This window comes from Amborella trichopoda, chromosome 13 (genome assembly GCF_054954075.1).
Source record: "Amborella trichopoda isolate Santa Cruz 75 chromosome 13, AtrichopodaSantaCruz75HAP2 v2.0, whole genome shotgun sequence".
NCBI lineage: Eukaryota > Viridiplantae > Streptophyta > Magnoliopsida > Amborellales > Amborellaceae > Amborella > Amborella trichopoda.
This window is the reverse complement of record NC_142348.1, coordinates 3,604,722-3,661,301: the sequence shown is the minus strand read 5'-3', so window position 1 is coordinate 3,661,301 and position 56,580 is coordinate 3,604,722. Positions and strand designations below refer to the sequence as shown.

At 33.8% G+C, this 56,580-nt stretch overlaps 1 protein-coding gene and 1 long non-coding RNA gene across 4 annotated transcripts; both read right to left on the bottom strand.

Moving 5' to 3' along the window:
- Positions 1-7,483: 7,483 nt before the first annotated feature.
- Positions 7,484-18,557, bottom strand: LOC18428856 (PLAC8 family protein). Of its 3 annotated transcripts, none has more exons than XM_088856285.1 (5): positions 18,405-18,557; positions 17,953-18,170; positions 16,167-16,281; positions 8,500-8,765; positions 7,484-8,011 (listed from the first exon to the last, which is right to left on the bottom strand). In XM_088856285.1, the coding sequence occupies exons 2-5, from the start codon at positions 18,061-18,063 to the stop codon at positions 7,787-7,789; spliced, it is 717 nt and encodes a 238-aa protein (XP_088712411.1). In that variant the 5' UTR covers positions 18,064-18,170; positions 18,405-18,557; the 3' UTR covers positions 7,484-7,786. The 3 variants fall into 3 exon arrangements, with proteins under 3 accessions (XP_088712411.1, XP_011621388.1, XP_006838215.1); XM_011623086.3 differs by having other exon boundaries at positions 17,953-18,152; XM_006838152.4 differs by having other exon boundaries at positions 17,953-18,087.
- A 1,700-nt stretch (positions 18,558-20,257) lies between these two features.
- LOC148778945 (uncharacterized) lies at positions 20,258-25,836 on the bottom strand. Its single transcript, XR_016048024.1, has 2 exons — positions 25,189-25,836; positions 20,258-20,770 (listed from the first exon to the last, which is right to left on the bottom strand). It is a non-coding gene; the product is annotated as an uncharacterized LOC148778945 (long non-coding RNA).
- Positions 25,837-56,580: the final 30,744 nt, after the last annotated feature.

Sequence of the window (56,580 nt, the reverse complement as noted above, 5' to 3'; positions counted from 1 at the left end):
CCTATTTTCAAATAATGTTTGAGAAATGTGGTTTTAATATTGAAAATCTTTGTAAGAGCTTTAAAATATATTTTCATCTTTATTTATAAAATTTAAAGCTTCAAAACTAGTGTAGATTGAGCAAATCTATGAAAACTTGAAAATTTTGAAATTTGTCGGTCCAAAAATACATTACATAATACACTATTTCCAAAAGTTGAAATCCATTTTTTCTCATGTTCATGCATCTTGTTGTTGAGATTATCAATTTGAGGATATTTAAGCCTCAAAACAACCTTTTCTAGTGAAATTTTTTATGTAGGCTCTAATTTGATTATTTAGAACCTCATTTCTATATAAACTTTTCTCATAATTATTTGGGTGCAGTTTTTAGAGGATCGAGGCTCTAAACAATCAAAGTCAATGTCACCTTCAAATAGTGTCCAAATATGTTTTTCCAATACTTAAGCAAATAGAGAAATAGATGCGAATTTTTCTTTAAAGATGAGATAAAGATACCAAAAAATTTCATCTAGTGAGTTGGATAAAATATGCACTTCTCAAAGTGAAGGGGGATTGGGTATCCGAAGATTAAAGTGGGTTAAGCAAGCTTTAATTGTTAAATGGTGGTGGCATGCTTTGCAAAAGAATGAGTGCTTATAGAAAGAAGTACTTCGATTTAAATATGGTATGGATCCACATTTCAATGTTACTACTCGTGGACAAGGTGATGGGCAGTTTTGTATGCGCAAGGCTATTAACTCAATGAGATCTTGTGTTCTTAATAACTCCATATAATCAATTGGTAAGGAGGGTGATTTTATTTTGGCATTCAATGTGCTGTGGATATGCATCTTAAGTTTCCATACCCAAATCTTTTTCTTAGAAGTGCTCAACTTATGGCCAACGTTAATGAAGTGAGACTCTTTATTGGGAGATCAGTGGTATGGAAGGTTACTTGCAAGTTACCTCCCAACGATATGGATCGATATAAAGAACTTCTAAAAACTTTGGATGGTATTTATATCTCAAACAATGGTAATAACAAAATTATTTGGGAGTTTGAATCAGATGGTCTTGACTCAGTTAAATCAACCTATTACTTACTTTTTTATGACAGGATTAGATGGGACCAGTGTTTTAAAAAATGCCGAGTTGAACCGGACTCGCCCGGTTCGACTCGAAAATCGTGAAAAGGGGACTGGATCGCCTAAAAAATCGGAAATCGTCCGGTTCTAGAGAGAACCGGATAATTCTGTACAGTGAATCGCCGATTCACTGTACGGAATCGGCGAGTCTGAACAGTGAATCGGAGAGTCCAATACGGAATTTTTTTTTTTTTTGTAATCCATGATAGATTTTTTTGTAATACTTGATCGATTTTTTTGTAATCCATGATCGAATTGTTTTTGTTTTTTTGTAATCCATGATCGAAATGTTTGTTTTCTTTTCTTGTAATCCATGATCGATTTTTTTGTTTTTTTTTTTTTTTTTGCAACCCATGATAAAATTTTTTGTAATCCATGATCGAATGTTTTGTAATACATGATCGAAATGTTTGTTTTTTTTTTGTAATCCATGATCGAAATGTTTGTTTTTTTTTTTGTAATCCATGATTGAATTTTTTGTTTTTTGCTTTTTTTGTAACCCATGATAGAGTTTTTTGTAATCCATGATTGAATTTTTTGTAATCCATGATCGAACTGTTTTTTTCTTTTTTTGTAATCCACGATTGAATTTTTTGTTTTTTTTTGTTTGTTTTTTTTTGTAATCCATGATCGAATTTTATGTAATCCATGATTGAATTTTTTGAAAATTTGTGATTTTTTTTTTTTAATCCATGATCGAATTTTTTTTTGTAATCCATGATAGAATTTTTTGAAAATTTGTGATTTTTTTTTTAATCCATGATCGATTTTTTTGAAAATTTGTTTTTTTTTTTTTTTTAATCCATATTATTCAAAGAGAAAATGAAAGAGATGATGATTCTGAAGCCACCCTATCCCAGCCATATTATTCACATATCGAGTCCCAACAGCAACAGTATAGGGATGAGCACGAAATACTGTAAATTAAATGCTGAATGGCTGTTCATGCAGGGAAAGAACATATCAATATTCGCATATTCATTCAAAAACATGAAAATTCTTAACGGAGTACCCTCATTTTTTATTGAATTCCTAAAAAACAATATTTATAATGAATTTTAATAATTTTTTCGAATTTTTTTTAAGCTTTATTCTGACCGATTCACCCGATTCCCGATCCGGATCGCCAATTCGCCGATCCGGATCGGTTTTTGGAAGCCCGATCCGAGTCACCGATCCGTTTTTTAAACCATTGGATGGGACCAACCTTATTTACAGGAAATCTGGAAATGGCCAAAACCATTTAAGAGACAAATCTTCATTTGGATACTTGCACAAAATAAAACTTTAACAACTGATAACTTGAGAAAGAGAGCTATAACCATTAACATGTGTTTATTTGGGAAAGAGGAAGAGGAGGTTGTTGATCACCTCTTTTTACACTGTCCATACACTTATCATCTATGGTGTTAGGCAATGCAACACTTATCATCTATGGTGTTAGGCAATGCAACAAGTAGACGTGCTTATGCCTCTCCCTTCATTAGTTTTTCATCTGATGAGTCATACGAAATTGTGTGGAATGCCATAACTTAGAGTTTTTATATGGGATATTCTAAGAGGAGCTCTTTTATGGGGACTATAGTTAGAAAGGAATTACAAGGTTTTTGATGGGGTGGCTGTGGATCTGATGGTGATTAAAAATAATATATTGTTCACTACTTGGAATTGGTTAAAGGTGACAAAGGAAGGTTGGGGTATTTCTAATATTGATGTTGAGAATAATTTGATGGATCTGGTTTTTCAGTATTATGCTATGGTAAAGCTTCAATGTATATGGGTTTCTCCTCCTTTGGGTTGCGATAAACTTAATTTTGATAGGTCTTCTTTTGATAATCATGGACGTGCAGGTGTGGGAGGCATATGTTGAGATTCTTAGGTACCCTTGTCTCTTGTTATGCTGACCCATGTGGTTTTTCCATTGCTAATCACGCAAAGTTGGCAGCTTTGCTATAAGGTTTGCTAATTTGGAAAGATAAAGGTTTGGGGATTGTTTATTGATAGAAGGAGATTCAAATAATGTCACCAACTGGTGTAATTGCTTATCTAGACCGCCTTGGCATATTCGCTTTTTATGGCTGCAAATTCAGGACTTATCTTCGAGCTACAATTTCAGTTTCAAATATATCTATAGAGAAGCAAATACCATCGCGAATGATTTAGTAAAAAATGGTGCTTCATTAGATTATATGGTTATTTCTTCTTCTTTGTTGAATTTTTTATTGTAATTATTCCGCTGTATCTAATAATATTTAGTACTGTTGTTAAAAAAAATAAAAAATTTTGTTGCAATGCTCAAATCTTTGTGATAGCTTGAAAATTTATTTTCATCTCTAATTATAAAAATTCTAACTTCAAAAGTAGTGTAGATCAAGCGGATCTATGAACACTTGAACATCTTGAAAAGTGATGGTCGTAAAATGCATTACAAAATGTACTACTTCTAATACTTGAAATCCATTTTTTCTCATGTTCATACATTTTGAGGTTGAGATCAATTTGAGGATTTTTTGGCTTCAAAACAAGCTCTTTTAATGGATTTTTGTGGTGCTCCTCAAATTGATTGTTTAGAGCATCACTCTTATATAATTTTTTCCCTAAGTATTTTTACTTTTTTTCATAATTGTCATTAGTTGGGAGCTTCAAGGTTTGAAGTTGTTTTGTCCACATACATTAACTTTTGACTTTGTATGTGGAGAGTTTGTTTTGGGTAAGTGACCCAGAGGTGATATAGATGAAATACATAGATTTTGTATTTTATGGCCATTGTAAGCACTCCACATTTTTTTTATAGTCTTAAACTAACTTTAGACGTTGAAGGCTCGAAATTGATTTTCAGTGAGTAAATTTTGAATATCCATTATTAATATTTGAAATAAGTGTTGACTTTCAAAATTCGAAGGAGGGGCACTTTGAAAAAAAAAATTTAAAAATCCAAAAAATGGTATTTTGTAAAATCAAACTTTAAAAAGAAAAAAAAAAATGAATAAAGGAAATTTAAACGGACATTGGCATAAATTTATCATGGCTGGTAATAGTGTAGTCCTGCAGCACCAAAATGCAAGTGTGTTACGCGGGAGCATACCACTCTCAATGTTTATTTTATAACTGGCTACATTTGAGATACAAAGAATCATAATTCTTCATCTTTCAAGAACGGTCATTTTGAGACCTTCCCAAAAAGAATAAAAAAACATTCTCTTTATATTTATAGGACTTGACCTTTTCTTTTTATATATCGTTTGGCATCCACTTATTAATACCTATTTTCTCAAATGAACTTCTCTCTCTATAGAACGAAGGGGCCATTTAACGTCGTGGAATATTTTCCTAGCTTATAATCATTGGGGCAATGTGGTATTTTTGTAATGGTGTGTTTTGATGGAATTGGATAAGGTCTATGTCTCATTGAATGCAGGGGATGAAATGATTGGGGAGATTGAGAGTGATAAAGTATTCTCTGTTAAATCCTGTTATAATTTGTTCTTTCATGATCGATGGAGATGGTCTTACCCTTAGATTGCTCAAATATGGAAATGGCCCATTCCACATAAAATTCAGGTATTTATTTAGTTGGCGGCTTGAATAAGATCTTAATTATTAATAATCTGATCAAAAGGGAGAAAATATTGCCAAATATTTGTCTTCTTTGTAATGCTGACGGGGAGTCTGGTGACACATCTTCATCCATTGCTCATTCGGTAAGAATTTGGTATTGGCTCTTTGGGATTCTAAGGATCAATCTGGTACTTCCTTCATCGATTGTAGGGACAATATCAAAATTCTCTATTTCCCACTTGCCTAAGATTGGAAAATTTATATGGAAAATAGTGAAAGGTGCCATTCTATGGGAAGTATGGACGGAAAGAAATAGAAGGACTTTTGATGGGAATGCTCTACCTCTTGAGAGGATATTAAATAACATCAAAATTTTCGATTTGGTCTTGGTTGTCTATGACAAAAGAGGGGTGGGGCATTTTCAAGGTTGATGTTATGGCCAATTTAAGTAACCTGTTCATTATTGGGAATGTCAGACGTAGACCATGAAGTATTTGGACCGCGCCTCTTTTTGGAAGTTTTACGCTGAACTTTGATGGTAGTTCTCTAGGTAATTCGGGTCTATCTGGGATCGGTGGTGTTTTGCGTGAATATTCGGGTAATATCCTTTTTTCCTATGCCAGTCCGATTGGGGTCAAAACTGCCAGTTTTGCTGAAAATCTTGGCTAAGAGGAATCTTGGTAGAAATTGTTGGATTGAAGGGGATTCTTTGAATGTTATTAGATTGTATCAGAAAGAGCATAATGTCCCTTGGGAGCTTCGATCCTTTTGGTTGCAGGTTATAGATTTGGTGAAAACTATGTCAGTTTCTTTCACCCATGTTTATCGTGAAGCAAACTTTTTGACAGACTCTTTGGCTAGGGGTGGTGTTTCCATGCCTTCTCTTGTTATCTCTAATGCCTTCTCTTGTTATCGCTAATGATGTAATTTCCTTTTTTTAGTCAGTAATAAAAGTTACAAACACTTGTCTAAGAAAAAAAAAAAACTTATCTCTCAAGAATAGAAACAACCTAGGTGCTCTAAATCTTGTTGTACTTGTATAGACAAGATAATATTTGATGTTCGATGTCTTTATATCTCAATAGAAATTTGTCGGGAGAACTTCGATAGATATTGATTATTATCAATAAAAGACAAATATTGTCTTGTGATACCAAAAACTTTGTGCCTGAAAATAAGATTGTTGACGTAATTTTGTTGCTCATCAAAAGCATTTGCAAAATCATTATTTCCTGCCTAATTTCACTCACAATTTCCAACATTATGTAGGTCTAGTTGATCGGCAATTCCCAATCTGAATAAGTTTTACAAAGTATAGGGCCAATTCCGGATGTGGAAATCGGCCCAATGAAGCACTAAATCTAATCTTGATTAGAGATTCTCAATCTAAATAAGTAAATTTTAGTACATGTAAGCTAAGCATTAGTTTTTTTTTCCCGAAGAGAAAATATTTTTGGAGATCAATAAAACGCTTTGAGAAAAAAAAAAAAAAAACTTATTAACATGGTAATTTTGCCTGTTGAAAGGTGCTTTATCCTAATGGTTGCATATTGCGTGATCCGAAGTGGCAAAAGAGATACTATGATGTTTTTATAATTGAATTTTTGGGATAGAGATGAGAATTACGTGACAATCAGTTTCAAAATAAGGAAAATTGAATTTTGAGTTCTTCAACACTTACATCCTGTCCTCCAAAAATTAGATATTCCTTTTTCAATCTGAAGACGTTATTTCTTTTCAAGCAAATGAAATATGTAATTTGATTTTATTTTTTATTTTTTTTAAGGTGATTGCAACACTCAAGAGGTTATATCCCTAAAAATTTGAGGTCCTAAAAGAATTACTAAATATTCCTAGCTTGATATTTAACTGAGGGAGCAAATGGACCCACAAGAGCATATCTTTTCGCTAACTCAGTCTCTCATCTTACTCGAACTACTTTATTCAATATAATTTGATGGAAACTGCATCTTCTTTTTTTTTTTTGCCAAACATACCTAACAATAGTTGAAAATCTCAAAAAAGTTAAAACAATTAACGAATATTATACTTGATAAAAGATGCATACCAAACAACTAACAAAATAACATCATCCAAAGTATATTAATTTTAAATAAGATAATCGCTCCATATAAAATTAAATATCATCCACACAAGCCCTAAAGAAATAGAAGAAAACATCATACTTTAATCCCTGCTAAATAATGAAACCCGATTAAGGATTAGAACATTTTTAAAAATAAAATAAAAATGAAATGCACAAATGTTGGCATTTACATTCTTTGAGAGACTAAAAAGAGCAGCATCAAACAAACTTCTCTGATAACATCTCCTAGATGTACCTTATTCCACAGCGAGAGAGAGAGAGAGAGAGAGAGAGAGTTATATTAACTTGAAAATGAAAAAGTTTTGGTGCGTCTCCAATCAAATACGTCCCCTCAACGAAAATCGATCGTAGTAATTGTTTAGGATTTAAAATGCGCGCCAGATGCATTTCTGCCTTACACTTTGTTGCTTAAAAGATTTGATGATCTGCGAAGAATTATAATGAATTATCCATACACAAAGTTTAAAATGGTCTGTTTTTAAGATTCGAAATGCCTTTTTCTTTTCTTTTTTAAGATTCATGATCTTAGCCATCAAGATTATCGACCCACAAATCCATCTCTAAGACTGATTTTTTGGAGGGAGACCACATTTGAATAGGGATACACCTATACACCCATCAAGAAAAAACACATTGTTCTGATAGTCCAGTGACTTTACGAAAACAGGATAATTCCATCTAACACACGAGAAAAATAATCCTGTATATCTATAATATTTTCTATGTTTCAAAATTTCCTCATTCCAGTACCAGTTCATAAAAACAATAGTCTATGCAAATTCCAAACCACCAAGTACCAACTCCAATCCCATGCTGATGAAATGACCCACCAAAGAAACAAAACAAAAACAAATGAAGTGTTAAAAACAGAAGGCAGAGAGAGAGAGAGAGAGAGATGAGATGGAATGGATAAAAGATAAGAGAGGAACAAAAATATGAGTTAAAAGTATACAAATGGATCGGGGTATGAGTTTTATTTTTTGCAGGGATGGTATTATAATGGCTGCATCTCAAGAGTGGTGCGATCATTGCGCTTCTCAGAAGGGGAAGCAGGTTCCGGGTTGTCAGGCACTTGCATTTCTTGGACAGGAGGGGGATTGATGATGGTCATGGGCATCACAGTGTTATCAGACAGGCGCTCCTTCATCTCTCTATGCTCTTGGCATAGTGCACACCAGTGCATGCAGCAATGTACCAGGCATGGGTCACAAGGAGAATTCTGCAAATTTTTTAAAAAATAGGAAAACAAAATTAAATAAAAAAGAAAATATAAATTTGGTGAGTTAGAAATTATAATTGATTGGGAGAGTTAAAAATTGGGGTCGGTGTGCATGCGTGTGTGGATTACGCGAAAAAGGGAACTAGCAGCTGAAAGTCATTTTGCTTGTATATAGGAAGAGAATCAAAGAGTAAAAAGCCTCAAGTGACAGAAAAGAAAAGATAACCACAAATAACAAATGCCACAAACTGGAGTATTTTTTTGCTCTGTATACTTACAAGAACTGAACGTTTTATTTTGATAATAGAGATAATAATATCAAACAAGTCTTCTTCCATAAACTTATCAAAAGCAATATATCTATTGTGGGAAGTTTTATATGGAGACTATTTCCAATGTGTACGTGTGAAATAGACACGGAAGGGGGAAAAGGAGGAGGGGGGGTGTTTTGGGGAGGGGGGGAGAGAGAGAGAGATGGGATAGATCACCTTAAGATGGTACTTCTTCTGCAACTCTTGCCGAAACAGACCAGTGTAGATTCCACACATCCACCATGCAAAAAATAGGCCCTCACCAATGAGAAAAGAAGTCCTAGGGTCGACACCATGAAATATCGCAGTAGCAGCTGCAAGGGCAATGCCACCCTCGACAAAGATAGCATGGCAGGTACAGGGTCTGGTCCATGGGATCTCCTCTTTAATGCGCTCCACATTGCGCCCAAACAGCACGCATGGGCAGAATAACCCCAGCCAACCTTTAATCATACAAAACCATGCATCAAATTTTGTTCAAAATATATAATGTTGCTTGACCTGAAAGAAAGATGCTTAGAATATATTCTTTGTTAAAAAAAAGAACATCTATGATATGTATACGATATCAGATATTTTCTGTAAAGAAAGGGGATGACAATCATGCGAAGTGCCTTTCTGTTGGATAATCTTCTCCAAGCGAGAACATTGAATACTGAACCCAGTCAAAGATTAACACCTCTTTACCTTTACACCTGCTCTAGATCACTCAAGTATCATGGGAAAGTACAATCATAAATCAATGGATGTGCCAATTGTAAACCACATCACAAAATACAGTTGATCTCCACTGCTAGTCATCAAAAATAGACGATGGATGCCCCTGTGGTCTACTGCATACCATCCACTTGTGGTGCATGGTATACTTTCTCTTGATTACTTTGATTCAGCCAGTGTTCCCCCAAGCCGAGGTCTTTGAGGTGATGTTGTATGCCCACTTTTCAAATGTGCCAACACCCCACGATGCATGAAGGCATATATTAGAATAGAACAGGTTCTCTTAGGGACCGATCGTACAATTCTTTGAAGTTATATTATACATTCCACCACTAAGCCACATATGCCACTTATGACTTGTTTATAAAACTCTTATAAATAAAAAACGCATGCTTTCAGTAACTAGAAAGAAACGTACAGATGCAATAAGGCCATCCAAAAACTGCGCTAAAGTATCTAAGTCACTTATGGGACACTGGCGTACGCGTAGGTGCCCAAGCGAACACTAGATTCACCACATTCTCATAGGTGGGGCTCAACACCCATCTACAGCATTATTTGGCCAAGGGAAATTTGTTTGTTACATAAATGATTCTCTAAGTTGTGCATACATTTGCTTAAAAGAACAAAGCTCAAACCCACATCAGAGTAGGCAAACTCATCCTCGACCAGGCCCCGTTGTAGAAGGGGCTATAATTGATTTCTTTCAAACCCTGTTCTCTCAACCCAACCCACTCGCACACGGCCTTTCATGGCGAATCTCTCCTTCCGGTCCAACCCACCAGAACAAGCTGAGTGGCTTGAGCAACCCTTCACTGAGGATCAGATCCTCAGAGCTGTAAAAGACCTCGGCCAAGACCGAGCACCCGGCCCAGATGGAAATCCGGTTGCTCTCTTCAAAGGCTGATATCCTCTCCTTCTTCAACGAATTCCATTCTCGGGGTATTGTCCATAGGGCTATGAATGGTACGTTCATTGCCTTAATTCCAAAATTCGAAGAAGCAGACGAGCTTCGAGACTTTCGGCCCATCAGCCTCGTGAACTCTTCCTACAAATTGTTATCCAAAGTTCTGGCCACCAAGCTCACGGAAGTCCTCCACTGGGTTATCTCCCCTTCTCAAGGTGCTTTGTTAAGGACCACCAAATTCTTGACGGAGCCCTCGTTGCTCATGAGTGCATTCACTCACGGCACCAAGCTAGGCTTCCATGATTGGTCATCAAATTAGACAGGGAGAAGGTGTATGACCACATAGACTGGTCCATTCTCGACCAAATCCAGACTAGAATGGGCTTCGGCCACCGGTTGGTAACTGGATCCAGGGGTGTGTATCCTCGGCCACCCTTCTCCATTATCCTTAATGGCTCCCCCAGAGGCTTTTTCAGCTCTTCTCGGGGACTGAGGCAAGATCATCCCCTCTCCCCCTTCTTGTTTGCTATTGTGGCTGAGGTTTTTAGCCGGTCCATTTCTAGCCTCTACAGCACTGGCCTACTATCGGGCTTCAATTCTGGGACCCATGGGCCTGTGTTTTCTCATCTGCAATACACGGATGACACACACATTTTGTGTGAAAGCCTTGACCTAGCAGGAAAACACCCTGCGAGTTTTCTTGAAGTGTTTTGAAATGGCAACGGGCTTCCGAGTTAATATGGCCATATCCTCTATGATGGTTGCCGCCTTGAACAGCCAATCTGTGGAACCTCTGGCAGCCCGTTGGGGTTGCGTAGTTGATCAATTTCCCTCCACCTACCTAGGTCTCCCCCTTTGTCTAGGGAAGCCAAAACAAGGCCTCTGGAGCCATCTGATAGATAAATTCGATCAACGACTTCCAGCCTGGAAGGGCAGGTTTCTCTCTCTTGCACGTCGCATGACCGTAATCAAGGCAACTCTCTCAAATATTCTAGTTTTCCAAACGTCCGTTTTCCTCATGCTTGCCTAGGTCCTTAACTGTTTAGAACAATTTATGAAGCAGTTCCTCTAGTCTGGCGAGGGAGGTCAAAAGTTCCACCTGATCTCCTAGGACAAAGTTTGTGGGCCCATTTGGGCTGTGGTAGCTTCGGCATCCGAAGGCTCAAGCTCTGCAACTTGGCCATGTTAGGAAAATGATGGTGGTGCTTCTCCACCCACCATAACCACCTTTGGAGAGAGGTTCTTTCGTCAAAATATCGCATCCCAGCCTCCACTTGGCTCCCCCAAGAGGGGTGGGCTCAACCATTGCTCAGGAACTTGGAAAGCTATTAAACGGTCCCTTGCTCTCTTCAAGGCCCACTCTCAATTTCAAGCTAGAGCTAGCACCAAAATCCAGTTTTGGTCGGACCTATGGATAAGCCATTCCCCGCTTAGGGAAAGGTTCCAAAATCTTTACCTCCTGGCCTCCAACCTAGGCACCACAGTTGTGAAGTACTCCAACACGATGGGGGTTACCAGAGTATGGAGCCCCAGGTTTAGAAGACCATTGATGGAGCATGAGGAAGCCAACTTCCTTGCCGTTTGTTCATTGTTCCACTCTCTTTCCTCCCTAGCCAGGGCCAAGACGGTTTAGTCTGGGCCCCCACACCCTCAAAACCTTCACAGTCTCATCTTTCTAAAGGGTGATACAGACTCATGCCATCTCTCTATCCCCTTCCCTCTCAGTGCATGCCTAGTCAAACCTCTCTCCTAAAGTTAGATGGTTCACGTGGATAGCGTGCTCGAAAAGAGCCCTAGCGGTGGATCAATTACAATGGATCATGTGTCTCAACAAGGAGGAATCTAACCCTCATCTCTTCATCCATTGCCCGCTGTGGGTTACACCTCCATCCATCCCTCATACTTTTCAGAAGCTTTTATCCCCCCTTGGCCCAAGCCAGGGCTACTCCTTTAGAGAACTGCAGTGTCTGGCCTTTTATGCACCTTATCGACAGAGAGAAATCATAGAATCTTCCAAGGCAAGATAAAAACCCTTGACTCCCTCATCGACATCCTAAGATCCTCTATTATTTAATGGGCCAGGAATAGCATGTTCTTTAAGCATGCCTCTTACTCGGACTTCCACCAAAGCTGGCAGTCCCTCATCTCTTGGCGCCCCACAAAAGTTCCTAGCTCCTCCTTTTGGCGACATCCCATCCACGACCAAATCACTATGAACTTCGATGGCTGCTTGCTGGGCAACCCAGGAACAGCAGGGGTCGAAGGCCTATTTAGAGATTCTGAGGGGCACACAGTGCACTCCTACTCCAAACATATAGGTGTCACAGACTCAACTTCAGCTGAGGTCATCACACTCCTTGAAGGCCCTAGAGCCTTCAACCAAGCCTGGAAACCTTCTCTCATCATAGAAGGGGACAACAGGAACGTTATTGCGTGAGCTTCAGGAGCGGCACCTAGCCCCTGGAGGCTACAGCACCTTTACGATGAGATCTCCCATTTCTGCGCAGTCTCTCAAGTCTCGTGGAGACACATTCAGCAGAAGCCAACTCTATTGCAGACGCTCTTGCAAAAGCTGGGCCCTCCTCACCCTCTCTTTTGCCTACTGGAGCTTGATGTTCACTCCCGGCTCCTTTTCTTTTACTTTGCTCTTATTACCCTAAATTGTATATTAGAAGAATTTCTTGGTAGCCCCTTCAGAGGGACACATTTTTTAGACCCGTGAGGTTTTTATATAGAGCCCCACTTGTGATGGGGCCTCCCGCTCTTATTCTTTGTACTCTTTTCTCTTACTCAATACAATAGTTAACATTATCAAAAAAAGAACAAAGTATTTTTTAATGATAATTAAAAAAGAACCAAATTTTGGAAATCACTCATTCTCTAACAAGTTTTTTTGTAAGTTCTTTTTATCTCATACATAAAAGGCCTACATGATGAAATCAAATGGATTGCTCTATTCATTGACAAGGGGTTTTTGTTCATGACCTCCTGACGGGTCCACTAAAGCAGAAAAGCCTCATGGTGACTTTACCGTGGTTATCGAGGTTAGGGTAAATGAGGTCAAGGCAAGGCGGAAAATAAAAGGAGGTTTACCAAAGAAGCCTGGAATGACATGGAGAGGGCAATGAACGACAAATATGGCGAGGAGTTTGATAAAGAAAGGCCAGGGAATAGTCTGAAAACACTGAAGGAGAAATATAACAATGTGAAAGAACTCCTTTCTGGATCGGGCTTTGGTTGGAATGATGCTACAACGGTGGTGACTGCTGAAGAGACAGTTTGGGATGATTTCATAGCAGTGAGATTCCCATTCCTCCTGCTACAAAGGTGGTGACTGCTGAAGAGACAGTTTGGGATGATTTCATAGCAGTGAGATTCCCATTCCTCCTATATGCAATTGCTTTGTTTGCTTATGAATGGTTTAGGTTCATGTGACAAAAGACTTTACCTTTAAATATGCAGGAACACCCATAGACTGGCAAGTATAGGGACGGGGTTGTGCGTAATTACAAGGATGGTAGTTCTCTTGTTGCATGATTAGGGGACCTTCTTAATCTCCCATGATCAAATGGAGTGCCTTAGGCCAACAATCTCCATGTGAAAATTGTAGTAAAATCCATTCAAAATACTCAACCTACCAGCCCTTTCAAAAACTCCCATGAAACCTCAGGTGGTGTCTAGATTTCGGCAAATTTCGCCTGGCCTCGTCTAGCTTAACGACTGAACGAGTTCTATGGCGTCTGCTTTCGTTCAGACAGGTTTGTCATACCTCTTGCTTCTTGTAGCTACTTATATGCTAAGTTTGGTACCGACTGGCCAATGAGGGGGGACTAAGGCTCGTGTCAGTAGGAGGAAGGAGCTGGGCTAAAAGAAAGAAGGAATCAAGCCACGTACCACTGAATTGGCGAACCACCGCGACGGCCGAGAGGATTGACATCTTTAAATCCCATGTAATCCAGAGTTCCAGACTAAAGCAAAGAAATATAACTCCTTACACACTAATAACTCTGACGGACAAGTGTATCCATCAAGACTAGAAGCATGGACCTGTATCTGTGTGTGTGTGTGTGAGAGAGAAAGAGAGAGAGCAATCTGTACCTAAAGAAACTCCAGTCTGTTGGGAAACCAACAATGGAGGAAAAGCATTTATCATTAATCTCTCCTTATGAAAACAGCAACTTTTCAAGTGCCAGACAACGTCACGCTCAAAAGATCGCAATTAAAACCTAAATGGACAGAGGCACAGAGACACAAGTACATCTCTCTGAACCAAACTTCCAAGGTACAAACACAATCATGACGAGCACACAAAAAAAAAAAAACAGGTCTCATATAGGATACTCTAAATGACCCCAATTTTTCAAATTGTTCCATCTTTAGAAGAGCCATTTGAATCTAAGGTCCTTAAAGCATGTGAATCATTTGGAATGCGATATGAACAATACCAACTGCCACTCTCAGAAGAGGTTTTTATACCTATTTCCATTATCTCTCTATCAAGAGATTGCAAAAGAAAACCTTGCCGTACAAATCTTAACACCAGCCAAACTCCAGCAAATTGCCATCCATAGCACAAACCTCACCCAAATGCAAAAGGTCACATCAAAACCTCATCTCCCACTTCTCCATTGACAAAATACCAAATTAACATTCCCTCCCCTTGTAAACCCCAACAAAAAAGAAAAAGACCATATATATATATGCATAGCCACCAACTCATGCTCCTCTTCTTCCAGTTATCTAAGATTCTCCTGACATTTTTTGTCAATAATTTATTAAGAAACTCTGATGCAATGATGCAAAGGGAAGTACATATTTTCTTTTGACAGTTAAGAGGAAAAAGAAATATAAATCCACCTCAGGTAAAAAGAAAAGAAAATGTAATCCTCAACTGGGCCCTTCTAACATGGACCTGAAAACCTCCAAAGATTAATAGATAGTCTTCGCCTCAGACTTAACTATGTCACTTTTATCTGTCAATCATATTCATCCACCATAACCTATTGAATCTCAATTTTTATTTTTATTTTTTTGAGAGAGTGAATTTCAAATTTTGAACATCAGAAACAATATTTTGGAAAACAACACATGAAAATTTTCCACCACTCTTCACTATGATGAGAGTCCCATAAGTGCATTTATAGAGAGTAGGTATGCATAGTGGAAGCAATCTAGAAAAGATTACATTGCAAACCAAGAGCCAGTCCAAGTCCAAATTACCACCATTTACCTTGTCAAGACTAAGTGCTAGCCAAAAGCTGACAAAACAATCAAAATCAAAGGAAAAGTCAAACATAATATGAATGTCTTCACCAAATCACTTACATACAAACCCTATGTACCACAATTTTCCCAAATGGGAAAATGAAACCTCGCAAAGAATAAAGAAAAGCATAACGTAGGTGGATAGCTATGTCCCTTTTATGAAATCATATAATGTCCTAAAATCAACTTTAAACGCTTTAAAACACAAAAAACCTAACAAATAATATATTCAGGAAATATCCTTATACCTTAGTGAATAAGGATAGGATGACTATTGTTACAATATGCAGATAACTAATTTTTGTTTCACCAGCATTTCCAACCTTTAGTGTATAGCTGATTTTATATTTCTTTTATATCCTAAAAGTATATCATGAGTACTTCAAGGGTCAGGATCCTATCTCGATTACTATGTAAATGGTTTGACCATAAAAAAGGTAACAGAGCAGGTCCATGTTAGTTATTGAACTGTACATTACCATCCTCCCATAGAAAAAACACAATGGGCATTACACCCAGATCATAATACCAAAATTAAGAAGAGCATAAATTAGTTGAAGTGATATACTACCCAACACTCAAAATATTGAATAAAAAGAAACATCATTTTGATAATAAACAAATGCATGCAAGTCAAGGCAAAACATTATGACAAGACAAGACTCAGAATGCATTAAATATTATAAGTACAATTCTCACACTCATAATTCTCACACTCCTTAAGTTCTCATAAAACAAACTTATTTATAAAAAAATAAACCAAAAAATACATATGTATCTTGTGCACCAACCACATGAACATTTTATTTAAATTTGAGGACTGAACAAAAAGTAACGCCTCAAGAAACTATCTTCCTTTAGATAACCAAACCTCATAAAATTATATCAGCCGCTTGAACTTCAAGAGAAACAAATTTGTTTGCTCAACACGAAAGGTTAGGGAAGTAGATCTTACAACTATCAGTATCTTCTGCACAACCAAATATTCCAGTTGTCCATGGCTCATCAGCAGGATGCTCATAGCTGTCAGGAAGAGGCTGTCCACACTCTCGACATCTGTGCACAACTAGCTGCATCCATAAAGTGCAATAAGCCTCTACACAAAGTACGCAATTTCTACTTTATGAAAGAAAAGAATCGTCACTCAAACGAATAAGCATATAGCGATAGGAACTAGGAAGTAAATTGGACAATGAACTCTTAAATATGCAGAATGCTCAAATAAAAAAATTAAAAAGAGATTGATCAGAGCTGACTCAAAGATAATTCAAAAATAATGTCTCATTACATCCAACCAAAGAAAAAACTAACTCAAATCCAGATTTCAGTGGACCATCACACTCCATTGGATTATAAAGACCTGAAGTGAAGAAATGAATTTCCTCTCCATGAAACGGACAACTGCATATACTATGGCCCAATGGCTCAAACCATAGAGGGGTAAGAAGGCGGGTAATAATGGAAAGTGGGACCCACCAAAACAGGAAACAACCACCCGTGGTGCGTCGCACTCTCCACCACCATCCATCATTTCGCTGGTTGGTAATAACCCCATTCAACTACAGTATATAAGCCACGGGATTACAATATGGTTCCCCAAAAACTCAAATGCATATACCAAGCACATTTTGTAGCTTTCAATCAGTGCCTCAAAACTCAAACTCAGTCACTGCCAAAACTGATCCCACTTAATGAGTCAAACAGAGAGATCACAAAACATAAAGTTTTTTCAAATGTTTGAGTATAAAATTTAGAAAAACAAAATGTTTGTAATCGGAATAATAAGTAGCTCACCACTTACGTCAAAACACAAGAATACAACATTGGAAGAGGCAATATATATATACTTTCCAATCAGCACAAAATTTTAAGGAAAACCTCTGGCACATTTCAAGATTTTCATTATAAAACTTACCCACTGAATGAGTTGATTGACTCAAGCGAGACTTTCCGACTTGAAACAAGTTTTTATTCACGGACTTCCAATATATGATTCTCCTAGCAAAACCTTAGGGCACAGATCTCCAACTTATACTATATATAAACAGTACTGATGATGAAGTGAATAAGTTTGTAACCACACGAAAACCCAAAAAAATCACTTCATAGAAATCCAATCACTGGCTTAGCAAGAGTAAGGAGAAAAGAGAAGTTCAGCAACTTGATATAACATTCCATTCAATAATCCCCCAGCACCAACTCTTTCAGACCTTGATGTGTTACAAAATTCCCGATTAATCAGGACTTTTCCCAAAAAAAATTTCTAGAAACTAGAAATTACGTGCCCAATAAATTACAACAATGGATAACAAAGAAAATCAAATAAAGTGCCACATACAATCAGTCAGTTGATAAATAATGAGCATTTGTGTTACTCAGCCTTGTTACTAGTTCTTGCATGGAGAACTACCAAATCCAAACTCTATTCTACTTCAAACAATCGAACATTTCACAGGATACAAAAACATAAGAATTAGATAATGATACACAGCATTCCTCTCAAAAATTCCCCAAAAAAAAACAAAAAACACTCAAGCACCATCTAGAAAAACCTTCATTAGCAAGCAATTAACTAAACCAATCTCAAAAATATCGGTAAATAACAAATCTAGCATTAAATAATCATTTTGTGTTTGATTGATCCTGGATCACAATACAGCTTAATCACATAAATCAAAGCAAAAAAATTTTCTGAAACATCGAAAAATACAAGGACAAAGAGGTAGAAAGAATAATATTACCTGAGGCACCTGAAGGGGCTGATTCAGTTCTCCTGGTGTGATGTCGTCAACTGGAGCATCTTGCTCCTTTGTTAGTTTCACATACCGCGACTGAAGAGTATCATCACCCATTGCAGAAGCGATAAATTCTCAAACCTGAAGAAATTCACTCTTTCTTAACCTCCAAATTAACGTCCAGATTTTGATTGTTCCAACCAAATCTGGAGATTTCAGGCTACCTTGTGAGAGAAAGATCTATTAAAACTTCTAAATATTAAGTAGAAACCCTAATTTCCATCACCCAAAACTCAAAATCCACAAAACCCACAAAATTTCTCATGTTTTAACAGTGAAAAAGCCTCAAATTTGGCAATAAAACATGAAATCACAAGGAGAAAAACCTGCACTCCTCTAAAAGCGAGTAAGAACAAAACCTCTAAATCTGCAGAGAGAGAGAGAGAGAGAGAGGAGACCTGAAAACTCTAAATCTGATCACTTGAAATGCACGGCGTTGACCTGCAATTCTCCGCGAAAAACCATCAAATGCATTTTGCCTTCCGTTGTACTTCCCCTGGATAAAACCTAGAGAAAGAGAGAGTGAGATTATACTTCCCGTTTACGAAATTGAAACCTAGAGACTGAGAGGAGAAATTGATTTAAGAGAGAGAGATGAGAAATTGATTTCGGGAAAAAGTTGCCGGCATGACTGCAAGAGAATAATTTTATTTTTGGAATTATTCAGAGTATCAAGACTAAATATGACCTTACTAAATATTACAAATCCACAACGGATCCCGCAATTGCTTACTACTCGGGATGGCCATCCTTCTTCTAGGTGGTTATTTTTGGGAAATTTACGACAACCCCTAAAAATGAACTATCTATCTAATTTACCTCCACCTCAATTTTTCTTCACATTTTTTTTTTCGGAAAACCTTTTCTCGCAAAAACCTCTCCATGCTAAAAAGTTTAAATTTTTTGGACAAAAATACCTTTCTTGTACAAATCAAATGGACACGCGGATCCCAAGTAACATAGTGCTGGAGCATTATATAACATTGCTGAAGTGAAACGTCAAGAAACACTGTCGGAGCACGGTGCCATATTATCGGAGCACCGCGGCACCAAAGACTCCATTGCCGGAGCAGCATGCCGAAGCGCTCAGTCTAATTGCCGGAGCGCTATTCAAACATTGCCGGAACCCTTAGTGTCATAACCTATTGCCGGAGAGAACAAAAAGAATGTCGGAGCGAGTAAAACTAGTGCCGAAGCACGGTCATACATCGTCGGAGCGCCGTAGCTCGGGGAGATGTAATGCGGGAGCATTGTAAACCATCGCCAGAGCATTGTAAACCATCGTCAGAGCATTGCTGCTCCAGAAGCACCATTGCTGGAGCGTGGTCCACCATAGCCGGAGCACTGTGGCTCCAGAAGCTCCATTGCCGGAGCATAGTCCATCATTGCCAGAGCGTTGTGGCTCCAAAATGTTCACTGTCAGAGGTTTGATGCCAGAGCGTTGTCACACATCTCCGGAGCGCTGCGGCTCCAGAAGCTCCATTGCCGAAACGTGGTCTTTCGACACCGGAGCGCCGAAAGTCTAGAAGGTTAGCTGCCAGAGCATGTACATCAACTACCGGAGCGTGAGTTATATCAAGGCGTTGTCGGTGCGCTTGGTGACACTGGCGAAGCATGCAGTGGCGGTGCCAGAGAGCTTGGAGTCAATGCCCAGAGCCTATGAGATGCTGCCGGTGCCAATGGTGATGCTGCCGGAGCCAATAGTGACGCTGCCGGAGCATGCAATGATGCTGTCGGAGAGTGCGGTGACGCTGTCGGAGAGTGCGATGACGCTGCCGGAGTGCGTTTTATAGACCAGTGGATTCTTTTTTTTGCAAATTCCACAATTGTAAAGTACCGTGAATTATTAAGTTATTGCAAATCACTATTACTTTCTAAAATGGTTCTTCTATCTTGCTACAGTTACCGAACTAAAGATACGTCAAGTAAATACACCAAAAATTTGAACTCGGGCCTCATATCACTAACTTAACATCAACTAAAGATACATTGCTTCATGGGCTTGCCCCATAAATGAGATTCACTAACTTAATATAAACAACGGTAACAAATGCATACGTTCACTTAATGAGAACGATGCATTCCATGAATATATGAAATCACGGAGCTCAATGTCTATAAACCATAGAACACAAAAGTTACCATTTGCATGATGCCTTAATCAAGATGATCAACATAAATGAACAAGAAGAGTCAACTTTGAGGGAAAAAAGAACTTGAAGAGGAAAATAAGATCAGAGTAGACAAGATCAAATCCGAAAAAACCCGCATCATATAACCAAGTTACATTGTCAAAAAAATACACAATTTCGAACATGATGACTTCCTCATAATTGAAAAGACAAATCTAACATTTGTTTCAAATACACATATCCAAGAAAAAAAAAAGTCATTTTCTCTGCCTCAATGCCTTTATTGGCCAACGAAGAACACTCTTTTCCCTCACATCAGGTTCCTTGTAGGCATTCTTATCTCTTCGTGACCGCAAATTCCATCTTGATTCCTCTTGCAACGCTGGGGCTTGAAAGTGATCAAATTTTTTTCTTTGTTCTTCTCTCATCATCCTCTTCTCCATCATCATCATGTTCTGCCTCATCATCCTCTTCTCCATCATCATCCTGTTCTGCCTCATCATCATCTTCTCCATCATCATCCTCTTCTCTGTCTTCATCATCTTCTTCTTCATAATCATCCTCTTCTTCTCTTTCACTTTCACTTTGCACATCTCCACATATAGTCTGCGCAGTCTCCTTGGCACCTGTCTCTACAGAATGTTTTTCAATAGCAAATCATGAGCCGCCTATACTTAACCCATGGATTCCCCAGCTAATACTTTATTATTAACTGCAGCTTGTAGCAACTCTATATAGGTATGTTGATGTAAGTAGAGAATGAAAAAAAAACAAAATTAACCATTATACATATTTTCATAAGTTTAAGATATAGTAAGACGATAAAATAAGAATAAACATATAATCAATAACATACCAATTGGCTTGTTGAGGGTTGTACATGGGATTTGCCTGCAGAAATTCATATATGATATTGCGACTGCGACGAAGAGCAAAATGGGGTTTCTCTTCCTTGCGTAAACATGTTCTTGCATTGCTAATTCTATTTCCATAATTGACATAAAAAAATAGCCACAAGTAGTATATCCAATTAAAAAAGAGATAGAACAGTTGCATATCTAATAAATGAATCTCAAATATATGTGCATATCCAATATATGTACATATCCAAAATATGTGCATATTCAAAAGTTTAATTTCCACTACAATATGGTGGATTGTCACGCAATTAAGAATTATATGGTGAGCAAACCTCAATATTTTAAATATTGATATGTCGGGTCCTACTACTTAGTATAAGTAAGAAGAAGAAATTAGTAAAAAGCAATGAGACAGATTTGGATATAGAAAACTTAAAAAAGAAAATAAATTGGAGCTAAGTGTTTCTTTAAGAACTTCACATTATCAATGCATTGACATTTTTTAAAGATTCATCCATCCATAACTACTGGAGAGTGAAAGTCTGTTAGCAATTCAACCATGTGTTTCCACTAGATATCCAACCATGAGCTTCTTGAATTTTATAGTTAACACAAAAGGGGATGGTTCAAATATATGTGCATATCCAATATATTGCATATCCAATAAATGAATTTCAGATATATATGGATATCCAATATATGTGCATATCCAATATAAGAAGTCAAATAGTATACATAAACACTTGAGAAAGAAATGAGTCATACTCATGAGAAAAGCGAAAACACAAATCAGTAGCATATCCAATAAAAAAGAGAGAGAAAAGTGGTATATCCAATGTATGTACTGGTAAAAATATATGTACTGATAAAATTTCTCACAAGTGGGTGCTACAATTTAAAAAGACAGAACAAAGAAGATAACTAAAAACAATGCCTTCAAGTGGGTGCTTTACAAGTTGTCATGTTGTGACCAGTTCTTTTGCAACTTCTACAGTGAATATGTTGCACTAGTACTTCCTGTGACTCGATGTACTTCTTTTTAGGTCGACTAGGGGGCCGTCTTGAGTGAGGTGGAAGTACTATTATTCTATCTGGAGAAAGTTGTCTACGCATATGCCTAGATAGATCGATCAAGGTAATTGGCACGATAGGAGAGGAATATGTTTCATGAAACTTTTCAACCGTGAAATAGTCTTCACAATAGTCAACGAGATTATGTTTACAGGACAAGCCTGTTACTTGCCAACCCCACCATTCATATTCTCGTGCAATTATATCTACCTTATAATTCATGCGATCACCCCTTGCTTCAAACACTGTTCCATTTGATACAATGACGTGAACTGAAAGGGATTGCTTTATGATCTTTTTTAGTTTGTTTTGCGCGTGCGAGGTAAGTGTTGTACTCCTTGTTTTAGCTTCTAAGCTTCGGATGACCATTAGTTTCATGATTTGTCTACTAATCAAGTCAACAAACTGAAGATTTGGCATGTCTCGTGCTTCTAGAATTCACTTGTTATATGACTCAGCCATATTGGTTATTACTTGATTATATCATTTACCCCTGAAGAGTGATGTGGCCCAACGGTCTGGCGATGCTTCCATGAACCACTTGAATGCGTTTTCAGAAATTCACCTAATTTCATTCATCTTCTCAAAATACTCTTGTGGCCTGTATGCTCTACATGCTGCTACAAAATATTTAACAGCTGCCTTCTTAATATCATTATATATGTCTTTTGCTTCATTCTTGAAACTCTCCGCTAAATGGCACTCACAGAAGACATGATGGGCATTCTCAAAAACTTGACAAACAATATCGACTAGACCGGGGTGTCTATCAGACAAAAAAGTAATTTCACGATATGTCCCAATAACAATCTTTATAAATTCCATAAACCATACCCAGTTGTCGGTACTTTCGGCATCCACAATAGCGAATGCAACATGAAACATTTGTTCTTCTCCATCGAGTGATTTGGCAGCAAGTAAAGTTCCAAGGTATCGTTCCTTCAATGATGTCCTATCGAGAAATATAAGTGGACGACATCCACTTTTGAAGCCATGTATTGAGCTATAAAAGCTTCATTCGATGAAATATGTCATCTTGTCATACTTGTCCCGTCGCATAACTATCAGGATTCGTTTCAATCACACGATTTACATATACAGGTAACTTGTTGTATTCCTCCTCTTATGAACCATGTATGTCTTTGATGGCTGTTTCTTTCCCTCGTCAAGCCCTGCAGTAGGGTATTTGTAGAACATATTCTCGAAACAATCATTCATGATTTATTTAGCTTTGTAATGCACAGTATCACTTAATTTATTTTGATTAAAGATGCAATACATTTTTGTGACGCTCTTCTTTTTACATCATCATTTGTCCCAATATTACATGAATGTTCTCTTTTCCATGTTTTGATGCTAAAACTTTTCGTCATGCTTAATTTCGAAGCATATATTTCTCATTTGCATCCATCACCCTTGCATTTTGCCCCTATGCAGTATCACTCATTTTTAACAAGATGGTATGTGAAATGGTGGGCTATAGCAAACTTGCTAAGGGCTTCTCAGAAGTCATCCAGAGACTTAAATTGTTGCCCTATATCGGCAAGTGCATCCTCCCATGAATTAAGCAACCGTGGTGCTTTACTTTGTTCAGAACTAGAGAGCAACAAATTAGATCTAAGGGGGGTCTGACCACTTCGAATGCCCTATTATTAAGTGAAGTACTTCTACCCTTTTGTTCACTCCCATCAAATACATACAGAATAGATTATTCTCTCTTTCATGTACATTCAACAACCTCTCAATATCATCGTCAATGAATACATTCACAAAAATTCTTCTATTTCCCAAGACAAAATACCTCAATGATACCAACTGTATATCTAGCGAGAAATGCTCTCCTACGTATTTTCGCATGTCATCTAACCTAGTTCTACTTTCAATCATAAATGTACATGCATCACCACCAATATAATCCAAATTCCCATCAACATTTGATTGGACTTCTCCACAAAAAATACAATAAAGTAATCTGCTATCGCACATTTTCTTTTGTCCTGTACAAGATTTGTAATAATTTACACCCCACAATTAAACAAACCCAATGATTATCTGAATACAAAACTAATGACTTTATGGATATAAGCATAAAGTAAGGTCATAAGTATTTTGTTATTCAGAGGGCAATTCCTAGATTATGCAGTTAAAATTACAAGTTCACATACCTCTGATAAAATAACTATAACTTTCAAAATATAAAGAATTTTATCATGAGATTTGGTTCTTTGAAAGCTAGACACATGATCTTATTGTGTACTTTCTCTTTTCAAATAGTTATCATTTGCAAGTATCTTCAATCACAAATAAGAGTGGTATCAACAACTATCAAATTAATGAACAGGGTTCTCAGGTATAAATGATGAAGATGTGAGTGAAAATGTCAATGACAAGGTCAAGTATTTTCTCAAAAGAAAAATATTATTGAGGAGAATTGTCAGCTACATATTAAGGGGTAGCATAGAGTCTTTAGTAAAAATTATCATCTCAAAATGTAACTTTAATTGAGGTGAGGGGTTTTGTTAGGGTGGGTCAAGCGTTACTTCAAAGTAAGACATTTCTAGTTCATATTGTTTCATTTAAAGGTAATTTTACTCATAAACTGATAGGAACCACAAGGTGTTTGATAAATCCTCCAAATTGGGTACAAGTTCACCTACCCAAATAGTACATATTCGTGCAAATTCTAACCTGCATCCAAATGCCTCTAATAGCCCAAAGCACGAAATCCACTCCAAAATGGAGTCTCAAGCAAAAATACACGCTATAGTTTATGAATTCATACGAGGTAACTCAAACAAATCAAAATAGATAATCTACATGTAAATGACCTCACTGCATAATAAGAGGATCACCTCAGAAAAATATAAAAAACTCATAATTTTAAGCTAGAGAAAAATATGCAAAGAAACCTAAAGAAAATACTACGGTAAAACAAATTAAAACTTTAAATTAAGTATAAATAATTAATAAGAAAAACTTAAATATATCTTAAACCATAAGCATTCATTGTCAATGACAAATCAAATACAACAAAAACAATGACCCAACAATACATTTGTTGAAATTTATTAAATAAATCTTCTCTAATTTATATGAAATAAAAATAAATAAAGATTTACCTTAGATGTCGTTGATTTGGCGTAAAAATCGAGCTCGGGCTATCTGGTAGGGCGGATTGGGGTAAAAATCAAGCTCAGGCTATCAGGTGGGGCTGATTTAGGGTAAAAATGGGGCCATCGGGTGGGGTAAATTTGGGGTAAAAATAGGGCTATCGGGGGGGGCTGATTTGGGGTAAAAATGGGGCTATTGGGTGGGGCTGATTTGGGGTAAAAATGGGGCTATTGGCTGGGGCTGATTTAAGGTAAAAATGGGTCGGGCTGATTTGGGTAAAATGGCGATATTGGGTGGGGTTGTGCCATGAAAGAGTGCGTGAGGAGGGAGCTCAGTCGTGAGAGAGAACGTGGGAGGGAGTCGCGCTAATGAGAGCCGTGAGAGAATGCGTGGGGGAGGGAGCTTGCACCGTCATGAGAGAGGGCGTGGGGGAGGGAGCTCGCACCGTGAGAGAGAGCAAGAGACAGGGCCTGTGAGAGAGGGCGTGGGGAGGGAGCGTGGGGGAGGGCGTGGGGAGGGACCTCACACAGAGAGAGAAACAGGGCCGTGAGGTAAAAAGATAAATTAAAAAAAAAAAAGGTAAGAAAGAGAGAGGGATAAAAGCTTGAGAGGGCAATCTGGATTTTTTTTACTGTTTTTGGGGTTGGGGGGGGGGGGGGGGGGGGGGGGGGGATTTGCGAAGAAAATATATTAATAGAAAAAAGGTGAGCGAATCAAATTTGGTGGGGGTAAGTTGAGTAGATTGGGCAACGTGGGGCTTTTTTTTTTATAATTTTTTCTTCTTGTTTTTTAGGGTAAAATTACAAATAACCCCAAGACCACATTTTCTATGCAAGTTAACTCAATTTAACTTTTTCTCTCACTTTTTTCCCCAAAACAAACTTTTCATGTAAATGCTCTCAAGGGAAAAAGTTAATTTGTTTAGACAGAAATGCCCTTACTGTACACAAAAATCATTTTGGTTAGATTTGAAGTTGACTTTTGGACCCAATAGCACATTGTCGGAGCGCACAAGTGTCAAACTACCCTGAGACAACTATCGGACAGAAACTGAGTACTGTTGGACAGCCCTTTACATAGTACCGGAGCTCTAGAATCCAAAAATATCTATTGCCCGACCGCCCTTTGTAACTGTCGGACAGCACTTTACACAGTGCCAGAACCCTACTGACAGACCGCACTTTACACAGTCCTGGAGCCCTACTGCCGGACCACACTTTACACAGTGTCGGAGCACTACTACCAGACCACACTTACACAGTGCCGGAGCCCGTGGGATAGAGGAGAGAGAGGCATGGGTAACGTAAAAGTAAGGGATGGTAGTTTAGGCATTTTTTTATTTTTTATTTGGTTGGGGGGTATTTGCATAGAAATTATATTTTCGGGAAAAAATGAGAGAAAATGTTACGTTGGGGTAAGTTTCATAGAAAGTGTAGCCTTGGGTTTTTGTAATTTTCTCTTCTTTTTTTTTTTTGCTAGTATTAAAAAATGTAAAAGTTTATATAAGATGGACCCGGTTTCTATGCAGCCAAGCTCGCATATGTAAAAATAGGGACTTTTTAATAAATCTATTTTTGAGATAGATTTTAAGGCTTAATTTTTAAAGACATGTAATCTTTAACATGGAGATCATGAATGTGAATAAATAACTAATAATAATAATTCTAATGAGAAAATATTTACTTGTATCCATCTTTAAGATGGATGCTTTACACTTTCTGGACCGCATATATAGAAATGCGGTCCAGCCGCATGAAATAATTTTCCATATAAGATTGACACATTTTTAGTTGTTTATTTTTGGGCAGTTATCAAAAATGAAAAAATTTATGTACGATTGACACATTACAGTGTAGAGTTAAGTATTTAAGATGCACCACTAAATTTTTTATAAAGAAGTTTGTTTTAATATGGGTGCAGTTTGTATAAGGGTGAGGCTCTAAACAATTAAAATAAAGCGCACTTTCAAATAGTGTTGAGGAATGTGGTTTCGGTACTGGAAATCTTTGTGATAGCTTTAAAATTTATTTTCATCTCTTATTATAAAATTTAAAGCTTCAAAAATAATGTAGATCTAGTAGATCTATGAAAATATTGAAAATTGACAATCCAAAAATGTATTACAAGATGCACTATTTCCAAAACTTGAAATCTATTTTTTCTCATGTCCATGCATCAAGGTCGAAACGATCAATTTGAGGATTTTTGGGTATCAAAACTACCTCTTCTAGTGAAATTTTTGAGGTGTGCCTTAATTTGATTGTTTAGAGCCTAGCACTTATATAAACGTTTTTGGAAAAATTATGTAATTGATGATCTCGATATTGAGATATATAGATATGAAGAAAAAAAGAGATATCCAGTCCTAAAAAATAGTACATCTTGCAACATTATCTGGACTGTCTATTTTTATGATTTTTGTTTATAGATCTGAACTATATAAAATAGATATTACATATAAAATAGATTCTCACACTATCCTAAGAATTTTTTACACCAAAATTACATCTCATGACAATGTTTGGAGGTACATATAAATTTTATTGTTCAAGATTGCAACCTTATGTAAACCGCACCCAAACAAATCTATTTTTTCCTAATAAAATTATAAAGACCTAAATTCTTTGAAAACTAAGTCCATACCCATTCTTCAACTTCTTATAAATTTTTACTGAAAATGTTCTTCATGGTTTTATTAGAACCGTGATGGTCCAATGCCCATGCTTCAAGTTCTTTTATAGACCATCACAATACTAATAGTGCCGTGATGGTTCAATGTTCTTTTCTACACCATTGTGGAACTAGTATTGTGATGGTTCCTATAATGGTTTATAAAATAGGGCATTGAACCATCACAATACTATTAGTACATGGTGCAAAAGGGCGTTGAAGAACTCACCAAAAATCCTAGATTTTGATGGGCGATGTCGTTAGACTATATTAGACAGCCCAAGGATTTTTTAAAAAGATTGAGAACAAGTTTTATTGGTATGATTACTCATGGACACAAAATCCCACCTTATGGAGAGGAGATGGGAGGAGGTAGTTCTCCAACATCTAGCTTCCCTTCCTAGAATCTCTAAGAGGTGGCCCTCCAAATATTTTTAAAGATAAATAATAAATAATATATAATATTTTTTAAAAAATATCAAATAAGGTCATCATCATCATCATCATCACCAGAGCCTTTTTCCAACTTATTCGGATTAGTTACATGAATCTTAGTCCGTCATTTTGCTCTATTAAGGGATGTTACTTCAGTGAGGCTATAAGTACCTATCTATTTTCTCACGACTTCGGATCATGTCCTTTTGGACCTACGTGTTGCCTTTTTTTAGACTTCCATATGAACTAACTCGCATCTCTTTTTACACTAGAGCCACACCATAAGTTGGGTTTAAATTTTATAGTTAGGGTAAAAATAGATTTTCTAAAATTGCATATTCTCTAAGATTTAGAATTTCTGATACTAAAATTGCATATTCGGTAAGATTTAGAGGTGCACCTTAATTTAATTATTTAAACTAGGACCCTCAAGATATACCTCCCAATGATAAAACGATACCTTAGTAATTCATTTTGAATTTGTTTCACTCGGGGTTAATATTTAGCAATAGATAAGATAGAAAAAGAAAATAGGAGGAAAAGGATTTTTAGAAAGTATTTATATAAGTCCATGGCGTTGTCCTGCCTTTTATGTTGAAAAAGCCTTTGAAAAATAAAGAGGAGTACCAAGACTTGTTATTAACTACAAGCCCTTAAATAAAGCTTTAAGATGGATTAGATATCCAATCCCTAATAAGAGGGATTTGCTTAATCGTCTATATGAAGCACAAAAATTTTCTAAATTTGATATGAAGTCTGAATTTTGGCAAATTCAAATTGCTGAAAACGATAGATATAAAACTGCTCTGATACCATATTAAGAGCACGTCAAGCGGAATCAAAACAACATAAAATGAAACAAATAAATAAGGATTTAAGACAAAGTACAAGTTACGATCTTGAAATAAAATACTTACATAAGAGCAGATAAAACTTTTCTTAGCATACCAGCACACTCTAAAACTTTTACAATCTTTTGGAGAGAGAGAGAGAGAAAGAAAGGATAGAGAGCGTAGAGGGAAGAAAGTCAAGCAAACTCAAGTAAACTCTTAGATATCCCCTTTCTAAGGAGGGTCCTCCTTTTATAACCTCGGACTTCAGATTTCATATATTCCAGTTTTCTTGAACGCGAATGTCGGTCCATTGATATCTTGCCACACAGAAAGGCGATGGGTAGTGGATGTCGGTGGTGCTTGCCACGTGGAAAGGTAAGGATTAGTTACTACCACGCAGAAAGGCGAAGGGTAGTGGATGTCGGTGGTGTTTGCCACGTGGAAAGGTAAGGAATAGTGACAGATGGTCTTTTAAATTTTGTTGACAAGAAAAAGTATTTGGCCACGTGTCTTAGGGTAATGGAGACGTACCGGCCTTTGAATTAATTGAGTGATGTAAGGACTCCAACACTATCATCTTCATTTTGGTGTCTTTCATCTTCGTCATTATCGAACATAGATAGCAGTTTCCTTTTAAGCTCTTCTTTTGACAATTTAGGATTTTCAGATTGTAGAACCCTTAAGTATGAGGTTGTTCCAGTAGGTTGACCAAGTCTTGGTGTATTAACCTTAATTTTTATAATTTTGATAGTTTCGGGAACTAAGTCTTTGATATCAAAATTGTACCACCATTTTATTTGTACATTTCTTTCAAGATGGGGGACATAGTCCCAATTTTCACCATCTTCTGTAACATAATAGGTCCACCTGAGTATCCATGGGATTTCATATAAGGTGGTAAAATGGATTAATATTTCACGTCTCGACCAATTTCTATTAGCTGTCTAGAATTTAGACAAGGAACATTGTAATGGTTGAGGATAAATGTTTGGGGTTGGACCCCAGTACAAGATCCATTTTTTAAACCATGAAGGAATTTCTTGGAGGGCTTCATTAAACCTGAACATGATAAACCAGTTATGGGTGCTCTGCTTATTTTGAAGTAATAGAGAGTTTTCCCATACCTCAATATAATCGTAATAATTGTAACTCTTAATTTTAGAGTAATTTTGTCTAAAATATCGCTGTTTAAGGAGGTCAAATCCCCAGTCTTTGTAGGCCAGAATTTTCTTTATTCTAAATTTAGAATAAGCAACCATGTCATGTCCTTTGTATTTTCGGCCAATCTCTACTAATCCTGTTTCTTTTAGGATCGTTTCATAAAAAATTTGTGGTTTAAACTCATCTCTTGGATGCATATGATTCACTAGGTAAATTTTTGTGATTTCATCTTGATAAAGATGAAGATGGATACTAGCAATTGGCATAATAGGAAGATACGATTTTTCCCAATATTCTGAATTTCCAGTAGATTGTATTAAGTCTTCAGAGGTACTAAGATTATTTTCTTTAGGGTTGACCTGTCTTGAGGTCTTGCCTAGAGTATGTATCTTTCCCTTGGACTCCCTGTAAGAATTCGGGCGTTAAAAAATCAGGTAGAGAGTTAGTATTTCCTGCTATGTATTGAATATCAAAGTCGAAGGTAGCTAATATGATATGTCATTTTGCAAATATTTGTTTTGAGACTAAGATTTTAACATCCATTTCAATAACATATTTGGCTGCTTTGCAGTCTGTTATGATTAAGAACTTTTGGTTAAAAATATCATCTTCAAATTTTAAACACAACAAACAATAAAGAGGATTTCCCTTTTTATTGTAGAATAATTTTTTTGAGTGTCATTCCACTTTTTAGACATAAATCTGACTAATTGATCATTTTTTTAATCAGGTATTTTTTGTTTTAAAATACCTCCAAAATCAATTTCAGATGCATCAGTCTCTATAATCTTGAAAGCTTTAAGATGTGGAATTGTAAGGCATGGTAATTCTTTCGCCTTTAATTTTATTTTTTGAACTGCTAAAGTATGTTCTTTCCCCCATTCTGGGAAATTCTTTTTTAAACGATCATAGAGTATAGCACAGTCTTTTGCAAGATATTTGTAAAAGTCGGAAATATAATTAAGACTTCCCAGAAATCTTTGTAATTGGGTTCTATCTATTATTTCATCAGGAAAATGTTATGTTATAACAAAACTTATTGCCCTATCGATAGGAATAATAGAATGGTTATGGATATTGTGACCTAAAAATGGAATTTTTGTTTGGAATAATTGAATTTTCTTTCCAGACAAAACTAAGCATGCATTTTTAGTTGCCTGCAAAAAGATTGTAAGATGCTTCAAATGTTGTTCTATAGAATCAGAATAAACTAACACGTCATCAATATAGACCATCATAAATTGGGTAAATGGTGTAATATATCATTCATGATGTGTTGGAATTCAAAGGGAGTATTTTTTTAATCCAAATGGCATTACGTTCCATTCATAATACCCGAATGGTACAGTAAAAGCAGTTTTATATCTATATTTTTCAGCAATTTGAATTTGCCAAAATCCAGACTTCATATCAAATTTAAAAAATATGTGTGCTTCATAGAGACGGCTAAGCAAATCCCTCTCATTAGCGATTGGATATCTAATCCATCTTAAAGCTTTATTTAAGGGCTTGTAGTTAATAATAAGTCTTGGTAGTCCTCTTTCCTTTTCAAAGGCTTTTCAACATAAAAGGCAGGACAACTCCAGGGTGAATAAGAATTTCGAATTAACTTTTTATCAAGAAGGTTATGGATTTCCTTTTTACAAATTTTCAGAAGACGACTACTCATTTGAATGGGCCTAGATTTGGTAGGGATGAATTTTTCATTAAAATCAGGCTCATAAGGTAATTCTACGATATGTTTCTTTCTTTCCTAAAAGGCATTTGGGATATCAGCACAAATTTTCTTTTCAAGTTTATTTCTAAACTGCACAATTTTCTCTTGGATCGAGGGGTTATTAATCTTTTCATATATTGTATGGTTATAATCTCTTGTTTAAGCGTATTGAGTAAATATTCTTTATTCTTTCTTAAGACCATAACATGATTGATTTCTTTTAATTTTGGTTTATCAATAAATTCAAACTTGACTTTATAACCTTGGATCTCAGATTCTATTATTGAAGAGTCTAAAGACTTTATAGGATAAAGGAGACTCAGGAAAGGAGTTCCTAAAATTATTTCTTGAGCTAAACCTCTTACCATAATGAATGGCATTAGGAAGCAAGCTCTGTTGTTACAAACAACAGCTTCAAAAAGTGATAACTCTATTTATCATATTAATATAATTTAGTTGGCTAAGATCAATTTTCTCAGTTGCGTTAACAGCCTTATCTTCAACCTGGTTTTCTATATTCTCAAATTCATTTATTAGATTCTCAAGTGATGGTGGATTTTCTAAGCCAGAAGTTTCAAGTATAGTTACTCATTATTAAGAGCTTGTATTTCTTCCTTTAAATTTCTTATTTCAAACCTTAGTTCGGAAATAGTAGTCTCATGCTCAGAGAATACTTGTTTTTTATTAACTCTATCAATTATTTGTTTGAGATCTTAGGTAGGCTTAAAGACTTGACCTTCAATCTTTTCTTTAGCAAGGTATTTAACAAGAGCATCCCTTTTTTCTAGTGGGTCAATAATTTTATCAATTATATCTAATATCAAATTTATTCCTCAGAAAGCACATTGAGAGTAAGACCTTGCATATTTAATAAAGCTTTGTAATGATTACATTGACAGTCCTCTTCAGCCTCACTAGAATCAGAAGTTTCAGTGTTGATATAAAAAACTTCATCTTCTGAATCTGTCTCATAAATAGGTAAATCTTCATCAGAAGAGTCCCCTATAAGGAGGATTTGCACTAATTGTCTTTTGAGTCCTTTATCAGAAATTTCATTATTTTTTTGTCTCGTTCTACATCTGTTTGCATAATGCCCATTATGTCCACACTTCTTACAATGGGTATTTTTCTCTTTGGTTTCTTTTTTTTGGGTTCAAAATCTTCCTTATTTGATTTAAACACCTTCTATTTTGTTTTCTATAATAGTTTATGTTTTTGTTATACTCACCTTTTTTGGAGTCATTCTTATATTTTTTAGAATGAGTTTTTTCAAGAAAGGGATAATAACCAAATTGTTCACAAAAGTCTCTCATTTCTTTTTTGCCAGTGATCTTTTGTTTTTCAAGTTGTTTCTTAAGCTTGAGGTCAGTACAAAGTTCTAAACCAGTGGTGCAAATTTCATTATCAAGCTGGCCTAGAGTATAATTTTGATAAGGGATTTCTTTCCCCCCATTAGCATTTTTGAGCTTTTTCTCTGAATAGAGCTGGGAGTCCAATCAAGAATTGAGACTTCCAATGTATATCTCTAACATCAATTATAGTAAGTAACTAAGTATGAAAAACATCTTTGTACCATCTATAATGAGAGAGATCAGGACATTTGATATTTTCTAAAAGTTCTCTGGTTCTTTCATTCCAGACAGAAGTATATCCTATGAATTGTAGAGCAATAATATAAATTAGTGTATTGACACAATCGTCATCCTGAGAAGGTATTTCTTGTTTGACACCCTGATTATAGATGGTGGTAAGGGTCTGTTTTTTAGCACTTAGAACAATATTTCTCTCATCATCTCTTAGGTAAAGGTCCACCATCCTTTTAGTTACCATGTAAACCCATTGATTATGGATCTTGCAAAGTCGGGGTCTCTATTTCCATGGTTAGCGGATGCTTAAGCATACATAATCATATGCTTGATTAAGTTCATCTTTTGATATTCTGACAGAGCATCAATATTCCATTCAACTATAGATCTTCCATCATATTGGATAGCATTTGAAAAAATATCTTCTTCATATTGAAGATGGACAGGAGAAGGCCGAGGATAATACATTTTTGAGGTAGCAGTTGGCCTCGTCTTTATTCCATAGTTTATCCTATTAATCTGATCAGGTTGATCAGGGTTTCTAAACATTTCCTCAAGTTTAAGGATATCTTCATTGCTAATATCTTCAAGCATGTTTGCAGCTGGATCTTTATCTTTACTTTTGTCATCACTTATTTTAAGAGTAACACGTCTGTTAACTAATTCATCAAAGAATTCATTTTCCTCTTTGAGGGTTGGTCAAAGTATAAAAGTTTTATTAGAAAGAGGAATAACAGGTTTAAATAGGACGGGTTTACGTTTCTTCTATTCTTGTGGTTTGTTGGCCTATACTTTGTAGAAATAGGTTAATATAATTATTTTGTTCAATTAGATGATTAAGACTTTCTAAATCTGCGGGTCTTTGTAACATCCTCTCATCTTTAGGGGTATAGGTCAACCCTAGATTTAGGTAAATTAACAGCTGCTTCAGGAGGATAGATACTTTCTTGATCTCCATTAGGAGTTCTATAAGTTTTATATATTTTTGTAAGGATGTCAATAGTTGCAAGATCCCTAGGCAGCCTCCAAGAATATCCTTTAATTCTGAATCATCTAGGATGGCTGAACCTCCTAAAATTTGTTTCTCTTCTGTACCACAAACAGAAGCTGAAAAAAGAAAATAATAATAATAATAATAAGGATATGTTCATAGAATGGCTTGGTCAGCTTAAAAATCAACAAATTGTCCAACGTACCTATAAGGTAGAAAACCCTTCAACACAGAATGATAACGATTCTGATGGCTCCCAAGGACCAACTTTTTCTGACATGTGATACAGTTCTAATATCCCTGAAGGGTATATTAATATGCTTGAAGTTGAAAAATTCGAAATCAACTACAAACTCTTAAGGCAAGATTTTTACTATGAAGAAAATAGGGAAATAAGAGAATAGTTTCTTAAACATAGCAAACCCCTTAAGAAATTCCTTGACGACGAATATATCAAGACAATGATAAAGAACAAAACTAATATAAGGTTCTTTACCTGGTTGAAATATTATATGGACTCAAAAGGTAAAAAATTCCTGATAACTATCTAAGTCCATGGCTTATGATACTTGTAAAGCACTTACAATTGTGTGAAAGCTTACTTACCACGTTGTGGTTTTGATTTCCACTGACACCACCCATTAACAACTTCAAAAAACTAACTCCTATCTATTTGAAAAAATGGATGGAGGTTTGTTTTAACCGTTGAATTACCCAAAAAGAAAATGTACGAAAGCTTTTGTATTGGAAATTCACTGGCTCATTTAGTTGTGTCAATCATCGGGAGGTAGTAGACATGTGGGAAGATGGATCAGGCCTTCTAATTGGTTATGTCAATTTGAACTTTGATGGCAGATCTTTTGGAAATACTAGACCAGCGGGTTTTTGGGGGTGTTTTAGGGATTCTGAAGGGTCTGGTCTTTATTGCTATTAGGGGGCATGTGTTGCTACTGCAAATTTTGCAGAGTTAAGTGTGGTGCTCTTTAGTCTTAAAGTGTTGAAGGATAAATTTCGAGGTTTATAGTGTGCGGTAGAGGGGGATTCACTTAATGTGATTCACTGATGCAGGAGAGTTTGGAGACCTTTTTATAGTCACCGAGACATCTTTGTCTGTAGGTGATAGATTTGATGAGTGGCTTGCAAGTAGAATTTCAGCATGTTTATAGGGAAGCCAATGATGTGATTGATCGTTTAGCAAAGTTTGGTGTCGATGGGGTGCATGATGTAATTCGGGACTCTTTACCATTGTAATTCTCTATGTTTTTTTCCATCATCAATGAAAACCTATGATATTGTCAAAAAAAAAAAAAAGAGAACTAAATTGATCATCTCCATCTCAATAATTATAAATTACAAAAAAAAGAAATCTCTAAGCTCTAAAAATAGCATTGTTGTAACATATTTTTAATTCTTTTAAAAAAATAGCAAATGTCGTAACATATTTTTAAAATATTTTTAAATCCACCAAAACTCATGGTCGACAGAGCAATAGATTTGTGAACCAAGGTTTTTTGACTTCTGAGAGCCATAAATATCATAAGAATAATGATCCTATAGGACCTTCCCCCACCCATGTATGTAGGACCTTAAAGAATCGCCATTAAAGTTGGCACAGATCTTTAAAAAAGTTCACATGAGTGTGGGACTTGACTTTTCTATAGATCCGTGCTAAATTTAATGGTGATCTTTTGGGGTCCTACACACATGGGTGGGAGAGGGTCCTACAGGATCATTTCTCATACCATAAACGTGCTTCCATCCGGAAAAGAAAAAGTTAACTAAAGAGACAAAAATGGACGATAGTAGAGAGAATGTAATAACAATTGTGTTTTTTTTCTCTACTTTTTTATGTTTATCAGCTCTCTCTCTCCTCTCTCTACTTACTATATGATATTTCAAAGAGAAATGTCTCTTTCGTTTGGAGATTTGCATTTTAAGAGTATTATCCAGGAAGCTTCTTACCTTGCAAAAAATATGAAAAAATTAGGTTGGATTAAGGCCATGGAGTAAGCCCAGAGATTATGTGTGCCATAAGGAGCATATCATACATCCATTCAGGTAAAATCTTAATTACAATTCTTTTAATGTCACTATTTATAGCTGACTTCAAATAATTGGGAAAATATTTTGATGATGATGATGTAACCTCCTTGACACAAACCATTTTCTTTCTTTAAAAATAAAAAATAAAATAATTTCTCATGCACTCTATATATATATGGAAAACAATGACACCTCAGAAAATTATGTTAGACATTGTTACAAAGTTTTTCAAAGAGATACTTACATGTAAATTGCATATATGTTTATTAACTTTATGATAGAAGTAGTAAGGGCTAGGGAATTTTTCTTAGCAATTTGCACAATCTCAAGCTATGAGGCATGTGAGTTCATAAACATGAGCAAGAACAAACAAAATAAACACTAGCGACATCCCATACATCAACAACAATTTACACCACTTCCAATTTACACCATTTTCTTTCTTGGAATAGTAGCATTGATGAGCACATTTGGCATGAAAATTATTTTTATTACAAATGGCATTGATGCATGAAAGTTGTAAGTTCCTAGAGCTTATTTTCTTACGGTAAATGGATAATTAGTACTCCCATCCTTGTATAAGAAACTAGGGCTGAGAATTTTGGTGGTGATCCACCCAGATTTGGATCCAGATTCAAAAAGTATACATAGTATTCGGAATTAGATATGGATCCAATCAGATCCAAAATGTTTGGATCTAGATCTGGATTTGAAAACTATCCATAGGATATGGATATGGATCCGATCAGTTCCACAATCTGATCCAAAATGGGGGATTAGGTCTTTAAAAGTTAAAAATATTATATACATTATATATATATACACACACGAAAGAATCAAGACATGTACAACTTGGGTAAGAGATATCACCAAAGTATCAAATAAGAGATATTGTTCTTTGTGTGAGAGATACCAGAGCGGGGAGATTCAATGGAAACGCTTATTGAGGTGCGATAGTTTCTTAGAATTTCATCAATTATGGAGCCTTAAGACTGCTAGCTTAATAAGACTGCCAAGTTCCCATTAAAAATTTTCAAGCAAGATTACTAAACTTCTAAAATACGTGCAACTCCATTATTCTTCTAATAATACATTAAGAAAAAATACATATAAGGTTCCAACTAGAAGTAAGGTTATGATATTATACAATGTGAATTTAGTTGGATGGTATGGAATTGACATCGTTTTAAAAGATATGCCACTCATTACTATTATCTTTAACGACATATCAAATTGTACCGTCCAATTAAAATAGTTGATGTAGAATGTCATAACCTTACTGCTACAAGTAATATTGCTACTTTATGTTATTATCAATATCGACATTACAAGTATTTCTAAGCCTACATAATTTGAAACCCTTAGCCAGAACTTATCCTCTTCCCACATAATCTAAAAAATAAAGTGTATATTTCTATATAATTGTCCATTTTCTTTTTTTTAACAACCTTATACTTTCTTTTTTTTTCACGTTTTTTACAAAGTAGAAATTCTCTTTAATAGGTAGTTCCAAGTGAGATTTACTTGCATATCTTGGATTAATGCCAATTTTCAATTTTCAATTTTTATTTTATTTTATATTTTAAAGCAAAAGCGAGGTTGTTGCACTTTTTTTTAAGTACAAATATATATGTTTATATATAAAGCGAGAGGATGTCCTTTTATTTTATTGACACATTTCCTTTTCTTTTTTCAATTTTCCTGCTGATTCATCCTTTTTTGTTAGTTTGCCTTTGATATTTTGGAATTCCACTCTCTATATTAATTGCTATAATTAATCTACTCCCTCTATAATCATTTCCATATTTAATGTGGCCCCTCCTTTGAAACTCCTAACATTAATCTCCTACATTACTCTTTATTTCTCTCTACCTTTATATGTGGAGTCTCTACCACATTCTCTCTCTGCCCCATATTCTCTCTAATCCTTCTCCTTATCTCCCGTATTAATTGTCTAATATTATTTGCACATTAGTTATCCAATATCTGTTAAATATTATAAGAGATTCTATTAATTATCAAATACTAATTTCATGACATACACGTTATATACAAATTGTGTAATTGCTATATTTATATTTTGTATAATTTTATATTATTAAAATTTTATTATTCTTATTAGTATAAATTTGTTATATTATGGTAAATTTATTTTATAAATATGTTATCGCAATTATGAATTATTATATTAATATCATAAATAAACAATACTCACTACTATAATAAGCTTTAAAAAGATAAATAATATAGCAATTCGTCGTCATCATAATCCAAGGCTTATCCCAATTATTTGAGGTCGGCTTATTCAATATAAGATGTAGCAAAGTTTTACGTTAACTGCCTACTTAACGCAGACCATCTCCTTTACTCATATGAGTTATGGAAAAGTTTATAGTCCTCATATTTATTATACTAAAATGGATGAACAAAAAAACAAGACAACCAACAAATTACCTAAATCTATCATAAGAGAGATCTATAGGTTCCATGAAAGCATAAAAGGATAAATGGCAGAGGGTCATAGATGAAATAAAGCAAGAAAAAACACTATAGATATAGCAAGAGATGAGATTGACGTTAATCCCCAAAATTCTTATTAAAAAAATGCCAATAATTCACACCCGACTAACGAATCCATGAGAAATCAAAAAATGAATACAATTACATGACCATAGAAACAAATGGTAATAACAATGAAGGTTCTAATGCAATTATAAGAAAATAACTCTTGCATTGCTGCAAATGACAGCTGAAACATTCATTGTAGTAGGTAGGTGCACAATATTAAGCCTTCATTCTCATTCAGAGAATTAAAAAAAGAAGGAGAGAGCAGGATCGACAAACTTGTTGAATTTTGTAGAAAAGCTCTGATACCATGTTAGATTTTTTAGAAAGCTCTTATACTACTGTTGGTATCTTTAAAATATGCATGGGTGTTTCTACCTCTATTTGATTACTTTAAAAAAGTACGCACTCTTTTTAAAAACAAGGTTTCTCTTGGAGAGATTTAACTTCAAAACTTGAAGAGATAACTATGAATTTAAAAGCAAATTACACACACTTTCATTTCACATATGCTACACAGGTGCTACAATCTCATTACATTGTGCTTATTTATAGATCATTACAACAATTATCTAGCTTCCACAAACAACTACGTGCCCTAACTTTTCTTGATAACTCCCTACTACTAACTATAACTTCCTACTAAATAACTACCCACAAGATATATCTCATAACTACCCACAACGGATAGCTTCACACAGACCTCAACCCTCTCAATTTTGCACCACAACAGTTTGCATCACATTTTCTAACAAGAGTGACAATGTGAAATGTAATGGGTGGGCTAATGCTTGAACGGGGAGATAGTAGGGGTGGCAACGGGTTGGGTCGGGTCCAAGTCCCATCGGACTCGGACGCAGACCTAAACTCAATTGAACCTGACCCAAAAATTTTAAAATATATTTGTATTTGACTATATTTAAATATATTTCATATTTTGGGACATAAAAACTATTACGGGACCTAATCCAAGACTCGGACCTCACTAGACCCAACCCGCCAAGTCCAATTTTTAAACCCATATCCGTACCCTAATCGGGCCTACCCCTTGGGTCCCGGGTCCGTTCCGATCCATTGCCACCCATAGGAAATAGAGAGGGGTAAGGGGAAACAGAGAAACTACTAACGCAAGCATCAAGAGATAACATGACTCTATCGGGATCGCTTATGATAGCAACACAGTTCAAGAACACCATAACAACCCAAAAAACATCCATGAAAGTGCTATCAAGACCACTATTTTCTCAATCTAACCAGAGCTCAACTAGCAGATTAAGATTCCCTTGTACTCTTAGCAAGATGATGAGAACAAGAAGGCTTGGAATGAGAAACAGGAAGAGAATATGCTTAGAACTAGAGAGAGAGGACAGCAAAGCATGAATGCTGGTCTTTTGAGTGGTTAGAGAGAGACAAACTCAAACCACCCATAGATGGGCTTGGGCCATTGAGAATCTCAAAATTAATGCCTGCTGTTTATTATCACAGTAGAAGTCTAATTCTCCCAAGGATGGGTTGGCAATGGATCCGGACCCAACCCGGCCCAGGACCCAAACCGTTTCGGGTATGGGGTCCAAAAATGGTTCTTGGTGGGTGGGGTCCGGATCTATTATTTAAATTATATTAATATTTAAATAAATATAATTATATATTTTTAATTATAATATTTAAATAATGCATATATATATATATATATATATAACATAATATATATTTAAATACATAACTTTTTTATTTTTTTATCGGGTCCAAGTCTAAATCCGATCAAGTTCGGGTCCAATAACTTTGGGTCCAAACGGGTCTGAATACGGGCTGAACCCGAACCTGACCCGACCTGTTGCCATCCCTACCCAAGGATAAATATACGTATACTAGAAATTTCAAGTTCGTATTGATGAGACAAAATAAGATTGTACCACAACATAAGGCAACATAATAGCAAGCATGTTTATTCTACATGGAACTAAATCAACAAGGAACCTAATAATGGAAAAATGTATCTCGAAAGAAAACTCCAACATGATGATCTATCATCAATGAATGATCCATGATCAATAACAACTCAAGCATGATGATTTTCAAGCAAAAAAATTTGATCAAAATGTAAAACCTTGATGTTGTTCTCTGCTGCATAAACAACATAGAGTTATCCAATATTGCTCTAATCTAATTGCATAATTTGATCCACATCATTCTAAAGGGAACGTATGTGAACTAGATAAAATTTTGATTTCGTTGAAGTTTGAACACTAAGTTGCTGAAACGTGTATTTGAACCTTCAGGTGTATAGTGTAACTAGTAGAAGCAGTGGTTGTCATGCTCAAATTGCTCGATCAACAAGCACAGAGGAACAACAGAACAGGGCAGGTTCAAACAATGATAGATCAACATGCCTCAGAAACAGAAGTTCGAATAGAGTAGGCTTGAGCAATAGACAAAAACTTCAGATCTTCTCCTGAGACAAAAAACAGTTGAATTAGTCGAAAAAACAAAATGGCACTTGGAAGAGCCAACAAAACTTGGTGCATATCCATGATTGATTCAGCAGCTCGTAGACATGCATACATGATAGAGTAACAAAACAACAGACTCAATCATACAAAAAAGAGCAGCATCGAGTAATAGATTAACAAATGTGATCTTATAAGAATGGACATAACGGAGATGAATATGACTTTAATAACATGTGAGGAATCTCAAGTTTCTCAGAAGAGACTCAGTGTCCATTAATAAATATGAATATATAAGCTTATCTTATATAGACAACTGCAGATGACAATAATAGAAATAAATTATAGACGCGTAAATTATACCCAAATTTACCATAAAAATACAAGATATTGTACATACCCTTCCGATATGTACTGATTATTGGTAGACATTATATACTTTCCATTCATACAGAAAATCAATGCGAATTGAGTTCAATCCAATCCAACAATAACAAAGTATTAAATGCAAAATAGGAAATAAATAAATACAAGCATAGAATACAAACACTTCAAAGAAAAAAAAAATACATAATGTAAAAACGACATAATAAATGTGGAGAAAGATGGATGCCACAATACTGGAACAATCCGTTTCTCAATTAGTGTAATAATGTCACTCTAGCCGAAAACTCAATTAGTATAACATTAGGAATGTACTCCCTCTTTAACCCACAAATGATTGCACCGCTTCATTCGTGCCACCAAAATAGGTTCTTTCGGATAAAGATTGTTGATCTTTAAGAAGAATTGAGAAATAGAAACATCATCTTGAGTTGACTTCCCAACTCAACATTAAAACCATTCGAACTTCCACCCAAATCCATATTAAAAAAGATAATCGATCTTCTTCACCAAGGGAGTCAAGACGACATCACCAGCACCCTAGGGCCATGTTAACATGTTGAGAAAGACAGGTGCCACAATACCAGAACAATCTGCTTCTCAATTAGTGTAACAATCGCGTACTAGCCCAAGACTCAACCAAATAAATAGAAGAGGAACAATCAATATGAGATGGAAGAAAACTTTCATTCAAAAATAAAAGATGGGGTACACAAAGCCCTTACAATGTTGACATATAAGATTTAACCTTAATATATGTGACCAAATTTTCCCACTACACACCTCTCTTTAAATAAAGGTTCTTACAATCATATTTATTACAATAACTACCCACATACAACAATAATTACTAACCACCTAGTACTTCTATAACTTCTTATTGCATAAAATTACAAATATAGCCTCACTACATTACTCAAAATAAATTAAAATAAAAACTAATATGATTTCTAGAAAGTATACTTTAACAATTTTAACGAAAAGCTCTAAAGAATTGAACCACATATCTATTGACAGGAAAAAGTTTTAGTACAAAATACAAGTGTGAGAATCCATTCCAACCAACACAAAATAGTATGCTAGAGTCTACAAAAGAAAAATCCCATTGTATTGTACTAGAGTCCATTGTATTGTACTTATCTAGCAGTGTTCACAAAACCGGTCGATTCGGTAACTGCCCTGTTAGATCAGAACCAGCCAGTGGCCAGTTCCAGTTTTGGGTGGTTTTGGTGATCAACCGATATTTTAAACTTTAGATACAATACTACTTCAAATTTATATCATCGAACTTGAAACAAGTCCTTTATTATTAGACCCACTAACCAATACACCATTTACTACGTAGTTGACAAAAAGAAGGACCTATATTATATATAACTTAAGTTTTTCTTCATTTTCTTTTTAAAAAAAGAGCTGGTCAATTCGATTTTTTAACACTATTTTATATTCTTTACATTATGGTAAAGAGTAAAAAGTTTTTTGGTCAATGATACTTTTATATTTTCCCATCTTTTTCAGAAAATTTTAAAATACACCTAGGCACAAATCGATTCGTTAAAAATCTATTTTTTTTCATTAATTTTCAACTTTATTTGAGTATGTTTTGTTTTAATCACATTCTTTATATGCTTTTCATATTTTAATAGATTTTTTTTTTTGTATCTTTTTTATTTTTTTAACACTTTTTTTATCGTACGGGACTTACCCAGTTAGAGTGGTTGAACCGGCCAGTTTACTGGTTAGGCCGGTTAAATCGCTTCCGGGCCATGTCCAGTTACCCGTTTTAATTCGATTTTGCAAACACTGATCTCTATTGAGATCATGTACCACCAAAGATATAAGGAAAGCATATGTCCCATGGAATCCAGACAAAATGCGGATATACAAATACAAAAAAAAAAAAAAAGACAAAAAAAAAAAGCCACATTCCATCAAATATAAAATAAATAAATAAATAAAAGAAAAACAAAAAAAGAAAGAAAGAAAAAAGACTTCAGCTAATAACAATACTCATCCTTGCCATCGAAGTAACTTGAGCTCACCATCCACGGAACAGGATGGGCTTAGACCAACCAGCACCAACTTTAGCTTAGGAGCCACGGAACAGGATGGACTTAGACCTACTACTACCATTACAATGCAACACGTTGGGATTCTATTTAATATGTTTTGAATTCCTGTCGGATCAAATATTCCACTTCAAATATTTTGAATTCCTCTTGGATCAAATATTCCACTTCAAGTAGGGTTAGCCCACTAAAGAACAGCTAGAGCCTCCTGATCATATCAGCAGTTGAGGTCCCATTTCAGTAATTATTTTTATAATTATAAATATTGTAAAAAAAAAAAGTACACTGTGGATAATTTGATCATTATTAAAATTAGTAGAATGATTATTTATTGGGAAAAGTTTACATTGAGCCAAGGATTTAAACAATTAAATTAGAGCCCACCTCAAAAATTTCACTAAGAGAGGTTGTTTGATGTCCAAATATCTTCAAATTGATCATCTCTATATTAAGATGTATGGACATGAGAAAAAAAATGCATTTCAAGTTTTAGAAATAGTGCATTTTGTATTGCAATTTTTTCTACAATTTTTAAGATTTTCAAGTTTTTATAGATCTGTTCGATCTACACTATTTTTTAAGCTTTAAATTTTATAATTAAAGATGAAAATATATTTGAAGGCTATCACAAAGAATTTCAGTATTGAAATCATACTTCTTGACATTGACACTATTTGACAGTGGGCTCTACTTTGATTGGGCCTGGGCTCCATACAAACCACACCCTTGTTTATTATGGCAATATTAATCATAGTGTCATTCATAATAATTATTTATTGTTATTAAGTTTTAAATTGAATATTAATAATATGTTTTTAATAATAATATAATGAGAATTATATAAATTCGTATATAATAGTATATTTATAAATGATGTCCATGAATAATAATTTGAATTACTGCAATGGCTTATTTTGATTATAATAATTGTCAGCATTCATGATTATTACAATAATTCAAATTACAATAGATATAAATATTATTAAAAAATGAATAATCTAATTGTAATATTATAAGGAATATTATAACACTTAAAAAAGAATTATAATATTAATCAAATATTATGAATATGTTATACTAATATAGAAAAAAAAATTGTTATTATATATTACCTTAATAAAATTGCTATTGTTATTGTTATTATTGTTGTTGTTATTATTATTACTACTACTCAATGTTCGCAAAATCGAACTGGAACGATTAACCAGTCAAGAGGCTAGGAGCGATTCGAATCGGAACCGGACTAACCAAAGCGGTTAACCGGTCAAGTAGATTTTTTAAATAAATAAACAAGGGTCAAAATCCCCAAGATAAATAAAAAAACTTAGATTTAAGTATACACCCATCATATTACATACATTTATCTTATAAAAAAATTTGAAACAAGTTTTTATTTAATTTAATATTTTAACATTATGAAAATATGCAAGACAATTTATAATTTCACATAAATTCAATGGGTGAAGTTACAAAGTCCAACTAACAATGGATGATGCAACAATATATGCTTCTATGTTGTTTTAATGTTGATGTTGAAAAATGTTGTTTTAATGTTGAAAGGCCCTTTAATACGGTTTAGAATTGGGTTTGAGAGCCTATTTTTTTTGTAGCATTATGTTCCCAATTTTTCGAAGGGTTGTGAGTCAAGGTAGTAAGAGAGAGCACCTCATTTACTTAGTACCTTGTTTATCAAATGCAGGGTGTGGGTCAAGGTGTTAAGTGCGTCAAGGTTTTAAGTGCTGCTTCAAATGGCCAAATGACATATTTTAAAAAAATATGGCCAAGTTGATTTTCAAATGGTCAAATCTATTTTGAAAGGGCCAAACCTCATTTACTCAGTAACCTTTTGAGCTGGGTTTTAACATGAAAAACAAATATTTATATAAGATGGCAACTTTAAAATGTAAAATTAAGATACATATTTAAAAAAAAGAAAAACTGGGTAAGGTTTTATCCATTTCAGCATGTGGAAACATGAGAGATGAGTAAAACACTTTTTAGTTTCGACCTCTTTCTTCATAGAGACTAATAAACAAATTTAAGGAGTATGAAGTTGCAAGAAATGAAAGATAGCTTGTAACAAATAAAAAAACAAATTAAAAGAAAATGTCACAACTAAACAAGAAGTTGAGAACACAGACATCAATGACATACACCAAAAATAACCTTAAAAAGAAATAATTTTTTCCTCATATTCATTACAAAAAAATATTTTGATAAAAATTTATATATAACATTAAAAACAATCCAACAAGCTCACCAAAAATATATAACATTAAAAAGAAACAAATCTTTTTTTCTCATATTCATCTCAAAAAAACATATTTTTAAAAAAATATATATAACATTAAAAACAATCCTACAAGTTCACCAAAAAAGATATAAAATAATATATATATATATATATATATATATATATATATATATATATATATATATATATATATATATATATATATATATATATATATATATATATATATATATATATATATATATATTCTTTTTTTCTCATATTGATCACAAATTACATATTTTTATAAAAACAAAACGTAATTTTATTAAAAACACAATTTTTTTTTAAGAACCCTAAAATCGAGCCAAAGAACACAAAAAATTTAGATTTGAAATCAACCTCAAATCTTTCATTTTTTGAACAAATTGACATGATGATATGATAGATACTTCAATTAAAATTCAAATGCCTCAAATTTCAAGAAAATTTATTTACTATTGAGATCTTTATTCAAAAAATTGTGGATTTTTCACTTCACGAAAATTTCAGGAAAAAACGCAGCAAAAAAAATTGATATAAAAAATTTAATCAATAGTAAAAAAAAATAACTAGTTTATTTGATAGATAAGGCCTTTATGATCAAACGTCAGTGATCAATTCAATAAAAATCGATCAACTGATCGATCAAAAATCAATTTGTTTGGATAAAAACAGTTCTTCGAGCAACAGTACTTCGGGCTCAAAAAAACCTCAAATCTTCATCGTTTTGAAAAAATTGTAATATGTAAACGTTGAATCCTTCAACAATCAAGCAAAGCCCTCCCTTTTTATGAAAATATATGAGGGTATTAAAGCTACATTTGATAGAATGGGGAAAATTTCTAATTTTCAAAAATCCCCATTCCAATCCGCCAACTCTTTGTTTTTCGACTTTTGATTCAATAATCGATGATCTATAGAAACTTTACGGTGTATAACATCAATATTTTATCGAAAAAACAAAAAAAAAAACTACAAAATAGAAGGAAAAAAAAAGCTTCAAAATCTTGTTATATGAAAAATAACGGGCCCGTGTCAAATAACGTACGTTATTTGATGCGTTATAACGGGCGAAAACAACGGTAAAACGGACCGACGGATCGGTTAGGAAAACTAACCGGTTTTGAATAAAAACCGCTAGTTCGACATTGAACCAGCTGGTTTTGGTCTCGAAATTTTTTGGAGAGTGTCGTCTTACCTGGTGTACCTCAAAACCGGCCCTAACTGGAATCGCCACCCCATCGGTAGCGATCTAACCGGCCAGTTCTGGTTTGGACCGGCCGGTTTTGCGAACACTGTTATATCTACGAACACTACTACTACTATTATATATATCAGTGTTCACAAAACTAACCGGTCCAAACCAGAACCGACTGGTTAGATCGGTACCGGCGACTCTGGTTAAGGCCGTTTTTGCCGTAGTAATGGATATCCCGGTCTCTCCAAAAAAAATTGATACCAAAACTGGCCGGTTGATTGTCGAACCGGTGGTTTTCATTCAAAACTGGGCGGTTTTTGCTAACCGATCCGGTTTACCGATTTTTGCTAACCGGTCTGATCTAACGATATAACACCCAATATAACGTACAAAACAGCACATCTCAAATAACGGCCGTTATTTGACACAGCAGGGGCTATTTGTAACAGAACCTGTGAATCTAATTTTGCTGCCTTTTTATATTCCAATTTCTTACTTTTTTTTTTGTTTTTTTCGATCAATTATTGCACTTATACACTTGAAATTTTCTATAAATAACTGTTTATTGAATCAAAATAAAAGAATAATGATTTTTTGGTGATTTGAAAATGGCGGATTTATGAAACTGTGTAATTTTCGCCATTTTATTAATCTGAGCTTCAATGTCCCATGAATATGTATAGAAATGGAGGGCTTTGATGCATTATTGAAGGCTTAAACTTTTCCCTAATTCGATTTGTTGAAAAAGATGAATATTTGAGGTTGATTTCGGCCGAAAGCGATCAGCAGCGAAGAATTGTATTCGATGAAAAAAAAAAAACAATTATCCATATATTGATCTTTTTTTTTTTTTGAATTGATCAATTGATCATCAAGGCTTCATCAATTGAATACATTAGGTATGTTGATTTATCATTGAGTAAATTTATTTATATGAATTTTTTTTTGCTATGTTTTTGTTTTGAAATTTTCGTGAAGTGAAATATCCGCCATTTTTTGAAGAACAATCTCAATAGTGAATGGACCTTCATGAAATTTAGGTCATTTGAATCGTAATTGAAGTATCTATCATATCCCCATGCCAATTTGTTCAAAAAAATGAAAGATTTGTGGTTGATTTTGACTATAAAGTTTATGTGTTCTTTGGCTCGATTTTAGGGTTCTTAAAAAAAATTAATAATAATAAAATTACGTTTTGTTTCTATGTTATTTGTGATGAATGTGAGAAAAAAAAATATATTCTTTCTTTTTAATTTTAAATATTTTTAGTGAGCTTGTTGGATTGTTTTTAATGTTATATATTTTTTTTACAAAAATATTATTTTTTGTGATGAATATGAGAAAAAAAATATTTCTTTCTTTTTAATGTTATATATTTTTGGTGAGCTTGTTGGATTGTTTTTAATGTTATATATTTTTTTATAAAAATATGTTTGTTTGTGATAAATATGAGAAAAAAAATTCTTTCTTTTTAATGTTATATATTTTTGGTAAGCTTGTTGGATTGTTTTTAATGCTATATTTTTTTTATAAAAATATGTTTTTCATGTTAAAATTGCAATCTTACATAAATTTTTCATCTTAATTCTACATTTTAAGTTTCATGTCTACGAAAGATACAAATTCTATGACAAAACAGGAAAATATCTTGAATATCTTTGTTGCCGAGATGATTATTTTCTAGTTATGAAGGCTATTTATTGATTCATGATCATGATAATTTAGGGGAATAATCTATTATTGGCCAACTTTACTTTTCTTTTTCATGGATGATCAGTAGTGCTTCTTTATTTTTCTCTAACTATTTATTTATTTGTTCGTATAATGATTTTGTTTTGCTCCTTCATTCCCATTGATTCAAGGTCTCATTGCTCCTCATTCCTATAACTCTGCATCATTTTTTTGCTTATCAATCCTATTTTTTCATTCATGTATTGCTAGTTATGGGATTATTGTGAATTGTTTCGTTTTGATGAAAATTTTGATAACTGACTGTTGGTGTATGTTATTGATGTTTGTGTTCTCAGCTCCTTGACATTTTCTTCTAATTTATTTTTTTATTTGTTACAAGTTATCTATCTTTTGTTGCAACTTCATACTCCTGAAATATGTTTATTAGCCTCTATGAAGAGAAAAGGTCGAAACTAACTCATCTCTCATGTTTCCATATGCTGAAATGGATAAAAAATTAACTTGTTTTTTTTAAATATGCATCTTAATTCTACATTTTTAAAGTTGTCATCTTATATAATTTTTTTTTTCATGTTAAAACCCAACTCAAAAGGTTCTTGAGTAAATGACGTTTGGCCATTTGAAAATTGATTTTACTATATTTTCTAAAATATGGGAATTGGCCATTTGAAGTGGCACTTAACACCTTGGCCCACATCCTTCATTTGATAACCAAGTTACTAAGTAAATAAGGTACTCTCTCTTACTACCTTGATTCACAACCCTTTGAAAAACTGGAAACATCATGATATAAAAACAACATTAAAACAGTATAGAAGCATATATTGTTGCACAACTGCGGCATTACAGACTCCACTAGGCCTTACTTAGATTTTTCGCCTCATAAATCCTGATAGTGAAACACAACAGTACTATGATCCCCCTCGTCACTCTCCTTACTACTAGCTATTGTTAGTTGGACTTTGTAAATTCATTAATTGAATTAATGTCAAATTATAAATTGTATTGCATATCTCTATAGTATTCAAATATTAATTTATATAAAAAAGTGTTCCAAATTTTTTTTTATAAGATAAATATATGTAATATGATAGTATACACTTAATATAATTTTTCTATTTTTTTATTTTTTTTAATTGAAGGGTTTTTTACCCAATTTAAAAAAAAAAAATCTACTTGACCGGTTAGTCCGGTTAACCACCCCGGTTAGTCCAATTCCGGTTCAAACCGCTCCCAGCCCCTTGACCAGTTAACCGTTCCGGTATATATATATATATATTATAACAATGAAAATTTATCAAAATACCTATAAAAGTTCAACTATTTAACTTTTTACCCAATTGTAATATTCCAAGTCAATATCGTGGAAAGTGTTGTTTTGATCCGTAAAACCCTCGAATCCAATCTTCTCAACCTTAGATATGTGAACATCAAAAAAATTGATTTCAAGTCTTGAAAATAGTGCATCTGCATTTTCTAAGCTGTCAATTTTTAAGATTTTGAAGTGTTTAAAGATTTACTTGATTTACACTAATTTTTAAGCTTTAAGCTTTATAATTAGATATGAAAATCAGTTTTCAAGTTATTATAATGATATTCAGTACTAAAACGACATCTTTCGAGACTATTTGAAGGTGTGCCTTTGATTATTTAGGGCCCAAGCCTTATACAAACCACATACAAACCACCCTTTTGAAATTAAACCAAACAATATAAATAAAATCCTAAATAGTTCATCTCCGACATGTATTTAGATGAATTTACCTAATAACAATTTTGTGTGTTCAATTAATTTATTTTGTGAGTTCTAAATATAGTTATAATTTAATTATTTATAATAAGAATAACATCCTCTACACATTACTTAATCTTTTAAATCTAATCTTTATGTATTATTTTTAAATATTATATAAAAATTTACTTATTTCTCTAAACAAATGTATAATATTTCATTCAGGAAGAGATATAATCATATTTTCTTAGTTAATATATATTATGAAACATGGGATTTTGTCATTTTTGAATTATTTATATATTTTCAAATGCAATTTTCATGATCTAAATATTTGTATGCTTGAAAGGTTGTTTCCCACTAATTTATGATTTCTAACCCCTCTATCTCCCTCATGTCATCTCTTCATTAAGTATCTCTAAGACCCATACTTTATTTTTAATTTAAATATTTTATTTATTTTATTTTTTTAATTATTTTAAAAGTATGTATTTAAGAAAAAGTATCATGTCCACATCATGTGGAAGGGTGGAAGGTTGCCCGAGCACCCTTCTAATGGTTGAGACTTCATAGGATCATATCTATTTATCTAAAATTTGGGATATGGGTTTATTTTTATAAAGTAAACTAAATAAAAATGATTTTAAAAAATTAAATAAAAAGACCAAAATACCTTTAAATTTATTTTGGACATTATTTTATTTAAAAAAATTATTTATTATTATTTTTAATTCTACTTGTAAAAAGAAGAAAAATCCAATATTGAGATTAATATCATTTTTAAATAAAACTAAAATTAAAAAAAAATATTTTTGACTCTTGGATGAGATTTGTTCATTATGAATCATTAAAAGGTGATTGTGCACCTTGTAAGCATTCACAGCATATGTAAGCAATACCAACCCAAGTAGGTATTTTAATAATTTTTATTACACTCATTTAAGGGTTTATAATTATGACTTTGTAATTTTTTCTAAATGTGTGATTAACATATTTTCTTTAATTTTTGGAGATTCTAACTAATATTTTCTTTTAATTATGAAATTCTGCTTATTAAAAATTATGTATAACATTTTTTTATTTTCCTATCTCTAGTTTTCTCTTGCTATTTTATGTTTACATTATGTTTGTTCTAATGTCTTGGACTTGAAGTACTATTTTTATATCGTATTGGGTATTGTTTTTTAATATTTTCTATATTTATATTATTTCTTTTTTGGTGTTATTTACAAAGTTTTGAACTTCTTAATTATGGATTCTTATATTTTAAAATTATCTATGTTTATATTTCAGTTATTTGATTGTGATTTTCTTAAAATTTAAAATATGCTATTTAGCAAACTATCATTTTTTTTATTTTGTAAATTTTAAAGTTCTCATAAGTTTTTATTACAATTTTTATATTTTAATATTTTCTATTTTTATAGTTTCTAGCTCCTCTATATTTGTTATGCCATCTCCTTTATACGTATCCCTTGCTAAGATCCTATGTATACAACCATCATCTCTTTTACAATGGTAATAAATAAATTTGTATGGTGTATTTAAACATAAAAATGTCTTCTTACTCCAAAATCTATTATGTTTAATTGCGTGTCATTAACAATTCAATAAAAAAAAGTTGTAAAATTCTGGAGCAAATTGCGATAATCTATTTTTTATTTTTTAAAACAATTTAGATGAAGTATGTTGATTTCTTAATTCATAAATAATTTCCATTTATACAGCAATAGTGATTGAACTTTGATAATTTTAAAATGAATAATATTCCAGTAAAACATGTGTGCAGATTACTATGAAGGAATAAAGGAATAAGCATCTACCATTTGAGCGCAACTATTTTTTTTCTCTTTCTTTGCTGATTACTAGTGACCGTAAGCGCAACTACTATAAAGGGAGTTTCAGCTTTCCATAAAAAATAAAAAAAATAAAAAAATAAAAATAAAAATAAAAAAAAGGAGAAAAACAGAGAGTGGGCGAAGGGCTGAGAGCTTCAATCTCAAGATGTTTCTTGTTTCTCTTTGATTTTAAGTGTAACCTGCAATTGAATTTTAAGTGTAACCTGCAATGATTTTAAGGGTAACCTGCAATTGAATTTGGTGTTTTTGAGCTAGCCATATTTGTCCATTGAATTTGGTAGTTTGAGCTAGCCATTATTGTCCATTGAATTTGATATTTTTTTCTATGTATTTTTGTTTTTTTTCTCTAATTTTCTGGATATACTTCTTCACACTTTTTCGCTGTTTTGGTTGAATATTTATATGGCTTCCCTCATTTACTATTAAAACATGAATTTTATAAATAATTATCCTTACACCTACGTCTTAATAAATATGGTTTTTTTGAAATATTAATATTTAAATTATTCTAACTCCTTTAATTTTCTATTTTCAAATAAAAGCAAAGAGCACGATATCTTCATAAATTTTTACTTTTTTAATTATGACTTATTCATAATAAATTTTACTAATTTGACATGAGAGATTTCAAATAATTCATTAAATATATAGCCATTTAAAATGAGGAACTTAAATATCTTCCGACTATCTATACTAATTATTTACGTTTTAATCATTTTGTTTTGTCTTATAAATTTTTAATTTGATTTTCATAATCAAATTCACGTAAAAATGCATTAGGGTGAGGTTTGTGTAAGATTTCGTACTCCAACGGTAGAAGTGAGGCGCACTTCTAAAATTTGCTTAGAGATGTTATTATGGTGTCCGAATACCTTACGATGGCGTGAAAATCTATTTTCTTCTCTAGTTATTGAAGTTCTAAAAGTCGTATAAAATTTGAATGGATCAATAAATACTTGAAATCTTGAAAATAGACGGTCCAAAAAACTTCTCACATCATACATTATTTTTTGGACTTGGAATTCCTATTTTTATTAATGTCCATAGATCTTGAGGTCAAGGGTTCTCCAACACCTAAACACTTTAAGGTACATCTTACTTCAATGTAAGGTTGCAACATTATATACTTTTTTTTTCAATGCAATGAACAACAAAAGAAAATATAAAATTTAAAATACCAAAGTAGCAAATATATGTAGGTAGCACACAATGAATAGCAGAGTTCATGAGATTTCAAATTGATCTTTCTTAAAAAAAATTAATGAATATAAATTTACTTAAACATGAATTTCAAGCTAATGTCTAAATAGTTAAGCAAAAGCAACAGAAATACAAATCAATTATCTAAGAAAAAACAATTATTGATTTGTCTTATCTGTTTATCTTAGCTAACTCTAAATTTGCTTTGAAAAATAGATGTCAAAAAATTTAAAAAACCCATCCAAAAAGAAAAATAGACAACATAATCACAGAAAAACATTATACAGCATAATCAAAGAATCAATAAAAAAAATTATTTTAAGTGATATACCTCTTCATTCACTTCCAATGCCACAACATATTTTCTTTCCAGTATACTTTACTAACCAAATCTATCCTAACCCTCTCGGTTTTGAATTTGGTCTCACATAATCATTTTGAAAGTTATATAAAGAGGTGCTTGAAATGCTCTTATAACACACTCACTAAAATACATGGAAGCTTGTCACAATAGAAGCATTTTATTCCAAAAGTATTTCATGTAAAATGGGTTTGATTCCAAGTCAAGAGTAAAATGCAATATGGCTAGTTCTGGGTAAGGACTGCACTACATTTTGTTTCACATCCAAATTAGGAGAGTCCTTTTATTAAAAATCTCCAATTGGTCTTTGATTCACCTTTTATTTGCGTATCTATATACCTATAATAACATTATTAAGCCAAAGTTAAGGAGTAGACATATGTCTTAAGAATATATGTCCTCATTTTTTTCTCTAAATTCTCTACCATTCTCTCTGTGGGAGCCTCAAATTTTATTGTGAAGAGCTCAAGCTTGCTCTAAAAAATATTTAAAAAAATATTCTCATAAAAATGACCAAAATAGCTTTAAAAACATTTAAAGGCATTTTGGTTATTTTATTTTATTATGAATATTTTTTATATTTTTTTCCTGTAGGTGTGAGTTTAAGAAAGGAGAGACTGCCCCAAATTTGGTATCAAACATTTTATAGAAAAAAATAAAAAATAAAACAGTGTATAGGCGAAATATAGTGATTGGGGTCATCTCAACAGTCCATTTAGATCAGACGGCTACGAGATGGGCGAAGTAAGAAAAAAATGCATGGGTGGGGAAGTATAATCAGTTTTCCATCCATTCCACACACTAAAACACATTGTAATTAAGTTAGAGAACAAATCCAAAGCATATAAAAATAACATGATACAGAAACCTACAAACTCATTCTCTTCCACTATCACAAGCATATGAATAGTTATCCAAAGAGCTCTCCAAACCGGCCCACCAGGGTTGGCTTCTATCCATTCTTAGCAGGAGGGTTAGAGAGAGAAAATTAAAAAGAGATAAAGAGAGGAACCAGAAGGGATCCCTTAAATTTTCCCAAAAATAAAATAAAAGATTATAATTTTGGTTGTCAAATAATTTTCATGAGTTAGCGATTATAATAACTTATTTATATAAATATTTAAATATAAAAGAAAAAGTTTATACAAGGTTGCAAGCTTAAAATATAAAATTAGGATTGTTTCTCAAAAATCCATCATAAAAGAGCGTTTTGATGTTGAAAAAACCCTTTAATTGATCGTCTCGACATCAAGATTTATGAATATGACAAAAAAAAAAGCTTTCGAGTCCGAGAAATAGTTTATCTTGCAACACATTATCTGGACCGTTCATTTTCAAGATTTTCATGTGATTTGAACCATTTTTAGAGTTTTAATTTTTATAATCGGAGACAAAAATAGATTATCAAGTCATCCTAAGAATTGTTTATACCAAAATTATAATTATGATAAAATTTGAAGGTAGGCCTTAATTGGATTGTTTAAGGTTGCAACCTTAATGAAACTACACCCAAATATAAAACACACATAAAAAAAATAAAAAATAAAAATAGTAGTTTCATTAAAAAAAGCAAAATAATACTGAAAAAACCAATTTTATGTTTTCAAGTTTTTCTTTTTTTGGGGCAAATATATGAAAAAAAAACAAAAAAACAAAATTTTCATGTCATTAGACAGACACTATAACTATAAAAAAAAATTAAAAAAAGGCTCATTTTCAATCCTCTAAAAGTGGAAGTATCGATTAGGATAAGAAAAGAAGGTATGATAAGGGGAAGAGGATGGAGAAAATATTGAGAGAAAGAAGGAGAAATTTCCCTTTAGAATCTATCAATTAGGAATATCCAATTTTATTTAGGAAAATACTACTTGTATAAAAGGTGCTCTATAGGATTAAAAAAAAAATCTTGAAGAGGTTCCCTTATAGAAGATTATTTGCTTTTGAAGTTGGCTGTCATAGTCGATTTCCCTCTCTAAAACATACATTTCAAGAATATTCCTTAGGGGTGGCAACGGGTCGGGTCAGGTATGGGTTTGGCCGGACCTAGACCCAAAAAAATGATTTGAGACCTAGACCCGGACCAAAAAATTATAATATCTATGTAGTTAACCATACTTAAATATATTTCATATATTGGGACCCGAAAAATATTATTGGACCCAAACCAGATCGGACCCAGACC

Coding starts and splice junctions, on each gene's coding strand:
- LOC18428856 (XM_088856285.1), bottom strand. CDS start 18,063: ATGGGTGATGATACTCTTCAGTCGCGGTATGTGAAACTAACAAAGGAG. Junction 16,282..17,952: donor AGCCCCTTCAGGTGCCTCAG/GTAATATTATTC, acceptor TTATGGATGCAG/CTAGTTGTGCACAGATGTCG. Junction 8,766..16,166: donor TGCAGAAGATACTGATAGTT/GTAAGATCTACT, acceptor GTATGATTAAAG/GTTGGCTGGGGTTATTCTGC.